The sequence below is a fragment of the Pinus tabuliformis genome, chromosome 6, assembly GCF_031772625.1.
Source record: "Pinus tabuliformis cultivar Carrire ecotype Pingquan chromosome 6, CPIR1, whole genome shotgun sequence".
Lineage (NCBI taxonomy): Eukaryota > Viridiplantae > Streptophyta > Pinopsida > Pinales > Pinaceae > Pinus > Pinus tabuliformis.
Window position 1 is genome coordinate 716,223,199 of NC_142292.1, and position 72,089 is coordinate 716,295,287.

At 39.7% G+C, this 72,089-nt stretch overlaps 2 long non-coding RNA genes across 2 annotated transcripts; both read left to right on the top strand.

The window, feature by feature from the left end:
* The first annotated feature begins 22,691 nt into the window (after positions 1 to 22,691).
* On the top strand, positions 22,692 to 23,092 carry LOC149260679 (uncharacterized). Its single transcript, XR_016248317.1, has 2 exons — positions 22,692 to 22,839; positions 22,933 to 23,092. It is a non-coding gene; the product is annotated as an uncharacterized LOC149260679 (long non-coding RNA).
* A 6,095-nt stretch (positions 23,093 to 29,187) lies between these two features.
* LOC149260680 (uncharacterized) lies at positions 29,188 to 29,532 on the top strand. Its single transcript, XR_016248318.1, has 2 exons — positions 29,188 to 29,279; positions 29,373 to 29,532. It is a non-coding gene; the product is annotated as an uncharacterized LOC149260680 (long non-coding RNA).
* Positions 29,533 to 72,089: the final 42,557 nt, after the last annotated feature.

The following is a 72,089-nucleotide window of genomic DNA, read 5'->3' on the forward strand; positions in this document are numbered from 1 at the left end:
TTCAACTTTTCTAGAATCCATTGAGAAAATGTTATGGTAAGGTCTAGAAATTCTTGAGTTTAATTGTTACATGACTTTCTTGGTCATAACATTTAGATGCACAAGAATCAAGCATGCAATTGTGAAGCAAACGATCATTAATATCTAGAGTTAGGAAGAAGGGTTGATGATCTTCAATTGTCATGTATCAATTTATATCTTTTAACTTGATTTCTTTGTCTTTGGGTTGAGTATCAAGTTTCTCCTATTGAGCAATGCCTAAAGCCTTGAAGAATGAAGCTCTTTGTGATGGGACCTTTAGAAGTTCTAAGACTGGAACTGACATCTTGATGTAATTAATCCACGCTGCCCAATCCACCTTTAATCCATACTCATACCTTTCAGAAGGGACTTGATTATTTTGATTTTGATCTTTACCTTTCCTTTGATAGGTATAACCTTTATTTTTGGCAAGTTCTAGAATTTGCTCCTGTGATGGCTTATCACCATATGCCTGAGTAATGGGGTCTTTCTCTTCATTGAAGGTATTGATTGCGAAGGCTGAAGAAATCATGTGGGCACATCAAATTTCCTTGGAGTTATCCTAACTTGCTTATTTTGATTTTGATATTTACCTTTCCTTTGATAGGTATAACCTTTATTTTTGGCAAGTTCTAGAATTTGCTCCTGTGATGGCTTCTCACCATATGCCTGAGTAATGGGGTCTTTCTCTTCATTGAAGGTATTGATGGCGAAGGTTGAAGAAATCATGTGGGCAAATTGAATTTCCTTGGACTTATCCTAACTTGTATTATTATTCTGTTGATTTCTACACTCCTCCAAGATTCTCTTAGCAAAGGCACATGTACTTTCTTCATGAAAACTTTCGCAAGGTCTGCAGAAAAGAATAGGCTCATCAATCATATTAGCAGACTCAAGTGGTGTAGGAGGCCTTTGATCATTCGGAGGATTTCTTCTTGGCCATGGATTATTGTTGTTACCCCTGTTATTATTATTATTCCTGGGCGACATATTCTGCATTTGGATTCTTTCCATCTGTATTAACTAATTCTGCATCTCGCTTATTTGTCTGGCATGTTCAATCTTCATTTCTCTTACTAATCAGGTCAATTCTTTAACTGATTTTGACTCTTCTTCTTTAACTTCTTTCCCCTTAGACTTGATTTGAACTCTTTCAAACCCTGGGATTTCTGATTTTCCTGAGGCTTTGTTTCCCTTCTTTAATTTTTCAGTTGTGCTTTGGGCAGCAACTAGAGTATTGGGATGAGCGCGTCTTATATCATATTGAGTCTCTACATGGTAAGCCTCAAGATATTGTTCCAAAACTGTCTTGTCAGGAGGCTTGTAGTCTTGAGTCATATCCTTTAGAAGTTTATTGAATCTTTGGTTAAACTCTTCAACTGTTTCATTTTCTCTTTTCTTAATAGTGTTGAATTCTTTAACCAAATATTTTCCTCTCTGAAAGAGTCAAGGAGGGCTCTCAAAGAATCAAAGGCATCATTAGCTTTGTCATGAAACCAATCGAGACCATCGTCTTCTAAGGATGGAACAAACAACTTCATTCTGACATCTTCATGGTTTTAGGCGGTAGTGTGAGCAAATATTTGGATGAAGTTGTTGAATTTCTTTATATGAGCTTCAACATTAATGGCATTATTCCCTTGGAAGATTGGTAGCTTGCTCATGGTAGATTCATTTGGTAGGTCATGCGGATTGTGAAAATTCCTAAACTTGAAATCCCTACTGCAACAAATTGATGTTACTTCCTACTTGTTAATCCATGCAAGTTATTTATCGTGTTCCACTGTAAATATCAAAGTAAATACAACCGCAACCTTCAGTTAATTAAATTATATGCGGAAACAAGAAACTGAGCAAGAAAGAAATACACGACACATCTACAACACATCTACACAGTTATTTTTAGACAAATGTCTAGTGTGGGAAAACCGATGCAGCAATTGAGGGTTTTATTATTAAGCAGGAGTTTTTTCTTAATACAATCTCTGGATGCCTTACTGGCTATCCAGTACAGAGAATATTACTGACAGAGATATGAGTGAGATTACCTCACACTATCACTGGAGATCCTGTCTGATCCAACCCTTGAATGGCTAGCCCTTGGCTACCTCTGTGCAGTCTCTACGCCATCACTATGTAGGCCCTGCGTCATAGCTATTGGGTCTATGTCACTCCTCGTTGATTGATTTGCCTTTGAGACTTCGACTTCTACCCTCCTAGTCTCACACCCTAGCTTCTAGCTCTTGAAATCGATTCTCCAACAAATTTATGGATTCCCATTCAGCTTCTGCACTGCCTTTGCGTGGCCTTGCATCAGCCTCCCTGGCTTTGTGCTGCCTCTACTGGATCTCTCTCTGCCTCCTCTATTGAGTATTCCCGAATCAAGGGAAATCTCCAACCAGAACTATCCTTGCCCCTCGCTGCAAGAAATCACTTCGAATTCCTTCCGGCAACTGCTGTGCTTTAGAAATTCGATCTTCTGCTCTTCACTCGATGTGTTCTCCATGTGCCCATCGATGTCCTTATAATCTTCCAGTTGAGAATCAAAGGCCCAAATTAGATTCTAATCAATGGCTCAAATCATTTGGACTCGATCTCCGTCTTCTTCTAGAAGTTACACCCACAGTTTAGATTAATACCCATTAATTATTTTAATTTCCTGAGTTTAAACTTAGGGACACATTAAAAATAATTAATTATTTTAATAAAACTGTCTCCCGGTGGGATTTCCCAAAACGATTTCTGGGTATTGGATAATGCATACGTCTAAGCCGCCCTGCAAAATTTGAGACTTAGAATCTCTGATGCTACCAGAAATCAACACTCCCTCTTAGCGAGGAATGTGCTCTAGAAATGCAACCTATTGAATCATCGCCCTATTCTATAACATCTCCCTTTGCGCTACTAATGTCTAACATCACTTCCCATCAACTACTACACAAATGTTGCATCTATACTGTTGTTGACCTTGTAACTGTCAACACTGCTTCCGTACTACAACTCCCTCTGGAATTTTGCAGCTGTTCTACTGCTGGCACTGGCACTTGCACTGCAAACTTCCTCTGTACTGCAAACTTCTCCAACTGTTGCTGCTACTAAATTAGAAACAAAAAAGCATAAAAGATTACTGAACAAGTGTTCAGTATGATACATCTTGTTGCTGGAGTTTTGACTTTTGCTAGCCTCTGCGCTGACCCTCGGAAGCCTCTTCACTACTGCTAACCTCTACTCTGTGCCAATTGCACTGCTACCAACTCTGCTCTGCGCTGCTCAGTCTTTGGCGCTCCTAGTGAATGCAACTGTCACTCGGGCACTCCCTGACACTAGTCCATCCTACGACTACTGATCTGGGCTCCCGTAGCAAGGTATTGATCCGAGAGGTGGACTCAAGGATCCTGCCCATCTGCAGTTCTTTCGAACTACAGTTCTATATCTCCCCACCTCCCTCTTGGACGTACCTGGGCTGTCATGGCAAATTGCTCCTCCTCGATGTTTCCGGCTGCAACCTTCGGATCATGCTTATGATCCTTGTCCTTCTTCTTGAGAAGACACTATGTAGCGTAGTGACCAAATTCACCACACCTGAAGCATTTAATCTTCGAGACTTCCTTTTTCCGCCTCTGTTGCTCCTGTTGCCCCTTAAATGCAAGGGTTGCATTCTCATCCTCCTCCTTGGGCTTCGACCAACTAATGTTGCTCTCGTCAAGTTTACACTTGACCAAGTCTCTCCTCAACTATTCCTTTTAAAAGCTACCCACATTCCTTCCCAGTCTAGAAAATTCTCCCTGCCCGGGATGCTCTGGATAAAAACTTGCCACTCCTCTGAAACTAAATTTAGGTCTAGTCTTACCATCTCAGAAGATTGAGGTGTCGACCCCACAACTGCCAACTTGTCTCGGGTCTCCTAAGGCTTAGCAAGGAATGGATCAATGCGTTCCCCCTTCTGCATTTGTGTGGATCTCATTTTCTGCTCCAAGTACATCTTCCGTTGCTCTGAAGATCCCTAATATAGAGTCGACAAGGCATCCCACATCTCCTTGGCATTCCCTCTACCAGCGATGTGATAGACTACATGATCCTTCACTCCGTCGAGGATCATCCGCTTGACCTTCACCATCTCTCCCTTGTACTTTTTGAGCGGATCTGGATCCGCGGGCACAACTACCACGCTATCGATGTAGGTCTTGAGAAAATGTTCATCGAGAAGGCACGACATCCTTGCCTTCCAGATCACATAGTTGGATGCACCATCCAACCAATCCCAATCTCTCAACCCACTAGATGCCATCTCTACCAAGGAACCGTCGAATGACCTCCTCTCTCCTCTACGTAGCACTAGGCTAGTCTACGCACTCCCTGTTGGAGCCAGTAGATCTGTTGCTCCTTGCTATTGCTCAGCAAATGATAATTTGAATTCCCTAGCTAGGAATTCCCTAAGGAAGCAAGTCCCTCAAGTGTCTCTCTTCTTCCTTCTGACATATTTTTGCCCAACAACTACTTGTAGAAATTGCATCTCACTAGAAACTGCTCTGCACTAAAGTTTCTACTACGCTGCTCCATTGGTTGCTGACAAATTTCAATCTCGAAAGACTACCTCTGTGTCGATTCACTCAAAGAGAGATTTTCCACGAAAATCTTGCCCTCCTGGCTTGGATTGTGCAATCCCTCTGTGGATTCAATTTATTGCCTATGCAGCACTTCGACTTCCCTTCTTCCTTTAGCACTAGACTCTTCTAGCTCTTCTCTCTTGTTTCACCTGCAACTCTGATACCATGTGAAAATTCCTAAACCTGGAATCCCTACTACAACAAACTGATGTTACTTCTCCTACTTGTTAATCCATGCAAGTTATTTACTGTTTTATACTGTAAATATCAAAGTAAATACAACTGCAACCTTCACTTAACTAAATTATATGCGGAAACAAGAAACTGAGGAAAAACGAAATACACAACACATCTACACAGTTATTTTTGGAAAAATGTCCCCAAAAAAACCTAGTGTGGGAAAATCGGTGCAGCAGTTGAGGGTTTTATTATTAAGCAGTAGTTTTTTCTGAATACAATCTCTGGATGCCAGGGTGGTTATCTAGTACAAAGAATATCACTGATAGAGAGATGAGTGAGATTACCTCACATTATCACTGGAGATCCTGTCTGATCCAACCACTGAATGACCAACCCCTGGTTGCGCTGCGCAGTCTCTACGCAATCACTGCGTAGGCCCTACGTCACAGCTACTCGGGTTTGCGTCACTCCTCTCGGCTGATCGATTTTCCTCTGAGACTTCGACTTCTGCCATCCCAGGTCTCACACCCCTGTTTTTGGCTCTCGAAATCGGTTCTCTAGCAAATTTACGGATTCCCTTTGGGCTTCTGCGCTGCCTCTGCGTGGCTCTGCATCAGCCTCCCTGGCTCTACGCTGCCTCTGCTAGATCTCTCTCTTCCTCCTCTGTTGAGTGTTCCCATATCAGGAGAAATCTCCAACCGAAACTATCCCTGCCCGTCACTGCAAGAAATCACTTTGAATTCCTTTCTCGACAATCGTTGTGCTTTAGAAATTCGATCTTTTGATCTCCACTCGATGTGTTCTCCAAGTGACCATCAATGTCCTTATAATCCTCTAGTTGAGAACCAACGGCCCAGATGAGATTCCAATAAATGGATCAAATCATTTGGACTCAATCTCTGTCTTCTTCTAGAAGTTACACCCACAATTTAGATTAATACCCATTAATTATTTTAATTTCCTAAGTTTAAACTTAGGGACCCATTAAAAATAATTAATTATTTTAAAAAAATTGTCTCTGGGTGGAATTTCCCAAAACGATTTCTGAGTATTGGAGAACACATGTGTCTAAGCCTCCCTACAAAATTTGAGACTTAGAGCACATCCGATGCTGCCAGAAATCAACACTCCCTCTTAGCAAGGAATGTGCTCTAGCAATGCAACCTGCTGAAAGCATCGCCTTGTTCTGTAACATCTCCCTCTGCGTTGTTGATGCCTGACATCATTGCCCATCAATTACTGCGCAAATGTTGCATCTGTATTGTTGCTGACCTTGGCACTGTCAACACTGCATCCTTACTGCAACTCTCTCTGAAATTCTGCATCTGTGCTACTGCTGGCACTGCCATTGCCAACTGCCTCTGCACTGCAACCTTCTCCAACTGATGCTGCTACTGCATTAACAACAGAAAATCATCCAAAATTATTGAACAAGTGTTCAATATGATACATCTTGTTGTTGGAGTTTTGATTATTGCTAGTCTCTGCGCTATTGTTGACCTCTATTGTGTGCCAACTGCACTGCTGCCAACTTTTCTCTGTGCTGCTCAGTCTTTGGTGCTCCTAGCCACTGCAACTGTCACGCGGGCACTCCCTTGCACCAACTGACACTAATCCATCCTACTACTCTGATTTGGGCTCTCGTATCAAGGTATTGATCTGAGAGGTGGACTCCTCAAGGATCCTGCCCATCTGCATCTCTTTCGAACTAAAGTTCTAGATCTCCCCACCTCCCTCCTGGAGGTACGTACGTTGTCATGGCAAATTCCTCCTCGATCTTTGCGGCTGCAACCTTCGGATCATGCTTCTCATCCTTGTCCTTCTTCCTGAGAGGAAAGTGTGAGAGGAAACTGTGTAGCGTAGTAACCAAATTCTCCACACTTGAAGCATTTAATCTTCGATACGTCCTTCTTCTGCCTCTGTTGCTTCTGCTGCCCCTTAGATGCAAGGGATGCATTCTCATCCTCCTCCTTGGCTTCGACCGACTACTGCTTCTCCCGTCAAGTTTACACTTGATCAAGTCTCTCCTCAACTCTTTTTGCTTAAGAGCTGCCCACATTCCTTCCCAGTCTGACAAATTCTCCCTACCCAAGATGCTCTAGACAAAAAATTGCCACTTCTCTGAAACTGAATTCAGGGCAAGTCTTACCATCTCAGAAGACTGAGGTGTTGACCCCATAGTTGCTAGCTCATCTCGGGTCTCCTAAAGCTTAGCAAGGAACGGATCAATGTGTTCCCCCTTCTGCATCTGTGTGGATCTCATTTTTTGCTCCAAGTACATCTTCTGCTGCTCGGAAGATCCTTGATATAGCATCGACAAGGAATCCCACATCTCCTTGGCAGTTCCTTTGCCAGCGATGTGACAAACTACATGATCCTTCACTCCGTCAAGGATCATCCGCTTGACTTTCGCCATCTCTCCCTTGTACTTTTTGAGTGGATCTAGATCTGCAGGCACAACTACCACGCTATTGACGTAGGTCTTGAGAAAATACTCATCCAAAACGCATGACATCCTTGCCTTCCAGATCACATAATTGGATGCACCATCCAACCGATCCTGATCTCTCAAAACACTGGCTGCCATCTCTGCCAAGGAACGATCGAATGACCTCTCTCCTTTGCGTAGCACTAGGCTAGCCTAGCTGGAGTCAGTAGATCTGTTGCTCCTTGCTGCTTCTCAACAAATGAGAATTCAAATTCCTTGGTTAGGAATTCTCTGAGGAAGAAATTCCCTAAGTGTTTCTCTTCTTCCTTCTGACATCTTTCTGCCCAGCAACTACTTGCAGAAAATGTCTCACCAGAAACTGCTCCGCGCTGAAGCTACTGCTGCGTTGCTCCCTCTGTTGCTGACAAATTTCGATTTGGAAATCCTAGCTCTCTGTCGACTCACTCAGAGAGATATTTTCCATGAAAAACTTTCCCTCCTGGCTTGGACTGTGCAATCCCTTTGCGGATTTGATTTGCTGCCTATGCAGCACTTCAACTTCCCTTATTCCTTCAGCACTGGGCTCTTTCGGTTCTGCTCTCTTGTTTCACCTGCAGCTCTGATACCATGTGAAATTCCTAAACCTGGAATCCTAATGCAGCAAATTGATGTTACTTCTCCTACTTGTCAATCCATGCAAGTTATTTACTATGTTCTACTATAAATATCGAAGTAAATACAACTGTAGCCTTCACTTAACTAAATTATATGCAGAAACAAGAAACTGAGCAAGAAAAAAATAGTGAAATACACAACACATCTACATAGGTATTTTTGGACAAATGTCCCCAAAAAAACCCAGTGTGGGAAAATCGGTGCAGTGGCTAAGGGTTTTATTATTAAGCAGTAGTTTTTTCTGAATACAATCTCTGGATGCCTTGCTAGATATCCAGTAAAAAGAATATCACTGATAGAGAGACGAGTGAGATTACCTCACACTATCACTGGAGATCCTGTCTGATCCAACCATCGAATGGCCAACCCCTCGCTGCCTTTGTGCAGTCTCTACACAATCACTGCGTAGGCCCTATGTCACAGCTACTGGGGTCTGCGTCACTCCCCTTGGTTGATCGATTTGCCTCGGGGACTTCGACTTCTGCCCTCCCGGTCTCATACCCTGGCTTCTAGCTCTGGAAATCAATTCTCCAGCAAATTTACAGATTCCCTTTGGGCTTCTGTGTGGCCCTGCATAAACCTCTTTGGCTCTGTGCTGCCTCTACTGGATCTCTCTCTGCCTCCTCTACTGAGTATTCCTGAATCAGGAGAAATCTCCAACCGGAGCTAGCCCTGCCCCTCACTGCAAGAAATCACTTCGAATTCCTTTCCCGACAACTACTATGCTTCAGAAATTTGATCTTCTGATCTCCACTCTATGTATTCTCAAGTGCCCATCGATGTCCTTATAATCTTCCAGTTGAGAAGCAATGACCCATATTAGATTCGAATCAATGGCTTAGATCATTTGGACTCGATCTCTATTTTCTTTTATAAGTTACACCCACAGTTTAGATTAATACCCATTAATTATTTTAATTTCCTAAGTTTAAACTTAGGGATCCATTAAAAATAGTTAATTATTTTTAATTGGTCCCCGAAAACAGCGCCAAAAAATGTGCTGCTTGACGGGCTGATGAATGGCATTGACGTGACCACGAATGAAAATAAGATAATGTCATTGAGGCACCAAGAATAAGATATCCCCGACAATGCCACCAAAAAATGTTTTCACTTAGATTGTATAGGCACTGTGGCAACTGCTCATGGCAGTGGCTATCACTCTGATCCTTGCCCACTCCGTTCTAGCTTTCTCCCAATAGCAGGCTATGGGGGGTAGTCCCTATGGATCAAATGAAGTGAAGGAAAACAAGTTGGGAACCAACTTGTCCGAGAGACACAATTGAGTGGCCTAGCTACTTGGTAAGATTTAGCAAGATTAATGATTCGATTAGATTTAGAATTGAGACCAGTGGCTTATGGAGTCAAACCTTTTTGCTTGTTACAAATTAGAGCCAAGTAACCAGATGGACAATTGCTGCTTAGATGAGGAACTAACCTATATGAAGTGCAAGTCCTAATATCTAGGTGAAATTTGAGGATCTTGGTTATTTTTAATTTAAATGCCTAGTCTAGGTTGAACCTTCCCCTTAACTATTTTGAGATCAATGTTAGGAGTAGGTTGTGGGATGGAAGCCAATAGGAAGCAAGCATAGGCTTGATTAACGATACCTCCCCCTGTGTTCAAACCACCCAGTGCCTCCGGAGTTGCAGAGACTGTGGATTTGACAATTGCAAGGTCACTGTTTTAACCACTAGAAAGTGTTGAATCCATCAAGCGATAGAAAAAAGAAGGGTTGCCCTCAGAGTCTATCAACCAAGCTTATGCTTGGGGTAAATTGTTAATGCAACTACTCTTAGGATGAAATGCAAGATGGATAAGTGAAACTACTTGAGTTAAGATTGATTAGGTCTTTTAAGTACTCAAATCGTGATTAGCCTTTAATGACAAAAGTACTTGACAATAATTAGAAAACAATTTTAAAGCAAGACAAGTGCTCAAGGATACTGTCAGGCCAGGCAGTAACTCCATTAGGCAGAAAACTGATTCGTTTATTCATTCAATCAGGCAGGTCTGTTATATACATGAAGGGAGAGATTGTTCAGTTCATCTCCCGATGACTGTTCACATTTCTCATTTATTTATTTACATATATTTACCCAATCACAAGGATTAAGTGTCAACATTCCCCCCCTTAATCTGAAGGGATGTTGGTGAGTCCAAGCATTGTTCTGAATCGTTCAAGCTTTTCTCTTCCAAGCGCTTTGGTGAAGATGTCTGCAATTTGCTCATTTGTGGAACAATGACGAAGATGGATTGTTTTCGCCTCAACATGATGTCGAATCAGATGATATTTAGTATTGATGTGCTTTGTTCGATCATGGAACTTTGGGTTCTTGGCCAACTTTATTGCAGAGGTGTTGTCAATCATGAGTGGAGTTGATTGTACTTGTTTTACCTGCAAATCTTCAAGAATTTTCCTGAGCCACATAATTTCTTTTGTTGCTTCAGCTGCTGCCACGTATTCTGCTTCTGTTGTGGAATCTGCTGGAACTGATTGTTTGCGTGATCTCCAGGAGACAGCTCTTGATCCAAGACTCATAGCATATCCTGAAGTAGATACCCTTGTTTCTTTGTCTCCATCAAAGTCTGAATCAGAGTATCCGATCACGCTGAAGTCATCCACCTGTGTGTACTTGATTCCAAAGTCTTGAGTTCCCTTCAAGTACTTTAGAACTCTTTTTGCAGCAGACCAATATCCCTCACAAGACTTTTGCATAAACCTGGAGAGGATTCCAACAACAAATGAAATGTCTGGTCTGGTAGTAGTTAGGTAGTTGAGACTTCATACAAGCTGTCTATACTTTGTTGCATCCTCAAATTCCTTTCCTTCAATAGATGTGAGCTTTAAGTTTTGTTCCATTGGAGTAGTAAGAGGATTGCACTTTGTCATGCCAAACCTGTTCAACAAATCTCCAATGTATTTCTTTTGAGAAAGAAATATGGACTTTGGATGTTGGGTTACTTCAATGCCAAGATAGTAATGAACATAGCCCAAATCAATCATTTCAAAACTTTTCCCCAATTCCTTCTTTATGGATGCAATGTAGCTTTCATTGTTCCCTGTCATTAAAAGATCATCTACATATACCACAAGATATACAACTGTTTTGCCAACTTTCTTGACAAATAAAGTTGCATCATCAAGATCAAAATGATTGAAATTGAGTTTCAGAAGATGCTCAATTAGTTTTTCATACCAGGCTCACGGTGCTAGTTTGAGGCCATACAAGGACTTCACAAGTTTGCATACTTTATGTTCATGTCCTTTCATAGCAAATCCTTCAGGCTGGGACATAAAAACATTCTCTTTTAGATCTCCATTCAAGAAAGTAGTTTTTACATCCATTTGATGGACTTTCCAACAGTTCTGAGCTGGTAGTGCAAAGAGTGTCCGGATGGTAGCCCATTTTGCTGTGGGGGCAAAAGTCTCCTCATTATCGACCCCTTCCTTCTGTGCAAAACCTTTTGCCACAAGCCTAGCTTTGTGCTTGTCAAGTGAGCCATCAGTTTTATACTTGTTCTTATAGACCCACTTGCAGCCAATTGGTTTGGTTCCTAATGGAGGATCAACCAGCTTCCAAGTGTCATTCTTTATGAGCGCATTATACTCCTTTTGCATCGCTTCTTTCCATTCATCATGAGAAGCAGCTTCTTTGAAGGAAGTTGGTTCAAAATCTGTAGACAAGTTCAATTCACAATCATAAGAAACATCCATATCAATAGGTGAATTAGAGTCATCTACATCACCTCCATTTTGCCGGTTTGAATTTTTGGTTCCTGTCTTTCCAACTTCATCAGGATGAACACTTTCAAGTGTCTTTGTCAGCCACTTTGGGGGACCTTTCTGAGATGGTCCAGGCTGCTCTGTTGATTGAGTTGGGACTGAATCAAGATTGAGTCTCCCAATTCTATCAATTACATCACTTAAAGCATCATCCGTTGTTGGAGTTTCATGTGGAGGAGAGTGTTCTTCAGAAGAGGATTCCACATGTTGATCTAGTATAGGAATACCCCCTTCAAGATGTGGAATCTGATTATCAAATTCTTGAAATGATTTTTCTTTTGCGAATCTATCCAAGCAATCAAGTTGCCGCTCAACAACATTGTCAGTTTTGGATGATTCAAGAAAAATTACATCTCTAGATACAACAAACTTTTTATTTACTTCATCATAGAGGCGGTATGCTTTGGAGGTGTTTGAGTACCCCAGGAAGATACACTTACGACTTCTAGCACCAAGTTTGTTTCTATGTACCTTTGGTATCAAAGCATAACAGGTGGAACCAAAGACCCTGAGATGTTTTACCGAAGGAACATGTCCATACCACATTTCATAAGGAGTCTTGTTTCTTATAGCATTAGATGGACATCTATTCTTTATATATGCAGCACATAGAACAGCATCAACCCAAAACATTATCGTTACATTTTTGAAGAAAAGCATGGATCATACCATATTCAAGATTGTTCTATTCATTCTTTTAGCTACACCATTCTGTTGGGGATAAGGCACAGTTGTTTGATGTTTGATCCCATGTTGGCAAAGATAGTTTTCAAATTCATTTGATGTGTATTCTTTTCCATTATCAGTGCGAATAGACCCAATATGAGATTGTGCATCATTTTCAATCCATTTATGAAAATTCTTGAATGTTTGAAAAGCATCAGATTTGTTCTTTAATAAATAAACCCAGCACATTCTGGTGTAGTCATCAATAAACGTCATGATATATTTATTTCCATTTGCAGAAGGAACAGGCATTGGACCACATAAATTCGAATGAATGAGTTCAAGTTTCCTATGTGCTCTTGAATGTGAATCATGAAAAGACTGTTTGCTATGCTTTCCTAGAATGCAAGCATCACATTGCTTAAGTTTTCTAGGAATTGTAGGCAAACCAGCAACACCATTTTTCTTCAATAAGCGGAGACTGTCATAGTTCAAATGTCCAAATCTAGCATGCCATAATAAACTTGATGGAAGTGTACCTTCTTCATGATGAGAATTGTATGAGAAATGTTGTGCATGAGCAGATGTTCCTTGCAGTTTGAGAAGCATTTCTTCTTCTATTCCCCTCATGACAAGTGAGTGGTCAGATGCTCTTCTTACCTCAAGCTTGCCATCAAACATATGAATGGAGTGACCTTGCTGGCGGATGTGGACCAAGGACAACAAGTTTCTCTTGAGCTGTGGGAGATATAGAACATGATCCAGAAGAAAGTCTGGAAGACCAGGCAGTTTAAGCCTGATTGTGCCAAGCCCTGATGGCTTGATTTTTGATTGATCTACAAAGTATATTGCTCCATCAACATTGTCAGTGAAATCTTCAAAAAAATCTTTTCTATGAGTCATGTGGTAGGTTGCTCCTGAATCAAGCAACCAATCATTTTTCCATGAAGCAAGTGAAGCATTAAACAAATCTTCATTTAATCCAATGTTACATTGTGCCTCAACATAGTGAGCGGGTTCATGTGCTTTACCTTTGTCTGTATCATCAGTTTTACCTTTCTGTTGGTTTCTTTTCTGCTCAATTTTGTCCCATGGTAGCTTGCATGTAGAGGCATCATGTGATCCATTTCTTTTGCAACGAATGCAATGCAAATATGCCTTTTCTCCTTGAGAATGTCTGCCCCCCCTGCCTCTGAAATATCTTCCTCTTCCTCTTCGTCCACCTCTTCCTCTTGTAGAATCTTGAGCAGAATGCTTTTCTTTATGAGCAAGGCACATAGTCTCTTCAAAAGATTCAGGGGCTGTCTTCTTTCCAAAAGCTTTCTCTCTTTCAACAAACTTTTTCACAAGAGAGTCAAACGTTATATCTTTGAGATTTCCATTTGCTTGCAATGACTCAAGATAATTGGAGTAAGTAGGATAAAGTGCCTTGAGAAAAGCGATAAGAGGAATATCCAATTCAACCTTAGTAGATTTGATATCATGCATTATAGACTTTACTTCAGATGCAAGAGCAAGAGGATCATTATTTTGCAGTTCAAAAGTGAAGAGTTTAATCATGAGTTGAACAACTTCAAGTGCAGAATGTGAGTCATGGAGGCGGCAGGCGCAAGTCAGGGCATTTCAAAAAACTTTAACGCACAGGACAGTGCTTGTCAGGACAACGCCCTTTTTTTTTTTTTGAAACGTTTGGACAGTCAGACAGGATGGACAGCGCTGGATAGTGGAGGGCAGTATGGACAGTATGGACAGTGGGGCAGCTACCATGTCAGGAGCAGCTAATTTTATGGAGGAGCTGCTCAGCTATATGGAGAGCAGACAGGGAGTTACAAGGGACACAAAAGCTAAAAAAGGGCTGGCTCTGATACCATGTCAGGCCAGGCAGTAACTCCATTAGGCAGAAAACTGATTCGTTTATTCATTCAATCAGGTAGGTCTGTTATATACATGAAGGGAGAGACTGTTCAGTTCATCTCCCGATGACTGTTCACATTTCTCATTTATTTATTTACATATATTTACCCAATCACAAGGATTAGGTGTCAACAGATACAAGTGCTAATGTTTAACACCAATTGATAAAAATTACAAGAATTTAGAGCAAATTATCCCCTTATCAATTAGCCAATTATGCCAATCACAATTATTCAATGCCAATTATCAAAGATGCTCATTTAGATCACTTTATTCAACAATTCTTTTAACCACGATATCAAGTAGATCTTAATGTCCAACCAAAATGACTCAGTTCATCAACAAGATTAGAATATATATGTTTAAGTGTTTTAACTTTTAAGTGCCAAGTTAACAAATTCGAAAATTTAAACACAAGACAACCAATTGTTAGAACTTAACATAAACCACCATGAACTAAGTAAATCATGAAAAAGTCACTTATGATGAAGCTAGAACAACAACAATTCGTTTATGACAATAGTAAGAAAATCAATTTAGATTTAAGAGACAACAAGCATATAGTAACTAGATATGATCACTGAGATGCCCAAGAACTTGCCAAAGTAAAACTATGATTTTTGGTCCACTTAAAATGCAGTATTCAAAAAAATATCAGATCTGATACAACTTGTTACACTAGTAAGTAAAACAGAAAATCAGTGAGTTTTTGATGAAACAATAAGTGCCAAATTAAGCCAAAAACTTGGATGAAAATTGCCAAACTGAAGATTTTGATTTTGAGCCTGTTACCCCTTAAACTAGCAGGGGTCCTAAAAGGGCAACTACTAGGACAAGGGCAACAATGGAGAGTTAACCCATTGTCACCTTAGCTATAGGGCTCCCTACTCTTTATGGATTTTCACCGATGGGAGGAGACCCGGTATGAGGACTCACATACCACTAATATATCAATGCAATGGATAAGAAGTGATTCCAATCACCATTTCCAAGGAGAAACTCAAAATTAGGTCTTGTTTGCTTTGTAAGCCAGGTGTAAAGTTTTTCTAGGAAAGCTTGATGAGGATTTGAGGGTTAAGTTTACGGAGTATGACATGCAATGGAGCTTCCTATTCCTCAAAATACTTATGGAACTTGAATTCATAAGCGAACATTGAAAAGTTAGCTTTGATAGGAAATGGGACCACACGAAACCAAATGGACCCCAGGTTAAGTCAAGGGGGAGGGTTTAGCAACCAATGATGAACTTGACCTAATCAGGGAAGAGAATGGGATCAAAGAATTTTTTTTCAATGAAAGGTGGCACAATAATCCCTACGAGGTAATTAGCTTAAGGAAAACCAAGAGCAAGAATTGATCTTTGAGCTAGGGCTTGCGACATCTCAAGATCCCACTGTCGGAATCTCATGAAAATTGGAGGGATTCTTGTGGACACACCAACGCAGTTGTGGAACGAAAATCAAAGTATTTAGATGGCTATATTGTGAAATATTCGATGCTCTAGGGGACCTATGGGGCTAGACCTAGAAAGAAGAGGAGAAGGTGAAGAAAAATAAGTTTTAGGGTGATCACCTATGGCAGACCCATGCCTAATTTTTTGGGGAGATTGGAGTCAAGAATGATTATGAATTCAGATTTGAATTTCTTGGTCAAGGAGGTCTTATAGGCAACTTCAAAGACTTTGTACTTCGTTTTGCAAAATAGATGGCTTATCAAGATAAATTTCAACCATGAAATATTCTTAGGAACATTCACTCATCATACATGGTCCATACATGAAGCATCACTATCTAGAAACAAAATTTCCACAACTTCGGAATAATAAATGTAGCAAATTAGCCCTAGAATAGTGAAATCCCAACAACAATCTATGTGACAAAAATAGAGCAAAGAATAGCATTAAAATTGCACTTACATGTATTAGAGTATATCCAACCATAAAAAAATTACCGAACAAGAAGCTCCAAGATAAGAGAAAATGATCCAAAGATCAAAATTCATTCCATGATCCAAAATTTCGTCCACCAAGAAGGATAATGAAGTTCTCTAAAGAGATACAAGTCCAACCAAGTGATGATAGTAAAATGAATTCACAACACTTGTATTTATACACTTCTAATGATTTTGATTTAGCTAATTAGGCCTACATTAGCTCTTATAATAAAATAATGTGCAAAATAACTAACTTTTGGTGATCTAGAGAGATACAAGTCCAACCAAGTGATGATGGTAAAATGAATTCACAACACTTGTATTTATACACTTCTAATGATTTTGATTTAGCTAATTAGGCCTACATTAGCTCTTATAATAAAATAATGTGCAAAATAACTAACTTTTGGTGACAAACCCACCAAACTAGCTCATAAACAAAAGAATAAGCCTCTCAAAAGGTCAAATAATGAATAATGCATGTTGTTGGACCTTGGAGGAGGTTTGATGGATTCCATATGAGCCTCAATGTGTAGTTGAACTCCCAAAAGGAGTGGACAAAGAGTTGGTCCCTTGTAATAACACGTGGTGCTCCAAATAATATGGGGGCACACAAGTGTCCTCATAGGTCTCCAAATAAATCAAAGATGCCTGTAGATCGCTTGTAAGGGCTAGGATGATGGTGTAGATGGTTCCACATCATCATGCAAGTCTTGGATCATCTGACAAGTGTATGGTGCTCTAAAGCCAACTAGGCATGATGGATCAGGTGCATATTCCTCATCCAATAAGTGAACCACGAGCAATATCTGAATGGCTGTGGGGATCCATGGAGTGTTGTCTGTTGTTGTGGAGGCCCATGGATCTTTACACACACCCTACATGTGCCAATGTAGCCCTCTAGGGTCAGGGCCTAGTATAGAGAGACCAAGCCCAAATGGAAACCACCTGCAATCCTACATAAGATCCAATGCGTCCCCGTGCCTTCCAACACACCAAATCATTAAAGAAATCAACTAAAAGAGTTTATAAACCATGGATAACAAGTCATCACTTCATAATGGAATACCTTTCCATAATGGGCGTTGGCATGTGCTAATGTCTCCCAGCTCCAAATAGGTTTAACCAGACATCTTATTAGGTGGCTTCTACTTCTAAAGAGGGTGGTATGTTCGTGGTACTTCCTTCAAATGGTGGTGGCATGTGGCATAATTGTTGGGTGTGTGTTATATTCTTTCCACGACTAGTTGCACGTGTGGGGTGGGGTGAAAGCCCCCCCTTTTGTTGCGCCGGGGGATCATAGGGGGAGTGCAATGCCCGGGAAATTTTTTTGGACCCCATATTAGGAGGGAGGACTTACCTATGGTTTTGTGCATGGGTTTTTCACATAGTTTTACGCATGATGGTTTTCTGGCCATGGTATTTTGTAGATCCGGTCAAGGGAACTACGATTATGTTTTAATCTAGGGTTAATGGATTAGGGTTTATGAATGTTTTGGCATGTATATATATGCATTGTAACATTGAAAGGAACATAATGAAAAATCAATTTAGTAGTCCCAATTTTGGGATCCAGGGGAAAATCTTTGTATATTTTTTTTATATTCTCGTCATTGTTTATTTTTTGTTTTTTAGAATTCGTCTGCAAGTAATTTTTGTACAGGATAAAACCACAATAATGATGGAATGGAGTAGGGAATGGAAGGGGGCAACTTGGATCATATGCCATGGTACTTTTGAAAAAAGTAACTAGGTTCGGTCTTCTTAATGACATGTGTAATTATGATTTTATGTATTGATTGAAAGAAGAAAAATAAAATTATTATTGTAATGCTCGTCTCATGGGTTTCATGACCAAGGAATTTTATTTTTAGTTTGACTCCCATTATGAGTCTTTAGGATTGGTCATAAAGTCAAATTGAGTCATTGTTATGTATGAAGGACCCTTCTTGGGCATATTATATTTGTATATGAGTCAATGAATATGTCAAGTAGCCCTCCAAGACCAAGCATAAGAATTAACCTCAAATCGACTTTAAAGTGGAATTAATTGTCTCCTCCAACAGTGACGTCGGCTCACCTACATCTTAGGTCGGCTAAACCTCAAATCGGCGTTAAAGTGGAATTAATTGTCTCCTCCAATAGCTACGTCGACTCACCTATATCTCAGGCCGGCTAATTACCTTGGGCAACAACTATAAATAGGAGTGCTTGACATCATTTAAGAGGCAAATTTTCGGTGATCATAGTCTGAAGTGCGAGGGTCATCAAGGGAGCTGAGTTACCAACGAAGAAGGAAGAAAGTGCAACGAGGTATTTTGTGTTGATTTGGGACTATTCTGTGGGCCATCTTACCTCCACACACGAAATTACAGACCTATATATTGCAACAATGAAGGTCGAGGAAAGGTGAAAGTCTATGGAAGCAGTATAGGCTAAGAAGAGGAGAAGTCTATTATAGTAGTGAAGGCCGAAGTCTGTTGCAGTAGTGGTGTAGTCCTCCTAGGGAGTTGAAGTGGAAGAAGGCTGAAAGTCTAAAGCAAGCCAAGGTTGAAGAAGAAGTTGAGAAGGAGGGACGAGAAGAAGGTGGAATATCATTCACAAAGGAGATTTGTGTTTTGGTCTTGGAGAGGCAAATAGGTTAAGGGTCTTGGTCTTGGTATTCATCAATTGGAATCTCTATAAGAAGAAGAATTTTCTTGGGTTTTCCTCTCAAAGAGTGAGAGGTTTTGGCCCTGGCTGAGAGCTTATACTTTGTGTCTCGTGTCTCTTAATGGTTTATGCATTGGTAGCTGTTAGATGAAGAAAAACACTAATAACCTAAAGAAGATCCTAATCTAAATAAGTAAAAATCACTCACAAGCAGTTACTAATAGAAGAGAAATCACATAATTACTATGCCCTAGATTTCTCACAACAGGTAAAAGGGTTAGCTAATAAAAGGGAAGCCCACACTTGGGTAAATAATGTGTAGGAGGGATCAATCATGGTGCATGAGTTACCCCGACATTGATTTTTCCACCCTTCTTCATATGCCTTTTGCCTTTTTATGACTTTCTTTGATTAACTGCTCGTGGCTTTAGGTAATGAGAGCATGATGTGTAAAGCATAGCAGTGGATACCCCCTTATAAGGTGGGGTAGATCATCACCCACCAGGGGTTGGGAGTCCGGACAATCATGGGTTTCTGAATGATAAAGGAGGCTCATCAAGGGCCATGTAGGAACCAAGGTGATGGCCATGGAATGGGGTAGATCCCATGTCATGGCTTTTGCCCAGGTGCTAAATGCTTTTGACCTAGCCATCTTTTTCCTTTTGTGGTACAATTTCCTGTTGAATGTGGTCAATTATGTTTTTTCTTTTTCTTTTAGTTGCATAAACCTCCGAGCATCATTCCACTCCTGACCCGAGATGTGGAGCAAGGGGAAGGGGTGGCTGACCCTATGTGTACCTAGGTGAGGAATGTGGACCCAAGTGGGAGGAGAGATGATCGGGGGTGTAATGAGCAGAAGGGGAGTAATATATGTGAATCATGGAGCGGGACCGCGCAACCAAAATTAACGTTTCCCATGTAGTATCATATCTAAAACCAATAGGTCAGTAAGAGATCCTACGGGACTAGGGTGCAAGGTTAACATCCCAAAAGAGATCGAGGGGACAAGAGCGCAGCCTAGACCACTCTTTCCGCTGAATCCCCCCATTAATCCATTCCCAAAGTTTCCATGATAAATAAACTAGAATACTCAATTACCAAGTAGCAAGGCATACCTTTATGTTTGGGAGGCCCACCTTCAATCCTACGATCATGACAGATGGGTGAGGGACCACATGGCTGGATCAGGTGGCAGAGAAATGGCACATCGAGTTAGTTGGTGGCTGTGATGGGCTATTGGCTGTCGGTTGAGGATCATCATGGAGAATTTTTTCCCCTAGGGATATCATCCACAAAATGGTGGGTAACATCTGACTCCAACTAGGAAATGATCTCTCGGAAAAGTGGGCAAAGTTACTCGAACGGGAGGTCATGAGAACACCAACAATATCTTGGTTACCGTAGACCTGTTACCTGCACATATCAAAGACTAAACACATGGGGCAGCATGTTTTTATGGTGTCTTATGATCACCCATGCTTAGTGTTAGGCCGTAAAATCAACAGAAAAATAAAAATATGCAAATTTTAATCTAAATGCAGCTAATCTACCATGAGAAATATCATATGTCATTAGTTCTAATGCAAAAATCAGCATGCAATGCATCCTACCCTAACATGCATATGGTACAAAACTAATACTAAGTGTAATCATAAAGCCAGTGCAACCAACATATCATCAAATCAATATAAATATGCCAGCCTATATGATTACTCATATAGAAAACGCCAATGCGAATGTGAACAAAGTCACATGATGATAAGGTTGATGGGAGGTAGAAAAATAGAATGACCACACATGGATGATCACGTGAGAAGAGGAAAGAAAATGATGTAATCTAGTCCATGAGATCCTCTCTTCTAGCCAAAATATAGAGATGTCAATGATTAGGCTCATAAACTTTTGATAGATGGCAACCTCAGACATATTATTTCCATTATGGTCCTTATGATTTATGTCATATTTTATGGCCTCTATAGGATTATGATTAGTAGGCAAGGAAGATTGATGAGATGGAAAAACACAAGTAGGCAAGGGAGACTGCTGAGATGGAAAAACACAAGTAGGTTTCCCATGGTGATCATACCGAAAAGGGGGGATTATAAATTGATCATGATCTTGAGGGTGTGTCATAGGAGATAAAGTATAGTTAATGAGGGGTTCTTCCTTGACACCATACTCAGAAGGGGGAAGGGCTCATGGTCACTCCGGATCATTTGAAAAGGGGCGAGGGAATCACTTGTGGAAGACTTGAAGCGATGAACAAAAGGAGAAGGAAAAGGGGAGGGTGAAGTATTATATTCAATGAGTTTTCCTCCTCAAAATCATCCTTTTCATGTAAGGTGAAATAATGACCCTTCTTCTTAAGGGTATCGATGGATATGTCATCATAAATAATCCCTAAGAGAAAGGGGAGACCCGTCTCAACCTCATCTCCCTTGTTAGTGTCATAAATGGGAGCACAATCAAATTGAGGACCAACAATTTCCCATTTCTCCTTTTCAATGTGGAAGTAATCCTCAATGTCATCTTCCGAGATGCTAATGGGGTCACCTTCTTCAAGGTTCTCAAAAGGAGATTCATCGAGAGTAATATCATTTAGAAAGGTAAGGTTGGTCTCAACTTCACTTTCCATGGACTCATCCTTCCCAATAGATGTTCTCAAAATCATTCTTTTCATCATGTGGACTCAAGGAGGACTCATCTTCCCATTCATAACTTAGATTCTCAAGGTCTTGATGATGCTCGATGAAGCCTTCCTCTTGAATGCTCAATGTGGGGCATACTTGAAAATGCCTAAGAAATCCATCAACGAACAAACTCCTCAATAGATGAGATGCTCCTAGGTTCGTGATTTTGCAACCATGAGTTATGACCATAGAGAGAACTAAAGAATAACAACATAAGGACATCCTGGTGGACCACTTTCTCCTTTGAAGTATGTGCATTAAATCTTTCCACATGGTCAATTGTGGAGCTTGGGTCACCATCAAACACGGGTACCCCACGTACCATCCTTCCTGTGACATGATTGGGGTGCCCAGGGACGCTAGCGATGTTCAAAGCAGGGAAATCATCAAAAAAAAGATACCCTACTTCGGGTATACATGTAAATTTGTAGGATTCGCCAAGGTGATTTTAAAGATGCTTAGAAAAATGCTTGCTTCAACCTACAAGCATCGACCTTAAAGTTCAATGAAGAACTAGGGCTTCATTCTTCCAATGGAGTCACCAATAATGATATTTCAATGTGTTGTATGGGGAACAAAACACACGTTTCGTGTCCTTGGCAACAACACCAAAATGTTACTGCTCAAACTAGCAGGGGTCCTAAAGGGAATCCTAAAGGGGCAACTGCTAGGACAAGGGCAACAATGGAGACTTAGTCCACTGTCACCTCAGCTAAGGCTCCCTACTCTTTATGGACTTTCACCGATGGGAGGAGACCTGGTATGAGAACTCGCGCACAAATAATATAGCAATGCAATGGATAAGTAGTTATTCCAATTGATGGCCTCCCGCCGGTTATAAAATATCCCCTGTTGACAAGACCTGCGGCCTGGATAACTTTATGGTTGACTTAATTATGCTGGTGCGTTCATCGATCTTTGTTTTAGGGTTCCGACTGGTTCCTTCGGTCACCAACCTCCACCCGCCGGTTTCCTCCTATACGACCCCTGGCCTTTTGTCAACCTTGATTCTGTTCATTTTTCAATTTTACCCTTTTCATCATTTCGAGCTGCGCTCTTCTCTGTGGGGGTTTCGTTCCTCCGTGTTTTCCCTGTTCATTTAACTATTTAACTTGCTCATGACAGGTTCTCCTCCAGGCCAGCGTGCTCCGACTCGCCGTCAAGGTAACTACAGGTTCTCTGCTAAACTGTTTGGTCTCTTATCTCTCCGACCCTAACGCACTTTGTCACTGGTCTTCAGGGTTTAGTGGTTGTTCGTCTTCTCAACTCTGCCTTCTCGGCTCCAGGTGAAACTCTACACCTTAACCCTCATCTGTTGTTTGTTTTTAATGGTTGTGTATGCCTGTAACTCGTACTAATCCGTTCCCCTTTGTCTGCAGGTGGTTCGATACAGTCGGTATATGTGGCTCAATGCCTTTCAACTGTCTCGGCAGTCAGTTGCATTCTCCGGTTCTTCCCTACGGGTAGGGTCCTTCCACATTTGTTTGCTGTGTCTTTAGAGGTTCCGTAAAGTTGTTTTCCTTCAGGTCTATCGTCTGAGCAGTGAATTAGTTGGGTTTTCTTCTGATGGTATGACCCTCTTGGGTCCTGTACACTGGTTCTCCGTTTTTGGACTCTTCGTCCTGTAGTATTGCTCTTCAGTTGTGGGAACTCTCGTTTTGTGAGTTGGGTCCCTGTTGGCATCAAACCCTTGTCTTGTATGGCATTATTCTGTTAATTTGCGAAATGGGTATTCGCTGTTTTGAAACCCTCGTCCTGTGCCTTGCTGTGTAATGGATTGGAACGCCTGTTCACACTGTCTCTACTCGGCGCTTCGTTGCTGTGACCATTTCTTTACGCTCTGTCTAGGTGTATCATTTACCTGTGCAAGTTCGACTTCGAGGTTCTGGTATTTAAGTTCTGGTTTTTTTTTAATAGTGTTCTTATTGTGGAATGTACTGGACTGTATATGCTTATTCACGACAGTTTAATGAAATGATACAAGAATATATATATTACTTTCTGGCACTTACTCTGCTCATAAATGGTTGGAGGGTTTTTACGAATTACCTGTGGGTTTTTGTCTGCCTGTACAATCTTCTGTATTCTTTGTCAGGAAATAGTATGACTACGCGTCTGCTCCTTTTGTAAATTCTGTCAGTCTTGTATTTCAAACGTAATTTTTGTTACACAGAAACAATAATATGATGCATGAAATCAATTCGTACAGTGATGATTGAATAGCGAAATTAAAGATAAAATATCTATTTTGAAATGACTGTGTCTCTTGTTTCTTCGCCTGAGGAATCCCCTACAATGTTTATCTTTTCTCTTTTAAACCCCTGAAACACCACAGTTCTGTTCAGGTAGAACTTCCCAACAGAATTGGGTAAATGTCCACCAATTCCTAACTGTTCCTAACTAACACAATTTGTAAAGAGACTAGTTAACTAATAAAAGGAACTAATTAACTGACAACCTATTTTGCTGTTAATAATTTCTATTTGAAAATAAAACAAATAAAATAAGGCAAAATAACTGACAAGTCTAACACCTGTCCAGCTATGTGTGTACGATCATGTGTTCTTGTCTCTCCATGAGACCGTCAACCAACTTCTGTCTCCTCGGAGCTGGATGCTCCTGCATCAGGCTCCCGGGGTGGCAAAAAGTCATGGCTCCGTTCCATGAGGTCGTCGACAGAATAGCCTGCTTTCTGTATCTGTGTCGCGTTAAGCCACGAACTGTCCTCTATTGGACGGTTCTTCCATTTTACCAAGTACCGCAAATATTCTTTCCTGCGTGTGCGCTTAGCTACCTGTGTGTCTAGAATCCCTTCGATCTCAACGGGTGGTGCCATCGGCATCTGTCTCGTCCACAAATCTCCTTCACAATTGGTGTCCCGCGGTGGCTCTGCTGCTGCATTATCTGCTGAACCTGTGACATAAGGAAACAGATCTGCCACGTTAAAAATAGGGGAAATACCAATCCCTGGTGGCAACTGTAATTCATAGGCGTTCGCAGAAAATTTGTGAATGATCTTGCAGGGCCCGATTTTCTTGAATTTTAGCTTGCTGTACTCTCGCTTTGGAAATCGTTCCTTACGTAAGTACGCAAGGACTTCGTCCCCTACATTGAACTGAACTTCCCGACGCTTTGTATCAGCTCGCTGCTTATACCTCTGACTGCTGTCCTGTAATTTCAGTTTAACCTGTTCATGCAAATTGCTCATAGCTTGGGCGAAATCTTCCCCATCAACGCTCCGTTTCTCAAGCTTCCCCAAATCTCGTAACTCATGCACTCCTCTCGGATGCATGCCGTACAGAATCTGGAACGAACTGTATCCTGTGCTGCGGTTAGGGGAATCGTTGTATGCGAATTCCGCCTGCGCAAGTACACGGTCCCATGTCCGGGAATTTTCTCCTGTCAAACTTCGAAGTAAGTTCCCTAGGCTTCTGTTTACTACTTCTGTTTGACCATCAGTCTGCGGATGATAAGCGGAGCTGAACTGCAATTGAGTATTCAACTTTTTCCATAGAGTTCTCCAAAAGTGACCAGTAAACTTTACATCCCGATCAGAGATAATGGATTTCGGGAGTCCATGCAACCGCACAATCTCAGTGAAAAAAAGATGCGCTATGTACGTAGCATCGTTGGTTTTCCTGCATGGTACAAAGTGTGCCATCTTCAAAAATCGGTCTACCACAACCATTACTGAATCAAAGCCTCGTTGTGTCTTCGGCAAACCCAGTACAAAATCCATACTAACTGAATCCCAAGGTCGACTAGGAATGGGTAATGGCATATAAAGTCCAGTGTTCTGACTGTGAACTTTTGCCAATTGACAAATTTTACACTTAGTCACATACCTCTGAACATCCCGCCGCAACTTTGGCCAAAAATAAAAATGTTGTACCTGAGCAATCGTTTTGTCAATTCCAAAATGTCCCGCCAGGCCTCCACTGTGTTTTTCCTGTATAATGTTCTCCCGCATAGAACAGTTGGGGATACACAACTGCCCTCCTTTAAACAGCAATCCTTCCTGTAGATTATAGTCTAGCCACTTGCTGTCATTTCGTAACAACGGGTTTTGGCAAGCCTCATAGGCCTCCATAAACTCAGTGTCGGTCGGATACAGCTCTTTTAGGTGTTCAAATCCCAAAATCTGCATCGTGCTTTTTAGTAGAAGCAACGTTCTCCTACTAAGTGCATCTGCTACCTTATTTGATTGTCCACTAATGTGTTTTAGTACAAATGTGAAACTTTGCAAGTACTCAACCCAAGCTGCATGTTTATGGTTCAATTTATGCTGCTGCATAATGTACTGTAACGCAGAATTGTCAGAGAATAAGACAAACTCGTTACCTAACAGGTAATGTCGCCAATGTTTCAAAGCTTGCACAATGGCGTAAAACTCCTTGTCGTAGGTTGAGTATTTCTGTCTGCTCTCATTTAGCTTTTCACTGAAATAAGCAACCGGTCTGTCCTCCTGGCTAAGGACTGCCCCAATGGCCGTACCACTAGCATCGCAACGAACCTGAAAAAGTTTGTTGAAATCCGGCAGTCTTAACACTGGTCTTTCAGTAATCTTCTTTTTCAAGATCTGAAAACTATGTTCTGCTGCTTCAGTCCAGTGAAATGGCTGATTTATTTTCTTGATCGTATCCAACATTGGTGCGCAAATCTCGCTGAAATTTCTGATAAACTTCCTGTAAAAACTGGCTAGTCCATGGAAACTTCGAACTTCAAATAAACTTTTCGGAGAAGGCAAGCTAACTATAGCTGCCACCTTTTCTGGGTCCATTTTTAATTCATTTTCTGCGATGACAAAGCCCAGATACACTAATTCTCGCTGAAAAAAAGTACACTTCTTCAGATTGATTAACAGCTTGTTCTACTGTAACTTCCTCAACACGCTCTGCAAATGTCTGAAATGTTCCTCCTTAGTCTTACTAAAAATCAGAATATCATCCAAGTAAACTATTACAAACTTACCATTAAATTCCTTCAGCACTTCATTCATCAGGCGCATGAATGTGCTGGGAGCGTTGCTCAAACCAAATGGCATCACCAGCCACTCATATAAGCCTTCGTTTGTCTTGAAAGCGGTCTTCCATTCATCTCCCTCCCGAATCTGGATCTGGTGATATCCACTTTTCAAGTCAATCTTCGAAAAATAAGCTGCCCCACTCAAACAATCCATCATATCGTCCATCCTAGGTAAGGGAAACCTGTACCTCACAGTAATTTTGTTAATAGCCCTGGAATCTGTACACATTCTCCACTCTCCTCCTTTCTTTGGAGCCAAAACAGTTGGTACTGCGCATGGGCTCATGCTCTCTCGAATCAAACCTTTGTCCAACAACTCCTGGACCTGTTTCCTGATTTCTTCATGGTCCTTGGGACTCATGCGGTAAGCTGCTTTATTTGGCAGGCTTGCTCCTGGTATAAAGTCAATACAGTGACTAATACCTCTCCTTGGTGGCAATTCATCTGTAAGATCATCTACCACAATGTCCCCAAATTCTTGCAACAACTTCTGAACTTCTTCAGGCAATTCTGATATCTGCGTATGTAATACCATTGTCTTTGGTCTCCTTATGACAGCAAAATTGATTTCGCTGTCCTCAATCTGTTTCACAAACTCCTTTCCGCCCAACAGCAGCGCCTTCACTCCACTGGCTTCTGCTGTATTTTCCTCCTTGATGGGTACAAGCGTGTGCTTGATCCCATCTTTAACAAACTTATAGCAATTCGTTTTCCCGTCATGAACTGCACTTCTATCAAACTGCCAAGGTCGTCCCAACAGTAGGTGACAGACATCCATTGGCATGACATCACAAAGGATCTTATCCTTGTACTTACCAATCTGAAACTCCACCTCACACTCTTCGTCAACTAACAGTTGATGCCCTTTCTGCAGCCACGACACTTTGTAGGGAGTAGGATGTTTTAACTTCTTTAATCCCAGCTTTTCTACCATCTCCACAGCTACCAAATTGTCAGTACTCCCACTGTCAATGATCAGTTTACAGCACTTACCTCGTGACTTGCAAACAGTGCGAAACAAAGCCTTTCGCTGATCCGGTTCTGCAACTTCTTTTGCTGGTTTTAACAACACTTTATTTAACACCAAAGCTTCGCCTGTCTCTAGTGCATTTTCTGCTTCCTGAGGTGTTGCTTCAGCATCCTCTGGCTGAGCAACATAAGCTCCTCTCCCACCTGCTGGTTCACCTTCAGGACATTCATACGACTTGTGTCCCCATTTGTGACAGCGATAGCACTGGACAGCTCCCCTGCCCCGACCATATCCTCGCTCCCGCTGAGGTGGTCATCCTCCTCTAGTGCTATTGTCTTTTTCTGCTGCTCCAACAGATTTAGAGCTGCTGCTTTCTTCACCTGAACCTGCACCTCGGCCTCTTCCAAACATCTTACCTTTCCCCTGCCAGTTCCACCTCCTCTTCTGGCATTTTGCTTCCGGTTAATTTTTTCTTCTGCCTTCAGCGCAAACTGATAGGCTTCATCCAATGTCCGGGGTGAAAGGATACCAATTTCATCCAATATTTCCCCCCTTAAGCCATTCACAAATCTGGCTGTTTTCTCCGGGGTGTCTTCCACATATCCTGCTCGTAAATTCAACTTATAAAATTCCTCTGTAAATTCTTTAACAGTCATTCCCCTTTGCTTCAAGTTTTGCACCTGTCTATACAACATGATCTGGTAATCTTTTGGCAGGAACTTCTCCTTCAGTTTTGCTTCCATTCTGGCCCACTTCTTTATAGGCTGTTTGTGTAGCCTTTTCCTTTCCGCCTGAACGCTGTCCCACCACAAGGACGCATGTCCCTTTAGTTTGGTGGCGGCGAACTTCACCTGTTTATCCTCACTGGTTTCCTCAAACTCAAAAAATTTATTTACTTCACTCAGCCAATCTAATAACACATCTGTAGACAAACTTCCGTCATAAGTAGGCAACTCATGCCTTGGCTTATGACTGGACAGCAAAACTGACTTCAACAATCTAAGTTCTGGTGTCACTCCTTCAAACTCGTCCTCTGGTTCAACTACTTCTTCATCACTGTCATCTGTTGGGTCTCTCCTTCCCCCAGCCTCCACCACTGCCAATCTTTCACGCAAAACTCGAATCTCCTCTCGAAGCCCCTCATCCACTACTCTACGGACTACTCGTCCTCTTCCTCTTCCTCTTCCTCTTCCTCTTACTCTTCCTTCAGCTTCCACCTGTTCCATTTATTCTAATTCAAGAAACTAGCTCTGATACCACTTATGATGGCCTCCCGCCGGTTATAAAATATCACCTGTTGACAAGACCTGCAGCCTGGATAACTTTATGGTTGACTTAATTATGCTGGTGCGTTCATCGATCTTTGTTTTAGGGTTCCGACTGGTTCCTTCGGTCACCAACCTCCACCCACCGGTTTCCTCCTATACGACCCCTGGCCTTTTGTCAACCTTGATTCTGTTCATTTTTCAATTTTACCCTTTTCATCATTTCGAGCTGCGCTCTGCTCTGTGGGGGTTTCGTTCCTCCGTGTTTTCCCTGTTCATTTAACTATTTAACTTGCTCATGACAGGTTCTCCTCCAGGCCAGCGTGCTCCGACTCGCCGTCAAGGTAACTACAGGTTCTCTGCTAAACTGTTTGGTCTCTTATCTCTCCGACCCTAACGCACTTTGTCACTGGTCTTCAGGGTTTAGTGGTTGTTCGTCTTCTCAACTCTGCCTTCTCGGCTCCAGGTGAAACTCTACACCTTAACCCTCATCTGTTGTTTGTTTTTAATGGTTGTGTATGCCTGTAACTCGTACTAATCCGTTCCCCTTTGTCTGCAGGTGGTTCGATACAGTCGGTATATGTGGCTCAATGCCTTTCAACTGTCTCGGCAGTCAGTTGCATTCTCCGGTTCTTCCCTACGGGTAGGGTCCTTCCACATTTGTTTTCTGTGTCTTTAGAGGTTCCGTAAAGTCGTTTTCCTTCAGGTCTATCGTCTGAGCAGTGAATTAGTTGGGTTTTCTTCTGATGGTATGACCCTCTTGGGTCCTGTACACTGGTTCTCCGTTTTTGGACTCTTCGTCCTGTAGTATTGCTCTTCAGTTGTGGGAACTCCCGTTTTGTGAGTTGGGTCCCTGTTGGCATCAAACCCTTGTCTTGTATGGCATTATTCTGTTAATTTGCGAAATGGGTATTCGCTGTTTTGAAACCCTCGTCCTGTGCCTTGCTGTGTAATGGATTGGAACACCTGTTCACACTGTCTCTACTCGGCGCTTTGTTGCTGTGAACATTTCTTTACGCTCTGTCTAGGTGTATCATTTACCTGTGCAAGTTCGACTTCGAGGTTCTGGTATTTAAGTTCTGGTTTTTTTTAATAGTGTTCTTATTGTGGAATGTACTGGACTGTATATGCTTATTCACGACAGTTTAATGAAATGATACAAGAATATATATATTACTTTCTGGCACTTACTCTGCTCATAAATGGTTGGAGGGTTTTTACGAATTACCTGTGGGTTTTTGTCTGCCTGTACAATCTTCTGTATTCTTTGTCAGGAAATAGTATGACTACGCGTCTGCTCCTTTTGTAAATTCTGTCAGTCTTGTATTTCAAACGTAATTTTTGTTACACAGAAACAATAATATGATGCATGAAATCAATTCGTACAGTGATGATTGAATAGCGAAATTAAAGATAAAATATCTATTTTGAAATGACTGTGTCTCTTGTTTCTTCGCCTGAGGAATCCCCTACAATGTTTATCTTTTCTCTTTTAAACCCCTGAAACACCACAGTTCTGTTCAGGTAGAACTGCCCAACAGAATTAGGTAACTGTCCATCAATTCCTAACTGTTCCTAACTAACACAATTTGTAAAGAGACTAGTTAACTAATAAAAGGAACTAATTAAATGACAACCTATTTTGCTGTTAATAATTTCTATTTGAAAATAAAACAAATAAAATAAGGCAAAATAACTGACAAGTCTAACACCTGTCCAGCTATGTGTGTACGATCATGTGTTCTTGTCTCTCCATGAGACCGTCAACCAACTTCTGTCTCCTCGGAGCTGGATGCTCCTGCATCACCAATCACCATTTCCAAGGAGAAACTCAAAATTAGGGCTTGCTTGCTTTGTAAGCAAGGTGTAGGGTTTTTTTAGGAAAGGTTGATGAGGATTTGAGGGTTAGGTTTAGGGAAACTCAAAATTAGGGCTTGCTTGATTTGTAAGCAAGGTGTAGGGTTTTTCTAGGAAAGGTTGATGAGGATTTGAGGGTTAGGTTTAGGGAGTATGTCATGCAATGGAACTTCCTATTCCTCAAAATCCTTATGGAACTTGGATTCCTAGGTGATCCTTGAAAAGTTAGCTTTGATAGGAAACGAGACCACACGGGACCAAATGGACACCAGGTTAGGTCAGGGGCGGAGGGTTTAGCAACCAATGATAATCTTGACCTAATCAGGGAAGAGAAGGGGATCAAAGAAAAAAATTCAATGACAGGTGGCACAATAATCCCTATAAGGTAACTAGCTTAAGGAAAACCAAGAGCAAGAATTGGTCTTTGAGCTAGGGCTTGTGATATCTCAAGATCCCATCGTCGGAATCTCATGAAATTTGGAGGGCTTCTTGAGGACACACCAACACAGTTGTGGAACGAAAATCGAAGTATTTGGATGGCTAGATTGTGATATATTTGATGCACTGGGTGACCTATGGGTCTAGACCTAGAAAGAAGACGAGAAGGTGAAGAAAAATAAGTTTCAAGGTGATCGCTTATGGCAGACCAGTGCCTAATCCTTTGGAAAGATTGGAGTCAAGAATGGTTATGAATTCATATTTGATTTTCTTGGTCAAGGAGGCCTTAAAGGCAACTTCACTTAACACTAGGGAAAATGAGAGCAACTTCGCTTAGCACTAGGGCCAAGGAGAGAAGCTTCAAAGCATTTGTACTTCATTTTTCAAAATAGATGGCTTATCAAGATAAATTGCAACCATGAAATATCTCTAGGAACATTCACTCATCATACATGACCCATACGTGAAGCATCATTATCTAGGAACAAAATCTCCACAACTTCACAAGAATAGATGCAACAAATTAGCCCTAGAATAGCAAAATCCCAGCAACAATGTATGTGACAAAAATAGAGCAAAGAATAACATTAAAATTGCACTTACATGTATTAGAGTATACCGAACCATAAAAAATTTGCAAAACAAGAAGCTCCAAGACAAGAGAAAATGATCCAAACATCAAAATTCATTCCATGCTCCAAAATTTCGTCCACCAAGAAGGATAGTGAAGTTCTTTAAAGAGATACAAGTCCAACCAAGTGATGATGCTAAAATCGATTCACGTCACTTGTATTTATACACTTCTAATGAGTTTGATTTTGATAATTAGGCCTACATTAGCCCCTATAATAAAATAATGTGCAAAATAACTATCTTTTGGTGACAAGCCCACCAAATTAGCTCATAAACAAAAGAATAAGCCTCTCAAAATGTCAAATAATGAATATTGCATGTCATTGGGCCTTGGAGAAGACTTGATGGATTCCATATGATGAGCCAGAATGTGTAGTTGAACTCCCAAAAGGAGTGGACAAGGGGTTGGCCCCTTGTAATAACCTGTGGTGCTCTAAATGACATGTTGGGGCACACAAGTGTTCTCATTTGTAGATCACCTGTAAGGCTAGGATGATGGCGTAGGTGTTGCCACATCATTGTGCAAGTCTTGGACCATCTGAAAAGTGTATGGTGCAACTCTAGGGCCAACTGGGCAAGATGGATCAGGTGCATCTTTCTAGTCCAATAAGTGAACCACAAGCAATATTTGAATGGTTGTGAGGATCCATAGAGTGTTTTTGGCTGCTATGGAGGCCCATGGCTCTCTACACACACCTTACATGTGCGAATGTATCCCTCTGGGGCCACGACCTTGTATAGGGATACCAAACCCAACTGGAAACCACCTGCAATCCTACATAAGATCCAATGCATCCTCGTGCCTTCCAACACACCGAATCATTAAAGAAATCAATTTAAAGAGTTTATAAACAATGGATAACAAGTGAGCACTTCATAATGACATGCCCTTCCATAGTGGTCTTTGACATGTGCTAATGTCTCCCAGATCTAATTAGGTTTCGTGGTATTTGGCATGTGCTAATGTCTCCCAGCTCCAAATAGGGTTAGCTAGGCATCCTATTAGGTGGCTTCTACATCTAAATGGGGTGGTATGTTCGCAGTACATCCTTCAAATGGTGGTGGCATGTGCCATAATGATGGAACAGAGTAACGAATGAAAGGGGGCAACCTGGATCATATGCCATGGTACAAGGGTAGCTAATAAAAGGGAAGGCCACACTTGGGTAAATAATGTGTAGGGTTAGTGGTAATGTCTCCCCGCTCCAAATAGGGTTAGTGGTATTTGGCATGTGCTAGTGTCTCTCAGCTCCAAATAGGGTTAACCAGACATCCTATTAGGTGGCTTCTACATCTAAATGGGGTGATGTAGTCGCACAGAATGTCTAGGCACCACGACAACGGCTCAGATCGGGCGCTGTTACCCTGATCCCCAATCTCTCTGTTTAAGCTATATCCCTACAACAGGCTAAGGGGGGTAGACCCTATGGAAAAGTGGAATGAAAAAGAACTAGTTGGGAACCAACTAGTTCGGGAGACACAGTGAAGTGATCAAGTACTTGATTAAGATTTAGTAAGACTTATAGGATTTGATTAGATTTTAAACGATTGATACCAGTGCCTTATGGAGTCAAGGATCTTTCTAGGGAAATTAAGACCAAGTAATCGATTAGCACCTGTTGCTTAAATGAATGACTATTTTATATGAAATGCAGATCCTAAAACTAATGTGAGATGCAAGAATCTTGGTTAATTTTAGTTAAATGCCTATTTAAATGTGAACCCTTCAATCCTTTCTGTGTTGAGCCTGATTTCGTGGTAATTAGCAAAGAGAAGATTAGGAGAAGCACACTATGGTGTGATTAACAATACCTCTCCTGAAATTCTAACATACCCGGTGCCTCCGGTGCTGCAGAGAACTATGGCTCTGACGACTGCAAGGTCACCGTTTTAAGTATTATTAAAACAGGGTTCTCAAGAAAAGACGGATGGAGATCTATCTGTCTATCGACCAAGCTTATGCTTGGAAGTAAATTTTATCTATGCAAAGTTAACTTATATGCAAATGCACTGGAAGATGAGATGAAGTTAGACTCGAGAATGGGAAAACACTTATGCCGCAAAAGCCCTCAATTACCCAAATGAAATGCTCGTCTTTTTTTAGATGAAGACTTAAAAAATAAACTCTTAAAGATACTATAGTTAAAACACCAGCTTATTTCAAATCTTGTTGATACAATTTAGCTCAAAGAGAACAAAAACAACTTTGCAATTCGATATCAATGTCAACAGATGCTAAAAAAATACTCAGTGTATGAAACAAAGGATATGCATTTTATCACAATTCCATGACAGAGTGCGTAATTTTCAGAAATTAATTTTTAGGACAGCAATAAGAAAAATTTTGACAGCAGCAATATGACAATGAAAACAGTAAGCTATCAATGATATCTTTATACCAAAAATTTACCGAAATTTTTCCGAACTTGCCCACATGAATTATAAAAAAATTTCAGCTTGTTGTGATGTGATTTCTGGAATTATATCAGATCTGATATACTTATTACAGCTAGCAATTAAAACATGAAATAAACCTAATGATGAATGCCCAACTCAAGAAATTAATTCTTTAATGTATTAGACAACTTAGGAACTAATTTTAGGCTAATCCACATGAAATTTTTCTACTGTTATATTTCAGACTTCAGAAATAGAATTATTCAAAGATAACAGTGACCCAAAATGTATATCTATGCCAAATTTTTGATACACATCAAATATAAATGACTTATTAATGTATTTAGCAATTTTTTAGTTAATTTCAAACCACTTAAATGTGTTTTTCACCACTATTAGAAAGGTATATGACTGTTGTAGCAAACAGTGAGGAAAAAGATAGTTTAGAGATCAAACCCTTAGGCCTTAAGCCTTGAAGATCACTTGCCCAAGTTGCCCAAAATTTTTCAATGTCTGAAACACAAATTTTTACCAAATTTTCTGCAAAATCCCACCAATGACTAGCTTCAGAAAATCAAATATTCAAATCAGAAATGGTGTAAGGGGAATCTAGGCCCAATAGAACTAGCATTGGGCTAGGAGAAGGCAGATTTGGGCCTAGGAGCCCCAAAACTTGAAATCCTTGTTCTGAAAGAAAATATTTTGCTTCAGATCTTCAGATTTTTTGCAAAATCTTTAATGGCTAGCCTTGTAAAAAGATTTGGGATAAGATATTGCTTTCCAAGGCCTAGATCTGTCTCAAAACCCTAGAATTGCTTGAAAAATCCTTGATCTGAAGATTTACTTGGCTGATTTCTCAGATCTATTCCTACAAACAATATTTGAGCCCAGATCTTGCCCTCCAGGGTCTAGATCTAGCTCAGGTCTGAAGATTTACTTGGTTGATTTCTTAGATCTATTCTTGCAAACAATCTTTGAGCCTAGATCTTGCCCTCCAGGGTCTAGATCTAGCTCAGATCTGAAGATTTTCTTGGCTGATTTCTCATATCTATTCCTGCACAAATGAAAAGAGAAAAACCCAATACCCAATATGTACAATAATAAAGAAAATCTAGAAAACCAAGTGTTAAAATTCAAAATTATGTTACAAAAATTTCAGATATACACAAATAAATAACAGATCTATACAAATAATTTACAGATTTATACAAATAAATAACAAATATATCAGATCTGAGGAGTATGAGTCCAAATCCACTCCCAAATATCAGTGTTGATAATATCGGTATCGAGAAAATATCGGCGAGGGTCCGGAAAATATCTTATCGGAAATATCGGCGAAAATATCGGCAAGCATAAAAAATGCATAATATATTCATTTTTTTTCAGATTTCTAAACATATAAAGCAATAACAACATGAACTAAACACATTGGCACATAAATATGAAGAAAACACTGATATATATGATGTCAAATAGAAATGATACATCAAACTTCAAAGGCGATACCAAATCCTGCTGATCCCTGATAGTGATAAATTGATAATTGTCCAATCAAGGACTCAAACAAAACAACATCACATATATAAAACTTTAAAAGTATTTCATCATCATGAGTTATAAACTTATATGTAGCAAAAGTTGCAAAACAAATAAAACTAGCAGCTATCTATCTGAGACCATTGGCCTCTCCCTAGCAGCTTTCTTTCTGTCTTGTTCAGCAATTGCTTCACGAGCTTTTTGTATAACCTCTGCACTAGAAACCATACAAGGCATGACATCTGCATCATATGCAGAGAGTTTAGCCAGATGGTATTTCAATCGTGTAATCCCTCCTGACATCTTGGTCCCACACAAGTTGCATGATATATATGCCTGATTTGCCCCACCAACAGCCTCCCCATACTCCCAAAATGGGTCCAAAGCTTTTGGCATATTTGACATTTGTAGTGAACTAATTCAAACCTAGGGCACAAAAAAAACAAAAAATTGGCATTAAATGAGTATAACTATACAGTTCCCAGCAAACACTCAAGAAACTATTTTAATTTTTAAAGCAACATCTTCATGTTCAGAATTTAAACAACAAAAGCAAGCATAAAAAATGCATACTATATTCATTTTTTTCAGATTTTTAAACATATAAAGCAATAACAACATGAAATAAACACATTGGCACATAAATATGAAGAAAACACTGATATATATGATGTCAAATAGAAATGATATATCAAAGGCGATACCAAATCGTGCTAATCCCTGATAATTGTCCATTCAAGGACTCAAATGTGGAGAACCAATACAAAATAACATCACATATAATAATAAAAGTATCTCATCATCATGAGTTACATGTAGCATAACAAATAAAACTAGCAGCTATCTATCTACTGCCCTCTCCCCCTTTTACGGGAAAACATGATGGGTTGTTTGTCAGGCCTGCCCCTAGTAGTAGAAGGCCCTGACACTGCCTCTGCACCTAATGTCAAATAATGAGTGATAGGCATGGAGCTATGCTCTCCTATATCTATAGCAGATGGTGTTGATGCTGATGCTCCCGCAGTGTCCTCCTCCACCTCCTACTCCTCCTCTAAGTGCTGCTGCTCCTCTGACTCCGAGTCCTCCTCTTGCTGCCCCTGCTCTAATGGATCATCTGCCACTGGCTCCTCCAACCATGAAGGTGACTCCTCCAATATGGGCTCCTGAGACTCCACCCTCCACGGAGACAATACATCAATATTGTCTAAGGAAATGGCATCTGGATCCACTGGTGATTCTATTTGCCTCACTCGAAGTCGGATGTTGTAATGCACATACACCAAATCGTTGAGGCGTGCGAACTCCAACCTGTAAGAGTGTCAAAAAAAGTAATGAGTCTTGACTCTTGACTCTTGACACTTGAAGGTCATAAATTAAAAACTAAAAATTACAATAAGTGTAATTGCTCAACTGAAGGCTTGAGTTCAAAGTTATACCTGTTGCGCTTTTTGGCGTGTATTTTCTTAAATACACTCCAATTGCGGTCACACCCTGAAGAGCTACATGTTTGACTCAAGATTCGTATAGCCAAATTTTGCAAATTTGGTACCCTTGCACCATAGCTTCGCCACCAAAGATCTACAACAAAATAATGAAATAAAAAATTCAAAAACTTAAAAGTTAAAAGTTAAAAGTTAAAACATAATTAAATTCAAATTTCTAATTTCTAATGAGTGATGACTTGTCACTTACGTGGCATGAAGAGGTCCCTTCCCTTAATGGCATCATCAAAGCCAAATAGGCCAACACAATCCTGATAACTATGTATCTCGCGGATGATTTTGCGACGAAGCTCAGAATCAGGTACCATCCTCTCAATACAGGAATGGAGCCCTTCCATCACCTCGCCATCAAAACGAAATTTGCATTTGTATGCAAATGCAGGGTTGAGGAAGAGTGCTGCTGCATGAATGGGTCGATGAAGCATCCCTGTCCACCGACTATCGATCACATCCCATAACATCATCTGCCTATTAAGGCCAGCAGAACCCTTGTCTGCATAATAGGAACGAATGGCCTCCTTGGCCCTATCCATGCCCTCATACAAATAAGGCATTGCAGGCTTCTCTCCATCCACCAATCTAAGAACCTTTACTATAGGTTCGCTAACTGCACATGCTTCTTGTACTCCACGCCAAAATGTCTCAGAGTACACCATTTTTTCAATGGCTCTCCCATCAGGTCTCCTGCTGTATCTACAACCACGCCAATCATCAGACACAAACATTTGCTTCAACTCGAACTGACATCGAAGCAAAGACTGGAGAGTAATAAAGGTTGTGGCAAAACGTGTGATGGCAGGACGCCGCAACTCCTTGTTTTTAGTGTACCTCCTCATAAGGCTAAGAACAAAAGCATGGTTATAAATAAACTTGGGGATGCTCCTAGCCATATCAACTGCCTCCTTGATGAAGGAGAGTTTCCCCATATCCTCAAGCAACAAATCAAGACAATGCGCTGCACATGGAGTCCAGAACAATGTGGGATGCCTCTCCATAAGCATTCTGCCGGCAGACACATAATTAGCTGCATTGTCTGTTACGACTTGCACCACATTCTGCACACCAATCTCCTGAATGAACCCATCTAACAACTCACATATCGTTGCTGCATCTTTGATATGTTCTGATGCATCCAACGATTTAATAAACATGGTACCTTTAGGACAATGTACCAAGAAATTTAGAAGGGTCCTACCCTTCCTATCTGTCCAACCATCAGACATCACTGTGCATCCAGTGACTTCCCATGTCTGTTTCAATTCCGCCAATCTAGAGTTGATGTCCTCTTTTTCTGCTTGAAGAATTGGCCCCCGCAACTCCTCATATGTGGCACTTTTGTACCCTGGGCCCACAACAACAATAGCATCACACATTGGTTGCCAAAATGGATTGGTTTTTGTGATGCTGAGAGGTAAGTCGCTCCAATAAATACACCTCCCCATGACTCTATCTGCTTCTTCCTTCTCCTTTTTTTTATAAAGCGATTTTATGCCAGGTTGTGCTCCAGCTCCTGTTCGTGGAACAAAAAATGATGACCTCGCATTCACACTAGCAGTAGCGCTAGCATGTGATGGTGTGCCAGTTGTGGAGCCCCTCCCACTAGGGCCAGTAGGGCCACTACCCTGAACATCAAAATCAGGAGAAGATATCCCAAAAGATCTACCTGCACGTTCAACTTTGTTTCTTTCCGCCTCTTCCTTCTTTCTGTCCTTTTCTTCAATTGCCTCAAGAGCTTTTCGTATAAGCTCCGGATTAGAAACTTTACAAATGCCAACATCATGTCCAGGGAGTCTAGCAAGATGGTATTTCAGTCGTGTAACCCCACCTGTCATCTTGTCCCCACACAATTTGCATGAAAGATATGCACGATTTGTCCCACCATCAGGGATCCCATACTCCCAAAATGGGTCCAAGTTTTTTGGCATATTTGTATTTTGTAGTGGGCTAACTCAAAAGGAAACCTACAGCACCAAAAAAAATTTGGAATTAGTAACTTAATAACTTAATAAGTAATACGAATTTACGAAATTCCATGGGTGCAGGTCTCAATATCAAATCCTCATTCTTCAAAGACAAATGGACTAAACTTTAACAAAGTTCTACAATCTGCAATCTTCACACAAAGGACCCTAGTCAAGCTATGTAGAAAAGAGTCAAAAGACATTAAAATCATAAAATATAAATGTATTCAATAACAGCGTTAGAGGACTGCGATTTGGCTGCTACAGGCAGTGTATACATTGAGGATAATAAAAGCATTTATATTTATGCTTCTAATGTTGGCTTATATGCTATCTTCTGAGGATAAGCAACTGTTGGGAAAGATTTCAATATGGTAGAGTGGGAGGGCAACTGTTGTGAAAGATTTCAATATGGTAGAGTGGGAAGGCAACTTTCCTAATCTCAGGCCAAAACATGGGATTATGCTCCATCTATTCTTCTAATATTGGTTCACTAACAATCTTTCTGAGGCTAAATGAGTGTTGAGAGGGGATTTTAATAAGGTAGACAAGTAATTGTAGGAGGTGAAATAAGAGTTGATGTAAAATAAAATCAACACATCAAGTTTTTAATGTGAATTGCAGCCATAAACATCATGATATTGGAGGCTGCTTTACATGGTCCAATACAAGAAGGCATCAGGAAAGAGTACTGGCAAAACATGACGTGTTAACTTTTAAGCCCCCAAAAAAGGATTAGTGTTTTCAAGAACTGAGAACAGATTTGTTGATGTTGGGTTGGATGCTACAGGGTTTGACCAAATTCTGTTGGTTACATGCATGTTGAGACTCATGACAGTGTGACAGTAACCTCATAAGGCAGTTACCTTTGACGGTGACTTTGGCGTTGTGTTGGTGACTTGAAGGCATGATTGTGTTCATGGCAAGAGTCCTTGATGAAGGATTATGTCAGTGACCTGTGAACTGGGTAGCAACCTTCTATAACAAGATCTTGATGAAAGTAATTAATGGCAGCATGACAACAGTAATCTTGACATAGTGACCTGATGACTGTAATGAATCTGAATCATGATAGTTGTTGTGACATGACAGTGACCTTGTTATTACCATACAGACAGTGATCTTGCTAACAGTAACCTTGATATGTTTGGAGTCTGGACAGTATAGCAGATATATCTGAATGCAAAGGACCCTTTTACATGTGCAGAGAAACCTTATGGTTGTGTGGTATATAGATAAACCCTATGGCTGTGAGGATTATGGTAGTATAATAGTATTAACTTGAGAGTGGTAGTAGCGTTTTTGCGTATGGTAACAAACAACAAAATGTGACTAAGCAACCCTTTTGTGCAAGCGTTGAACCACATTTAATTTAGTCACCACAAACGATGCCCTCAATTGGAAATCACATAGATCAAAATTCTGTCACAAATGAAGACTGTGACTTCGAACTAACATTTCAATACAATATTACAAAACAATTATATCATCCCATTCGTCAAAACTTTGGTCACTTGGAAGTTTGGAACGAGGTTCGATATGTATGCAATTTGCTACGGAATAGTGCGACTGCCAGAACTACAGATCCACTGCAATTAAACCCTCCGCAGCCAAAGTATTAACGCTGGGGCATACGCATACCTGTAGGCTGTAAAGTTGTAAACCGGAACCCTCCGCAGCCAAAACCCTCCGCAGCGTCTCCAGGCTCCAGCTCTCACGAAACGGCGAAACAGAAATGGCTCATTTAGGGCCTAAACCCATTTTATAAAGGCTGCCGGCGATTTTTATGGTCGTCTCGCGATATTTGTTAAAATATCGCCGAAATTTCGTACATATCGCGATAAATTCGAAATGAGAAAATATCGCGCTATATTCCAGCCGAAATTTCGTTTCCATGAAAATCGCGCGATATTTACGATTTTCGCCGAAATATCGGCGATATTATCAACACTGCCAAATATAATAATATAAGGCTCTTAATAGCCAGATCTATCAAAATTTCCACAAAATATTTAAAAGATTTTGAAATTTTAGAGAGGTACTAGCCCAAAGGCACCCTACAGAAAAAAGATTATTGTTAGATAAATCCGGAGGCTTATATGAAGTAGGCTCTTCAGAAAATATGTGTTGAGAGTTGGCTGGTCCAACCGAGAACTATCCCCAAATTCTCAATGAGAACCTGAGAGATCATCTGCAAACACTAGATCAACCATCAAATCAAGTAGAGAAATAGAACAACAATAAAATTATGAAGAAATAGAGATACCTGCTACTTCAATCAAAATTAAAAATGTTACCCTAGATCCAACAAACTGAATAAGATACTTGTATTCAGATTATTCTAAGAAAGCTATTGATTAATAGTTTTCACATAATATTGACTAGAAATTAAAACAATGTTACCATAAATTCATGAAAAGGAACACTACAGCACGTTGAAACCCCAAAGACTTTTGCAATAATTCAAAAAAATATGCAAGAGAGCTTGAGAGCTTAGTACACGATCCAAAGATCAGATCCTTTGACTGACAAATGACTTCCTATGTAGAGATAAATCCTCCAACGACTAGTTCGAGTGATCCTCGTCAAAGCGATCTCGACCATTGATGAGGATTAAAATTTCTTTTAATCTCATTCGTCGAAATTTTAAATTCTTGAGGAAATTCGAATTTTTCAATTAAATGCATTTTAATTAACTCAAAAATAAAAAATTTGAGTTAATTTTCTCAAAAATTTGACTGACTTAAACCCCATGAACCAAAAGCTTAAAATTTAGAAAAATAATTAATTTACCTCAGTCCTGGGACTTTTTAAAATTTGAATTTTAAGGACCCACGAATTTTGCCTTTGGAAAATTTAAATTTTCCTAGGACTTATAATTAATTAAATTTCTGGCTTAGGATTTTAATTAATTTTGGCCAAAAAATTTAATTAATTAACCTATAAGGGGATAAATTATTTTTCAAACCCTCAACAACTTTATATCATCATTTTCATATCTTTTACATCACAAGGGGAAAACCCATCTCAAATAGACCCTCACAGACTACCCATTTCTGCAACACAAATATAATCCAGCAGACTAAGCAATTTGTAATTAAAAAACCTAACCAAATAATTAAGATTATTCCCAAATCACTTTTACATAGAATCGATCTATAAAAGTAGGACTCGCCTAAGATCCCGATGACAAAATCCACTCCGGCTTTGGGGTAAGGCTGAAGGAAAACTCTGCCGACCATCTGAGAATGGATCGGTGAGACAAAAATCCTCCCGGAATGTAGATCGTCACTAGAAAAGTAGGTTTACCTAGGTGATTACATACACGACACAGATCTGCTGAGATTATTTACATTGTACACATGCAGAATGGGTTTACATTATAACATGATCCTCAGGCTGACAATAATAGCTCGATGGCAAAAACACATCGATCAGGCACTATCCCTTTTGTAAAAAAGGGGATGTACTGCTATGGGTCGTTGACACGTAGTGGTCAACAGGTGGTATGCCTGTGGTTCATCCTTCAAATGGTGGTGGCATGTGGCATAATGATGGAACAGAGTAGGGAGTGAAATGGGGCAACCTGGATCATATGCCATGGTACAATGGTAGCTAATAAAAGGGAAGGCCACACTTGGGTAAATAATGTGTAGGATGGACCAATCGTGGTGCATGAGTTACCCTGGCCTTGATTTTTCCACCCTTCTTCATATTCCTGAATTTTTATGATTTTCTTTGGTTAACTTCTCAGGGTTGTAGATAATGAGCGCATGATGTGTAAAGTATAACAGTGGATACACCCATATAAGGTGGGGCGGTTCATCGCCCACCAGGAGTTGGGACAATCATGGGTTCCTGAATGATAAAGGAGGCTCATCAAGGGCCATGTAGGAACCAGGGTGATGGCCATGGAATGGGGTAGAGCTCATGTCATGGCTTTTGCCCATGTGCTAAATTCTTTTGTCTCAACCATGTTTTGCATTTTGTGGTACAATTTCCTGTTGAATGTGGCCATTTATGCTTTTTCTTTTTCTTTTAGTTGCATCAACCTCCGAGCATCATTCCAAGCCTGACCCAAGATGTGGGGCAAGGGGAGGGGGTGGCTAACCCTATGTGGACCCAAGGGAGGAATGGGGACTCAAGTGGGAAGAGAGATGATCGGGGGTGTAATGAGTGGAAGTGGAGTAATATATGCGAATTGGGTAGTGGGACCACATAACCAAAATTAGGGTTTCCCATGCAGTACCATACCTAAAACCAATAGGTCAGTAAAAGAGATCCCACGGGACTAGGGTGCAAAGTTAACATCCCAAAAGAGACCTAGGGGACAAGAGCATAGACCTAGACCATTCTTTCCGCCGAATCCCCCTATTAATCCATGCCCAAAGTTTCCATGATAAATAAACTAGAATTCTCAATTACCAAATAACAAGGCATACCTTTAGGTTTGGGAGGCACACCTTCAAATATAAAATCGTGACAGATGGGTGAGGGACCATATGGATAGCTCAGGTGGCACAGAAAAGTTGGTAGCTGTGAGGCGCTGATCGCTGCCGGCTGAGGACCATCATGGAGAAATTTTTTCTCATAGGGATATCACCCACAAAATGGTGGGTAACAAAGCCCTTTTAGGTGTGCTATTTAGAAAAATTCAGATTTGATTAAGATATTATGCAGAAAATTAGAAAATTACTAGATCTAGGCTAGATTTTCAATGCCCAAGTGGCCAAAATTATAGGAAATTTTATTTTGCAATTTTAAAGTGTTTTGACCAATTAGATGTATTTTTTAGAGCACATATGTCACTGTTATGAAGATGTTATTACAGTTGTAACAAAACAGAGACACAACTAGGGTTTATAGAGAAAATCCTAAGCCCAAGGCCTTGTAGATAAACTTGCCCAAGTTGCCAAAAATTTCTACAATGATTTTGTACCTGAAAATGCCAATTTTGAGCAACTTTCTGCTGTAAAACCCACCAAGTATTAAGTCCCAAAAAATTTTAGAAAATGGTAGAGAACAAAATAGGGCTAGAAAGAGGGCAAAAGGCAAGGGAAAAGGCTCAAAAGGACAGCAGCTAGGGAAAAGAGGCCACAAGGGTCAATGCAAAGGCTAAAGAGGGGAGAAGGAGGCTCAAAGGGGATGCTGAAAGGCTGAGGAAGGGAGACAAAGCCCTAAAATAGTTGTGGCTAAGCCCCATAGGGCTACTGTCTAGCACTTTAAGGGCATTCTGAGGTCTCCTAGGCTGACGACCAGGGTAGAAAAGGCCCTATACCCTTGACGCTGGGGAGAAAGAGGAGGTCGAGCCCTCTAAGCATTACGACCAGCCCTGAAAAGGGATAAAAGGATGACATAGGGCTAGAGAAGGAGGACGCTGGACTTGGAGGGGATAGATCTATAGGCCCGGGAGGATTGAAACTCGAAAACCTTGCTTCAGAAAAACTAATTTCCTTCAGTTTTGAAATTTTGCCCAATTTCTTCAATCGCTGACCCTACAAAAAATTTTAAAGACTAGATCTTACCCTCAAGAGCTTAGATCTAGGTCTATTCCAAATTTCTTCACTTTATCCGCCTGCACAAATAGATTTACAAATGCCCAAAACCCCAATATATACAAAAATCTTAAAACCCCAAAACCCCAATTAGCAAAAATAATATACAAATTTATTTACAAATATACAATGTTTTTACAAATTTATTTACGAATATACAATACTTGAAATAAATTTTGAGATTTTTTTAATTTATTTACGAATATACAATACTTGAAATAAATTTTGAGATATTTTTTTTTTATGGAGTTCTTCGTTGATAAATGGCTAATAATACTTTGGAAAATTAATGCACACTATAGCCTTAGCAAAGTTAGATCAACCCTATAAATATCTAGAGTCCAAACAAGGTTAGTTCATGACCACAGTTTGTGAACTTGGAGACCAAGGACTGGGGAACCTGCAAACACTATATTTTTCTCACGAAAATTTGTTAGACATATGGTGAATCAAATCATCTAAGATAAACCCAAAATCTATCAATAGAATGATTTTATCCCCGTCTACTGAAAAACAAATTTTAAAATTAATGATGTTGTTAAATTAATGAAAATTAATTTTAAAACATTCCTTGAGCTACTTTCATCAGATGTTTCCCTTTTTTCATTTGGGTGGTAGCTCATCATTGACATAAGAGTTGTCAGTTTCTCAGTCAACTAGAATTGGATATTTCTACAATGATTTAATCTATATTGAAGATTGGAGCCAAGGTGGTTATTGATGCAACTTTTATCTTGTGCAGGGAGGGGGGCTTCTATATGTTGAAGTTTCTAAGTTTACTTAGCTTAGAAACCCTTCATGCACTTTTTTCTGATTTATTCCTACCTACTTGTTATTTTTTTTAACAAGTTATTTACAAAGTAAATACTGAAAATAAACACCAGTGCATGCTCAACATATTATAGATCAGCAACTAAAAGATTCAAGAACAAACACACCACATGACACCATTATTTTTGGACCAATGTCCCTGGAAAAACCCAATGCGGGAAAACCGGTACAGCTATTTGAGGGTTTTCTTATTAAGCAAAATCAGAGTATAATCTAGGTGCCGAAAGTGGCCTACCCAACAGAGAATTTCCTTAGCATCTATACTTCACAGTTTGAGAGAAATCTCCTGGCTGGAACTCGAAAAATACTTCCAGCAGCTCCTAAGCAGAAAACTGCTCCAACCTCAGCGTCTACCCAATTTGGACTGCGTCAGCCCCTCTCTATCTCATGCTGGCCCTACGTTAGCCCCAGGAGGCCCTTGCATCAACTCTAGGAGCCTCTGCGTCAGCTGCGCTGGCCCCTCTGGTGCTCTGCGTAGCACTTGGCTGCCTCTACGTGAGCCCTTACTGGCTCTGCGTCACCCTCCTTGGTTGTTGTGCTACTCTCCTAACTCAATCTCTGCCTTCTCTATTTCTCTGTAATCAATTCCCCTCAGCTGCTCTCCCAATCACTGATTCTATCTCCCTTAGCAAAACCCGCTCTAGAGAATAGAATGACTGATCATCTGGTGTGTTCTCCAAGTGACCCTCAAGCCTCCTCTTATACTTTTCTTGTTGACATCTCAACGACCGAGATTAAGTCCCGAATCAACAGTTGAGATTAGATCTGGCTTGATTCATGTCTTTTGGACCATTCTAACACAGATTCATATTAATACACATTAATATTTTATTTTCCCTAAGTTTAGACTTAGGGACTCCATTAAAAATATTAATTATTTTAATATCTCCTGATCTGTTTAGAATCTACCCAAACCCTTTCTGGGTATTGGAGCTCTCATGTGCCCCAACCTCTCCACCAAATTTCATGGCTAAAGTACATCCGATGCTACCCCAAATCAACACTCCCTCTTAGCGAGGACTGTGCTCTAGCAATACTCCTCAATGAGTATTACTCTGATCATCTAGCATCAGTACCTGTGCTAATTCTAGGCCTTCCTGCCTAACATCCTCTGCATTGCAGCCTCCTGTACTACTGCCCATGGTTCTGCCACTGCCACTGCTGCATCTGTACGACAACTCCCTCTGCATCCATGTTGTTGTTGGTCCTTCTTCCCAACACTGCACCTCCTCTCATCATGTTGCATTGTGTTGCCCACTGTTGTACTGCAAATCAGTTATTGAGAAGTAACTGATCTCCCAACTGACCTCCCTGTTGGGCTAGAAACACCCACTGATGTTGAAGCTCCCTCTACCACTGACAAGTGCTCCTTCTCTCTGACCTCTGCGCTGTTGCAACACCTCCTTACATCTCGCACCGTGGCACACTTCTCTGTGCCTTCGTGCACTGGTGCAACACTCCTGTGCCTCTCACACTGTTGCAGCCTGCTAGCTCTGCGTTGTCTTGGGACTCCTGCACTATAGCTCTTTCTGCCGCCCCATCCGCATCTGTCTCTACCCACCCAGCCAGTCTTGCTACTCCTCGTCAGGGCTTCCGTAGCAAGGTCTAATCCAAGAGGTTGGGTACCTCAAGGATCCTGCCCCTCATCGCCTGTAGTCCTCCTAACTACAACTCGATGTCTCCCCACTTTCGCTCAAGTGATTCATGTGCACTCATGGCACAATCATCGTCTGTCAAAAATTCCTTCCATGCTTGTGCTGGCCCTGCCTTAGTCTTGGAAGACTCTCCCTTACTCTTCTTCTTTGGGCACTAGGTTACATAATGGCCCATCTCCCCACAGTGGAAGCAATTCATCTTGGAGAATTATTTCTTCTTCCGCTTCTCCTGCTTTCCCTCAGATGCTAGGGCCACACCCTCCTCCTCCTGCTGAACTTTGATCCCTTTGCTGCTGCTACCTGTCTTTAACTGTCGTTTGATCTCTTCCTTGCAAAGAGTTTCCCACATCTCGTCCCAAGGTAGGAGAGTCCCTCTGCCCATGATACTCTAGACAAACATTTCCCAATCTTCTGAGACAACATTTAGGGTTGTCCTCACCATAAGATCTTGATCCAGTGTCGCTCCTATAGCAGTCAACTGGTCTCAGATCTCATTCAGTCCTCCGAGGAAGGTGTCAATTGATTGACCCTTCATCTGATGCGACCTCATCTGGTTCTCGAGCGACATTCTTCTCTGCACAGAAGTATGTTGTATAGGTTCTTGAGAGCCTCCCACATCTCGACTGTCGTTTCCTGCTCGGCTATATGTGGTACCACATGATCCTTGACCCCATCAAGGATAATGCACTTGGCTCTCGCCATTGCCCCTTCGTACTTATTGTTATCATTGGGGTCGATTGGGATAGCTATAACCTTCAAGGCGAAGTTCTTGACATGATTCTTGTCAAGCACTGATAAGATTCTAGCCTTCCAGACTGCGAAGTTCGATGCTTCATCCAGTCTATCCTAGTCTCTTACCCCATGTAGTGTCATGACGCTCCTCTACTTCCCTCCTGGAAGTTCTCTGTTCGAATCCTCTGAGTCTCTACTTCCCGTTTGGAAGTTCTCTTCTATACTCCCTCAGAGTCCTAATTTCCCTCCTGGAAATCCTTCTGCCGCTTGTCAAGATGTCCCCTACTCTAATCGTCTTGTGCAACTGCACTATTGATCCAGGTTCCTCGGCTAGAAACCCTCGGTAACAACTCCTCTGGCCCTGCTCTGTTAGGTACTGTTCTGACTACAGTACCTCACTAGCTCCACTCTGCAATATTCCTGCATCCTTCTAGACCCCAGTGACTACCTCTCTGTGAACTGCGTCAACCCCTCTCTGCCTCACGCTGGCTCTGCGTTACCTCAGATGGGTTTGCGTCAGCCCTCTGGCCCTTTGCATCAACAACGCTGGCCTCCCTAAGGCTCTGCGCAGTTCTTGACTTCTTCTGCATGGCTTCGGCTGGCTCTGCGTCACACTTCTTGGCTTCTACGCTGCTAGAAACAACTTTTGTCACCTTGGGACAATTGTTTTCAGTTGTTATTGTTCCGCTCGGCTGATATCTTTTAGTCCTCCTGTGATCTGCAATCACGCTTTGATACCATGTTGAAGTTTCTAAGTTTACTTAGCTTAGAAACCCTTCATGCACTTTTTCTGATTTATTCCTACCTACTTGTTATTTTTCTTTAACAAGTTATTTACAAAGTAAATACTGAAAATAAACACCAGTGCATGCTCAACATATTACAGATCAGCAACTAAAAGAAACAAGAACAAACACACTACATGACACCATTGTTTTTGGACCAATGTCCCTGGAAAAACCCAATGTGGGAAAACCGGTGCAGCTATATGAGGGTTTTCTTATTAAGCAATATCATAGTACAATTTGGGTGCCGACACTGGCCTAGCCAATAGAGAATTTCCTTAGCAGCTATACCTCACAGTTTGAGAGAAATCTCCTGGCTGAAACCTTGAAAAATCCTTCCAACAACTCCTCAGCACAAAACTGCTCCTGCAATCCCTGTGTCTTGCCAATTTGGACTGCATCAGCCCCTCTCTGTCTCATGCTAGCCCTGCGTTAGCTCTGGGAGCCTCTACGTCAGCTGTGCTGGCCCCTCTGGTGCTCTACGCAGCATTTGGCTGCCTCTGCGTGGCCCTACGTGATTCCTTGTTGGCTCCGCGTCACCCTCCTTGGCTATTGTGTTGCTCTCCTGGCTCAATCTCTGCCTTCTCTGTTTCTCTGTACTCAATGCCCCTCAGCTGCTCTCCCAATCACTGATTCTATCTCTCTTAGCAAACCCCGCTCTAGGGAATAGATGACTGATCATCTGGTGTGTTCTCCAAGTGACTCTCAAGCCTCCTCTTATACTTTTCCTTTTGACATCTCAACGGCCGAGATTAAGTCCCTAATCAACAGATAAGATTAGATCTGGCTTGATCCATGTCTTTTGAACCATTCTAACACAGATTCATATTAATACACATTAATATTTTATTTTCTCTAAGTTTAGACTTAGGGACTCCATTAAAAATATTAATTATTTTAATATCTCCTAATCTGTTTAGAATCTGCCCATATCCTTTTGGGTATTGGAGATCTCATGTGCCCCAACCTCTCCACCAAATTTTGTGGCTAGAGCACATCCGATGCTACCCCAAATCAACACTATAACTTTTTTGCTAGGTTGTACACCTTTTTTTATGCATTAATGCAATTCAAGAAGGAAAAATCCACTTTAGCCTATTTTATTTCTTCATTTTCCTAATAGCACCTGTTTTCAAAAAAATAAAACTCTCTTTGTTGGTTGGATTGAGCTTCTTATTACTCATGTTGATCATCTCTTCTTGCTCTCTTTGACCTCTTTATCACTTCCAGAAAGTTAAGATACTAGATACGACCTAACCCCCTCATTTGTTGCATGTTCATCATGTTAGACTGGTGGACATGTTATTCTGAGATGTTAGACATGTCCTCAGCAAGACTTGTGTCTTATGCATGTTTGAACAATGTTGCAAACATTGCGATCGGGATTAAATCGGCAAGGGTCCGAAATCGGAAAAAAAATCGTAAAAATTGGGAAAATATCGGTAAAAATCGTCAAAAAGTCGGCAAATACAAAAATTATTATTATCATTATCCAATTTTAAGGTCACGGCCAAGCCAAACAGCACATTGGTTTATGAGACCCCCTTCTTTGTGGGACAAGGGACACACCTCCGCTCAATGATTTGACTGCTAAGACTATGAAGACATACATACTCTACCCCCTTCTGGTTTTGAACCTATGACCTCTTAGGAGGAAACACATGCTCTTAACCATTAAGAATTGAAAAGTATTCATTATTTTTCAATTTTTTTAATATCTAAAGCATCCACAACATAAAATAAATGAATTGACACATAAATATGAAAAGATAACTAATATATAAGATTTGCAATATCATGTCTAGTGCTACATTACACATAACAGTGAGTGAAACATGTCCTGAATACCAACTCATGAGTCCCAACTCCGCCTCAAAATATCAAAAAAAAAATATAATAATGTATATAATATCGTGATTGATAATGTCATATACAATGAAATGGACCAAATAAATAATACTATTGATTTCCTTTGCCCCTCTTGTGAGAAAATGTAACAACTTTCCCCTAGATGAAGAAGGCAATGGGGCTGGCAATGGACTCTACTGTGCTCTAGACGCTGAAGATCTAGGAGCTATATGAGGTAGACCACGTTCTCTACTGGTGACAAGGGTAGGTGGTGTCACCTCCTCCTCCTCTGCCCCCTCCACTACCTCCTTCTCTAACCAATCAGGGGCAGACTCCATGATAGGCCTCTTGGCCTCGACTCTCCATGCAGCAGTGGTGTCAGTCCCATCCAATTAGATGGCTTGCAATAGTGGTGTCAATCCCATTCAATAAGATGGACTCCACATCAAGTGTCCTATCAAGTTGCCTCACCCACAATTGAAGATTGTAATAGACGTAGACCATATCATTAAGTTGTTGGAACTCCAACCTGTACAAGGGTCATAAATTAATAAATTAATAATTATAAAAAATATTATTTAATGAATTTAAAAAATTAATTGAAAATTTGGAATATTTTAATTTTTAACCTATTGCGCTTCTTGGTGTGTATTTTTTCAAATACACTCCTTTTGCACATCTTGGTGTGTATTTTTCCAAATACACTCTAGTTGCGCTCGCATTCCGAGGAGCTACATGTTTGGCTGAGCACTCGAATGGCAAGCCTTTGGAGATTGGGTACTCTACCACCATAGCTTTGCCACCATGCATCTACAACAAATAAGATAAACATAAGAAAAAATTTGAAAGTTGAAGCAAAGTATGAATAAAAAGAGACAATGAAATTTGAAACAAACTAAATCTTATCTGACATGTTAGTCTTCTTATCCACAACAACCATGTCAAAGCTAAGTGTGCCACCTGCCATCCTGTATATCTCCATTTATTTGCATATTGTTGCACATTTTGCTGGAGATGGCACCATCCTCTGAACACAAGTCAAGAATCCATCCATGACCTCAACATCAAATAAGAAACCACAAGAGTAAGAAAATGCGGGGTTCACGTAAACCCCTGCAACATGAATGGGATGATGGAGTGTCTTGTTCCATCGCTCATCAATCACTTCCCATAGGAGGAGTTGTTTCTCAAACTCCTCACCCCCCTTATCATCATAGTGGCTCTGAATGGATTCTTTGGCTCTATCCATGGCTTCATACAAGTAGCCCATTACGGGCTTGTTTCCATCAAATAATCGTAGAACCTTTACCAAAGGTTCAGTAATGCTACACATCTCCCGCACTCCCGCCCAAAAGATTTCCTGGTATGAAACTAACCTACATAAGGCCTCTCCCTTTGGTTTACATCTATATGCCAAAGCACACCACTCCTCTGAAAGAAACATTATTTTCACATCCCTCATAGAATTCAAGAGGGATTGAAGAGATATAAAAATGGTGGGAACCCGTGTAATGACAAGGCTCACCAAATCCTTGTTGTTGGTGAATGTTCTCATCAAATGAAGCATAGATGAATGATTATATATAAATTTTGTAATTCTTTTTAATGATTTAATAATATCATTGACAAAAGGAAATTTTCCTATGTCCTCCAACATCAAATCAATGCAGTGTGCAACACAAGGTGTCCAAAATAAGTTGTGATGCCTCTCCATAAGCATCTTGCCAGCAACGACATAATTTGCAACATTGTCCGTTATGGACAACATGTTATGGACCCACCTCTTGAATGAACACATCCAAAAAATCATATAATAACCATGCATTTTTTGATATGTCCAGATGCATCAACAAATTTCATAAACATTGTCCTCTTGTGTGTGCCCATGATTCCCTGAACTCCTCCAATCTCTTAGTGAAGTCAACCTTTTCATTTTGAAGAATGCACCCTCTAAAGTCATGATATGTCCAAAATAAGTTGGGATGTCTCTCCATAAGCATCTTTCCAGCAACGACATAATTTGCAACATTATCCATTATGGCTTGGACAACATGTTGTGGACCCACCTCTTGAATGAACACATCCAACAAATCACATAATAACCCTGCATTTTTTGATATATGTAGATGCATCAAAATATTTCATAAACATTGTCCTCCTATGTGTGTCCATGATTCCCTGAACTCCTCCAACTTAGTGCAATCAACCTTTTCATTTTGAAGAATGCACCCTCTAAAGTCATGATATGAAGCGACTTTGTACCCTGGGCCAACAATAGCAATAACATCAACCGTGGGCTAGAAAATGGATTGTTCTTGGAAACACTAAAAGGAATATCATTCCAAAGAATAAACTTGCCCAAGAACTTGTCAGCGTCTTCCTTCTCCCATTTTATTTATTAACTGACGAGATATATAGATGTGCACCAGGTGTGGTTCTAGGAACAAAAAATGATGAGGTAGCTACACGGGTGGGTGTAGATGTTGATGGTGAAGTAGAACCAGTACCACTATCCTCACACTTTACTCCTTGCTATTTGACTCTTCAAAGCTGCCTTGAACAATTTGGTTGTCTCTATTTCTTCCAATGATTTGAGGGCTCTTTGGATGATTTCTGGATTTGTGTTTGAGCAAGGCCCTACCTTGTGTCTAGGAACTTGTGCAAGGTGATACTTCAGTCTATATATCCCCCTTGTCATATGATGCCCACATAACTTGCAAGTCAAATTTGATCTGTCAAATCCTTCATCATGGTCACCAAATTCCCACAAAGGGTCCAATTTCCTTGGCATGTTTGTAACTTTGTTGAATTTTGAGTTTTAATGTAAGATTGTAGTTTGAATTTTGAACCTAGGGCATAAGAATAATTGCAAGTTAAACAAATGAAATTAACATTTACATACAAAATTTTGAATTTTTGACCCAAAAAAACCCTCAACTCAATGCAACAATAATGACAAAAAATACACATTCAAATCCAAGAAAAGGTGATGGAAAAAAACTAGGGCACAATGGCAAAAAATACACATTCAACCCAAGCAAAATTGATGGAAAAAAACTAGGGCACAAGAAGAAATTAAACAAATAAAATTAACGATGAAGATTTTGCATTTTTAACCAAGAAAACGCTCGCAACAAAAATGACAAAAAAAACTCACCCAAATCCAAACACTCTCCTTCTCCTTCCAAAACTGATGTAATGATGGCAAGCCGCCTATCGGACTCGGATAGGATTGTGCCTATCGTCAGTAGCGAGTGTCCGTATGGGTGTCTTAGTTCCCCGTAGGCAGCGAATCTGCAAAAAGATTGCGTTGGAGTTATTTAACGAGCCTTGGATTAGAAACTGACAGACAAAAATCATGGAAAAAATGCAACAAAAATGACAAAAAAAAACACACTCAAATCCAAACAAAAATCATGGAAAATAAATGGGTGATAGAAACCCAAGGAAAAAAAGCAAAAAAAATGGCCAAATTTGATACCCATACCTAAAAACCACGCACGCTCTGAAGAAACTTGTCCAACCTTGAATTTTTTTGCTTGGGATGCTAAATTCCTTCACTTTTCTCTTCTCTTGCCCTTCTAGACGAGTCTCCTCCTCCTCAACTCTCACTCTTGCCCTCTGTCTGCAAAATGAGCCAAAAAAAATCTGAATTTGGCTTTAAAACTTCGTTGTTTTCCGCCTACGATTTTTAAAGACCAGATTGCTATTTTTGTGATTTTTACTAAGAAATCACAAATTTTTCACGATCTTTTGAAGTTGAAAAAACTGCTGCTAAAATCGGCCAATAAAATCAATGGCATGAAAAAATCGCGATAAAATTGTGATGTTTGCAACACTGTGTCTAACTCATAGGGATAGTGTATCCTGATTCCTGACATATCAGACTTGTTTCGCAACATTGTGTCTGACTCACAGGATACATAGGAATAAAATAGTGTATCTTGACATATCAAACATATTTAGCATGAAAAAATCACGATAAAATCACGATGTTCGCAACATTGTGTCTGACTCTCAGGGATAGGATACATAGGGATAGTGTATCCTGACATATCAAACATGTTTAGCATGAAAAAATCGTGATTTTTTCAAAACATCGCGATAAAATCGTGATGTTCACAACATTGTGTCTGACTCATAGGGATAGTGTATCCTGACAGATCAGACATGTTTAGCATGAAAAAGTGACCCCAGGCCTAAAAATATTAATTAATGAGGGATCCTACTTTAAATTCACCCAATTTTTGTTTAGAAAAAGATTGGCAGAGTGTGCTTCTTGGATTAAGTTTGTTTGTATCTATATGAAGTCCTTATGAAAAGCATAAGAAGATGGCTCTTGAAGACCTTGATACTTTGTTGGTATGCTCTTGGGGAGTCAAGAGAATCAAGATTCTTTTGACCTTTAGATTATGGTTGAAACATTGAAAATTCACAAAAGGGAGTTTTAGAAGATGTTAGTTCAAGTTTTTTCCAAGAAAGTTTATTATAATAGATTCTTTTGACCTTTAGATTACGGTTGAAACATTGAAAATTCACAAAAGGGAGTTTTAGAAGATGTTAGTTCAAGTTTTTTCCAAGAAAGTTTATTATAATTGGTCATAGAGAAAACTTTGTGTTTAACACACTTTGCTAAAGGTCTTGGACAATAGCCAAGCAAAATAATCTTGTAAGTGTTGACTTGATTACCGATTTCTTCACTTACTAGATTCAATTTCAGTTGGATAGGCTTGATGAGAATCAAATTCCTTGTAGAAATTGGTCTTTAGCCATGCCTACAAATTGGGAATTTCCTTGGAAAATAGATGTTGCTTTCTTCTATATTCCTTGGAGATTCTACTATGAAGTCATAATTTATTGGTATTTCTATTCCCCCCTTTCTTAAACCATGTAAAATCACAAAGCTTCTAAAGTCTCGATGAGAATAAAACATCACAAAGCTTCTAAAGTCTTTGATGAAAATCAAATTCTTGTAGAAATCATTCTTTAGCCTTTTCTAGAAAATTGGGCATTTCCTTGGAAAGTTTTCTTCTATATTCCTTGGAGATTTTACTATGAAGTCATAATTTATTGGTATTCCTATGCCCCACCTTCTTAAACCATGTAAAATCACAAAGCTTCTAAAGGCACCATGTCTAGAAAATTGGGCATTTCCTTGGAAAATAGATGTTGTTTTCTTCTAATATTCCTTGGAGATTCTACTATGAAGTCATAATTTATTGGTGTTCCTATACCCCACTTTCTTAAACCATGTAAAATTACAAAGCTTCTAAAGGCCATGGGAGAGTGTTTGTTGCTAGCCTTTATTTCTGAAACAGAAGAATTTTCATTAACATTTGCTTCATATCATATTCTTACTCAAAATGCCCTGTCCATTTTTTCTATATTGCTTTTTCCTTAAAGCTGGATACATTTTTCTTTTTTAGGTGGTCTATGCCATTCAATGTTTTTCTTACATTTTTCATTGAAGCTATCCTCGGATGAATTATTATTAAAATAACCAAGTCTGTAGAATATTTAAATGGCATAGTTGTTGCAAACTGTTGTGGACGTACATGTACTTATACATGTTGCATTGTACAGTTTCGAACATTTATAGTATAATTTGTGTAGTTTGGAGGTATGTGTACTTAATACATGTTCTGTTGTGTAGTTTCGAACATTTATAGTATAACTTGTGCAATTTGGAGGTATGTGTACTTATACATGTTCCGTTGTGCAGTTTCGAACATTTATAGTATAACTTGTGCAGTTTGTGTTAGAAAAATTTTATGAGGGCAAAGGAACTCAGAAATCGGTTGCGGCAAAGTAGGCAAGGTCAACTTCAGTTGCGGAAAGGTAAATCTTAGGTTGCAGCGAGGATATCGCAACCACACAGGGACTTAATTAAAACACAGAGTTCACTCACGACAAAACAGAGTAAAATAAAAGAGGTTGCATAAATTTACTTGTGTAAGATTAAAACCATAACGCAACTGACCACACTTTATATTATATGTCAAAACATAAAGAAATTACATTCACGTGATAAATGGAGGCTGTAGCTCCAAGTGAAAAACACAACAAACTTACTGCGATTTACGCATTACTGGGTTGCGAAGTAAACTTCTGTAAAATTGGTTTTCACGCGCCCACCAAAATTTCCTCCACGATTTTCTCCTCACTACCTCACACTCTCGCTCCCTAACTTGCCCAACATTACAAATGACTTTTACTTGCATATTTATCCTAACATACGAATTTGACATTAATTACATGACAAAGAAAATATTTAATACACAACATGGGCAATTTTACATAGTAAATGATTTTCTGAACTTGTAGGTGTTGTGGAGTGTGGGAAACAGTTGCGGAATGAATGTTTGCCCATATCTATTTAATAAACTTCATTAAATGCCTTAACTTCTATGATGTGTTGCAGAATGGTTCGCTCTAAACCTCTGTTCTAACTTCTGTCCTTCTGCCTGCAAACAAAATCGCAACCGTGCAGTGGTTCACTGGGCAAGCATGGTGTTTGTCAGTGTGTTAAGGCGGTGGTTGGGATTATTATTTCCAACACTCCCCCTTAATCACAACTATCGCCATTGACAATTCCCAAACTGTCTCTGAGATAAACAAAATTTTCACGTGCCAATGGCTTTGTGAAAATATCAACAAACTGTTCCTGTGACCTGCAGTGCTGCAACACAATTTCATCATTGTTAATCAACTCTAATAAAATGATATTTAGCATCAATATGCTTGGTCCTCTTATGAAAAACTGAATTCTTTGACAATGCAATTGTAGATGTGTTGTCACAGAAAATAGTTGTCGCTCCCTCTTGGTCGTGGCGAAGATCCCTCAACATTGTTCTCATCCAAACTGCCTGACACGTTGTTGCTGTTGCAGCGACATATCCAGCTTCTTTTGTTGACAATGACACTATTGGCTGCTTCTTGGAGGCCCATGAAATGGATCCAGAACCCAAATGCAAAACATATCCTGACATGCTCTTTCTCTCATCGACCATCCCTACCCAATCACTGTCAATGCAACCAACCAACCTGAAATCATCTGTTGCGGTGTACAAAACGCCATTTTTTTTTCCCATTGACATACCTTAGAATTCATTTCGTTGCTGGTCAATGTGTCTCCTTGGGTGTCTTAATGAACCTTGACACCAAACTCACTGCATACATTATATCTGGCTTAGTGGTGGTCAAATACATCAAGCTACCTATCATGTTTTTGTATAATGTTGGATTAACATTGTTGCTGCAATCTTCTTTGCTCAACTTCAACCCCATGACAGTTGGAGTTGGTGCGGGCTTGTTGTTCTGCATTTTAAACCTCTCCAAAATGTCTGCTACATACTTTGCTTGAGAAATAAAAATGCTATTTTCTGTTTGCTTCACTTTTATGCCCAAAAAATATCTTAACAACCCCAAGTCAGTCATTTCAAATTCATTCTTCATGACTTGTTTGAAATCAGCAATGAGAAAATCATCACCGCCTGTAAAAATTAAATCATCTACATATAAGACAACAATGAGAATCTTACCATCATTTTTCTGATCACTACCTGTAAAAATTAAATCATCTACATATAAGACAACAATGAGAATCTTACCATCATTCTCTTTGATGTAGAGAGTAGGTTCACCGTCACATTTGTCGAAACCATTGTCCAACAAGTAAGCATCTATCTTGTTGTACCATGCATGCGGTGCTTGCTTCAGCCCATAAAGAGCTTTCCTCAACCAATACATTTTGTCTTCTTGGCCTTCTACCTCATAACCAAGGTGTTGCGCAACATACACTTCCTCTTTCAGCGCTCCATTCAAGAACGCTGACTTTACATCCATTTGATACACTTTCCATTTATGTTGTGCGGTAATCGCCACAACTATACGCACCGTCTCCATCCTCGCGACTAGTGCAAATGTTTCCTCATAATCTCTTCCATGCTGCTGCATGTATCTTCTGACAACTAGCCTTGCTTTGTGCCTTTCAATCTTACCATCGACATTGCTCTTGGACTTCACTCCAATGACTTGTTTTCCTTGCAGCAAATCCACTTAACTCCCATGTGTCGTTCCTTTCTATTGCTTCTATTTCTTCCTCCATTGCTGCAACCCATTTTTCATCTTTGACTGCATCTTGAAAATGGATTGGGTCATCTACATGACAAAACAAAGCAAATAATGAATTTAGACAAGCGCTGCTATCAACTTCATCTTGCTCATAAATTTCATTTAAATTTCTGAATTTTGGTCTTCTTATGCTTGCTGAAGATGGATTTGACATGTCACTTGGTGTTGTGCTTTGTGGCATGCTTGGAGAAGCACTTGCTTGATTGCGCGACGTTGTCCTATTATTTGTTGATGGTGTTGTTTGCTACATGTTTTGTTGAGCTTGAATAGGAGTAGAGGGAGTCACTGTTGAGGAATTTCTTGTTGTTGTAAATTCCTCTTTGTCCTTATGTGGTATATATGCTTTCACATTGACTATCTTCTCTAAACTTCCATCCCATGCTTCCTTTTTTATGAATTGCACATCTCTACTGATTATGACCTTCTTGGTTGATGGATTGTAGAGCTTGTATGCCTTGGATTCATCACTACATCCAACAAATATACATTTCTCCCCCTTGTTGTCCAACTTCTTCCTCAACTCATCTGGGACATGTGCATAAGCCACACATCCAAAAACTCTCATGTGAGTGACGCTATGCTTTCTTCCACTCCATGCCTCTTCAGGAACTATGTTCTGGACGCTTTTGGATGGACATCTATTCAAGATATATGCTGCACAAGCAACAACTTCAGCGCAATAATCATTTGTCAAATGCTTTGCTTCAACATACTCCTTGCCATCTCCATAATGGTCCTATTCTTCCTTTCTGCTACACCATTTTGCTGAGGTGTATATCTTGTTGTAAATTGCTTGTGAATTTCATGCTTCTTGCAAAATCGAAGGAAATCATTTGAGATATATTCGCCATCTTTGTCAATTCTAAGGACTTTGATGTAGTGTCCACTTTGCTTCTCAACAAGAGCCTTGTATTAGCAAAAACACTCAAACACTTCACTTTTCTGTTTTAAGAGATAGACCGATGTCTTCCTTGTGTATCATCTATGAATGTCAATACATAGTTGCTGCCACCAAATGATGGTGTTTGCATTGGTCCACGTAAATCTGAGTGGACAATCTCCAAAGGTGCCTTTTCCCTTACTAACTTTCCTGCTGGAAATGTCTCCCTATGTTGCTTGCCCAAGATGCATCCTTCACATAGGCTGTCCGGTTTTTCTATGAGTGGTAATCCCTTCACCATGCCTTTCTTATGCAGCAAATTCAAACCTCCAAAGTTGAGATGAACAAATCTCAAATGCCACAACCAATTTTCATCTTTTACTTCTGCTTGATAATTCACTTGTGTGACAACTACTTTTCTTCCATCTTCTTATGAGTTCATTGATAGTTGTGCTTGTGCACCTTCTTCCTTCAAGTCTGATCTTATCTTTAAGGGAAACATTTTACTGTTTTTCATCTGAACCTTTGCAATCAGCTGTCTGCTTGGAGGCCTATCCAAAATTGTGCACTCATCATTTTTTAAGAAGACATTGTAGCCCTTTTGCATGAGCTGTCCAATGCTTATGAGGTTATGCTTCAGACCAGGGACGAAGAAAACATCTGAGATGTACTTCTTTTCTCCCTTCTTTGTTAATATATTAACCCTTCCTTTTCCCATGACAGAGACTTTGCTATCAGTGCCTAATGTCACTTCAGATTTCACACTTTCATCTAGATTGGAAAACATTTCTATGTTCCCTGACATCTGGTTGCTACACCCTGAATCTAGATACCATATATCACTTTGTTTTTCTTGTGCTACATTACAAGCTAAAAACATGTTATCATGGTTCTGATTTTCTTTTGTGAAATTTACACTTAGCTTGTTACTAATGTCATATTGCTTTTTTTTACATTCATTTGCATAATGACCATACTTCTTACAGTAATGACATTGAACTTGAGATTTATCATACCTCTGACCTTGTGCTTGATTCTGGCTTGGGCCTTGACCCGGATTTTGATTGTTGCCGCTTCCACTTGAGCTTGAAGGGCTGCTTCTTCCACCTCTGTGTGGGCTTCTTCTTCTTCCTATAACATATGATCTTCCTCTACCTCTACCTTGACCAAAGGAAACTTGTCTCTTGAAGGCATGCTCCAATGAGGAGCTTGTTGCTCTATTCAGTCTATGTTCATTAGAAATCAGTGATGCATGAAGCTCATCCACTGAGAACTGTGAGAGATCATTTGTCTTTTCTATGGCCACAAAAATGGCATCAAACCTTGTTGGCAAACTTCCCTAAACTTTCTCAACTATTCTCCTCTCTTCAAGCGTCTCACCATGAGACCTGATTTGAGTAACCAACCCAATTACATGTGTAAAAAACGAGTCTACATTCTCAGACTCTTTCATACAAAGTGTTTCAAAATCTCTTCTCAACATTTGCAGCTTTGCTGTCTTGACTTTTGCCATGCCTTGGTAGGCTGTCTGGAGGGTGTCCCATGCTTGCTTGGACTTCGTTGTTGCTGCAACCCTTGGAAAAATACTTTCATGAATTGCTTGGAAAATATAGAACAAGGCTTTTGAATCCTTCTTCCTGTTGTCCCTTAAAAAATCTCTTTCTGCTTGAGACAAGGCATTGTATGCTGCTGCATTTGCTGGTTCTTGAAAACCATTCTCCACCAAATCCCAAATGTCTTGAGATGAAAACAGGGCCTTCATTGTAATAGCTCAATAATCATAATTTTTGCCATTAAATTGAGGTATTTGAGGATTAGTCAAGCTTGTGCTTGATGTTGCCATTTTTGAGTGTTAAAAATAACTTTCTACCTGTTGGTAAATTCGCTCCAAAGGAGAAAACAATCTGCCCTCAAAACAATTTTCAATTGCTAGTAAAAACACTTGTTTTTACACTAACAATATTTAACCTGCTCTAATACCATGTTAGAAAAATTTTACGAGGGCAAAGGAACTCAAAAATGGGTTGCGGCAAAGTAGGCGAGGTCAACTTCAGTTGCGGAAAGGTAAATATTAGGTTGCGGTGAGGATATCGCAACCACACAGGGACTTAATTAAAACACAAAGTTCACTCACGGCAAAACAGAGTAAAATAAAAGAGGTTGCGTAAATTTACTTGTGTAAGATTAAAACCATAACACAATTGACCACACTTTATATTATATGTCAAAACATAAAGGAATTACATTCACGTGATAAATGGAGGCTGCAGCTCCAAGTGAAAAACACAACAAACTTATTGTGATTTACACATTACTGGGTTGCAGAGTAAACTTTTGTAAAACTCCGTAAAACTGGTTTTCATGCACCCACCAAAATTTCCTCCACGATTTTCTTCTCACTACCTCACAGACTCTCGCTTTTTAACTTGCCCAACATGCCCAACATTACAAATGACTTTTACTTGCATATTTATCCTATGAATTTGACATTATTTACACGACAGAGAAAATATTTAATATCAACATGCGCAATTTTACATAGTAAATGATTTTCTGAACTTGCAGGGGTTGTGGAGTGTGGGCAACAGTAGCGGAATGAATGTTTGCCCATATTTATTTAATAAACTTCATTAAATGCCTTAACTTCTGTGATGTGTTGCGGAATGGTCCACTCTGAACTTTTGTTTTGACTTTTGTCCTTCTGCCTACGAACAAAATCGCAACCGTGCAGTGGTTGATTGGGCAAGCATGGTGTTCGTCAGTTTGTTAAGGCGAGCAAGCATGGTGTTTGTCAGTGTGTTAAGGCGGTGGTTGGGATTATTATTTCCAACAGTTTGGAGGTATGTGTACTTATACTTGTTCCGTTGTGCAGTTTTGAACATTTTTAGTATAGCTTGTGCATTTTTGAATATTTAGAGTATAGCTGATTTTAGAGGTAACATAAGGAAAGACAATGGAGCAATTAAATGCATGACCTGCTGGTACGAAAAGTAGGTTAAAAACCAGGATGATCTTTGGTCTATTGATGCAATGTTCTTTTTATTTCAAAAATATCTTCTTGTGTTATATTCATTCATCTCTGAAAGAATAGACAGCGTGATTCTTAACCCACATTAAGTTGTCTCTGTTAATTAGTTTTCAGAGATAGTTTAGTTGAAGGAGAAACATATTACATTTTTAAATTGACAATGCTAAATTTTGAAACAGACGAAACTGCATCCTAAATAACATCGTCGAATAATTCTAACTATATACATGAAACATGGGAAATCTTCTTATCATCATTGTTCCTGCATTATGTCCGAATTTTGAAATAACATTGACAAATCATTCTAATTGTATATAGGAAACATGGGAAATCTTCTTATCATCATTGTTCCTGCATTATGTCAAGAACGGGCAAGTCTTTTTAGAGAGCCTAGCGTTTGCAAACTAAATGGGACAGCATATGCTTCGCTTTCTATGGCGGTATGATTCTAACTAATTTTTTGGACTTTAAATATAGCATTGGCAATGCTTCTTTATGATTAGCAACCCAAATATTCTCATTTCCACACTTCAGAAGTCTACTTCCTTCGAATTATGTTCATATTTTGTAGATGATAAATCCAAGCAGGGTGTATCCCTTTGTTACTTTGTTATTTTCTGATTGTTTCAAATTGGCTTGCCAGATTGGCCGTGTTTTCACATGGACTTATACCTACAATCTTATACGATCAGCAAGCCTAATTAATGAAATAAATGAATTAGAGAATGGGCTTCACAAGAATATCCCAAATATTGCTTATTTAAATGCTGGAGAAATATTTAAACTTCTGCAGAGAATAGAAATTATTCCAGCAGTGTCAAGTTCTTGGGATTCACAAGAATATCCCAAATATTGTGTATTTAAATGCTGGAGAAATATTTAAACTTTTGCAGAGAATAGAAATTATTCCAGCAGTGCCAAGTTCTTGGGATTCACAAGAATATCCCAAATATTGCGTATTTAAATGCTGGAGAAATATTTAAACTTTTGCAGAGAATAGAAATTATTCCAGCAGTGCCAAGTTCTGGAGGAGATTATCCTTCTGATAAGCCAAAGGCAAATTGCATGGTGAGGATTTCATTGTCATTCAAGAATATCAATCAAGAGGTTGGAATATGCAATCTAAACGTTTGATTTGGAATTATTCTAGAATTTGTTGAAGTCATCTTGATGCCTTTTTTACAATGAAGGTGGGTTGTGTATCCATTGCAATCTCACCATATCTTCTTATTTAGAAACTCTTGATCACCTTCACATTGAACGTGTGCCATGGTTTAAAATATTTGAATTTGAAAGTGCTTGTGTCCCTGAACAAAATTTACTTGAGTGAGAATTTTTTTATTAGAGTTGAAACTTTCCTTCAATGTGGGAATAGTCCCATCACAACACTTGGAAGTTCTGCTCAGGCATACAATTTTTTTTTAGTAAGAATTTGTTGCACTAAGAATGCAGATATGATATTCGAGGAGGATTATCTTCTTATATGTCCTTCCCAAGGGAGGAAAGAAAGATGTTAACAATGGTTGGTCAGATTTTGCTCTTGATAGGAAAAGATACAATCCAATAGGCAGAATATATAATCATCTCTGTGATTTTGCTCTTGATAGGAAAAGATACAATCCAATAGGCAGAAGATATAATCATCTCTGTAGTTTTGACATTATGTTATGAAGCATCTTTGATTAAGTATGGATTTTTTCGAGATCATAGTGACTCAAATATATTATGCTTTGCTTGTAGCTGGTATTTTAATCCTTTAGTGAAAATCCAAGCTGTTTTCAAGTCTTTTTGGGAAAAGGTAAACACTACATGAATGAAACTGCAAATCTAATTCTTGAGGAGTTAAAAGCACCTCCTACCATTGATGTGGCAAGTCGTTCAATTATCAACGTGGATGGTTTTTTTCTTTCTATATTTGTTGTTTTGTACTGTTAGAATTGCACAGAAACATGTAAATGTAAAAGAGTTGCTTGAAAATTGGCCATGTTTATCCTAAGTTGTCAATTATAGTAACTGTGAAAAATTATGCTGTAGCGATTGATTTATTTCTCCTACTTATTTACAACAATAAGTTATTCACCAATGCTTCAGTAAATATCAAAATAAATTCAGCTGCAGACTTCACAAATTATGAACTGAGAAAAGAAAGAGAAACACCAACACATGAACAATCACATTGACACACTTGTTTTTGGACAATAGTCCCCGGAAAACCCAATGCGGGAAAACTGGTGTAGTAGATCTGAGGGTTTCTATTATTGGCAATAAATTTTTGAATACAATATGGATGCCCTAGAGAAATGGCAATCCACTCAGAGAAGATAACTGATAGAAAAATAGTGAGAATTCTCTCACACTGAATATGGAGATTTTGCACTAGCCCCATCTCTTGGATGACCCATTGCGCAGTCTCTGCATGAGCCTATGCAGTCACAGTGTGGCTTCTGCGTGGAGACTCCCTCTGACTATGTCACCCTTGCTGCTACTGTGTCTATTGCTGAGAATTCAAGATTTCATCTATCAATCATCCACAGTGATTCCTAACACTGATCTTTACTATCCCCCAACAGTTCTACGTCAACCTCCTCCAGTTGTTGCATTGTCCCTCATTGGCACTGCGTTGCCTCTTTGATCCTTCACTATCTTCTCTGAAATATATTCACTGGAGATGGAAATCACTCCCTTTCAGTACTGCCTCTGATCCTCACTGTTTGATCACTTGTTTGAATTCCTTAGCCAAACTTGCCCTAGGAATATCGAACTGACTGATCAACTCTTTGTGTGTTTTCAAATGAACCCCAAGCCTCCTTCTTATACTTTTCTCATTTAGAGTTCAAAAACCGAGATTAAGTCTCTAATCAACGACTAAGATTAAAAACTTGACTTGATCCGCTTTCTAGAACATTCTCACCCATATTTTGATTAATACCCATTAATACTGTAATTTTCCTAAGTTTAGACTTAGGAACCCCATTAAAAATATTAATTATTTTAATAAAATACAATCCGAGGAATATCGAACTGATTGATCAACTCTTTGTGTGTTTTCAAATGAACGCCAAGCCTCCTTATACTTTTCTCGTTGAGAGTTCAACGACCGAGATTAAGTCTCTAATCAATGACTAAGATTAAAAACTTGACTTGATCTGCTTTCTAGAACATTCTCACCCATATTTTGATTAATACCCATTAATACTGTAATTTTCCTAAGTTTAGACTTAGGAACCCCATTAAAAATATTAATTATTTTAATAAAGTACAATCTGGGTGTAATTTCACCAAACGATTTATGGGTTCTTTGCAACTGATGTGCCTTAGCCTCTCCACCAATTTTCATGGCTAGAGCACATTCAATGCTACCAAAAAATAACACTCCCTATGTCTCTAAAGTATCTCTTTTCTGCACTATTTCTGCCACTAATACGGTGTTGCTGCTGCTACTGTACTGCTGCCCATGACACTGCCACTGTTGCATCTGTACTACAGCTCCCTCTCAAATGCTACATCATGCTATTGAAAGGGATTTTCCAACATACCCATCCATTCTTGGAATTGAACAAACTTTGTTCTTCCTAGAGCCTTGGTGATTACATTTGCTACCTGATTTCCTATGGGATTATACTCCAACTATACCGCCCCACGTTGAACACAGTCCCTGATAAAGTGACACCAAATATCAATGTGTTTGGAGTGATCATGAAACACTGGATTTTCAGAGAGTTTGATACAACTTTGATTATCACATAAGAGTTTTTTCGCTTCCATCCTCTTCCTGAATAGATTTACAAGCAGTTTCGTGAGCCATATAGTTGCACATGTTGTTGTGCTAGCTTCCATATACTTAGCTTCAGTTGAGCTCAGTGCTATAGACTTTTGCTTTGTACTGCACCAGGACGTCATCCCAGATCCAATACTGAAGAAATACCTAGTGGTACTTAACCTGTCTACTGAACGTCCTACCCAATATGCATCAATGAATTCACTCAATTTGATATCATCTCCCTTGGTGTATCTTAATCCAAAATTGATTATTCCCCGCACATACCTGAGAATGTTCTTTGTTGCTGCCTAGTGCACCCTTTTTAGTTCCACCATGAATTGATTAAGGGTGTTGACAGAATAACATATGTCTAGCCTGGTGTTGACCAAATGCATAAGCGACCCAATGAGCTATCTGTATAAGGTGGGGTCCACTTCCTTATCTCCAGATGCATCTATTTTCTTCCAATTGGTAATCATAGGCGTAGCCATAGGTTGACAATCCTGCATTTTGAATCTTTTTAGAATTTCTAATGCATATCTACCTTGACCAAGGAAGATCTCACCATCCTACTACCAAACTTCCAATCCCAGAAAGTAGTGCATTAGCCCCAAATCCTTCATGTCAAATTCTGTTTCTAGGTTCTTCTTGCAATCCTCTATGAGTCTGGATGATCCCGTAAAAAATAGATCATCCACATATAATACTAGAATTAACAGCTCATCTTCTACTAACAGATAATAAAGATTGGGATCGACATCACTCTTGATGAATCCCAACTACTGAAAGTAGCTGTCAATTCGACCATACCAAGCTTTGGTTGTTTGTTTCAACCATACAAGGCTTTCTTCAATCTACACACGTGAGTTCTATTTTCATATGTTTCAAAACCTTCTGGCTGTTAGATATATACCCCTTCTTCTATCACCCCATTCAAGAACATTGTCTTGGCATCCATTTGGTGAATCTCCCATCCCATTTGTGCTACAAGGGATATAATGGATATGATAGAGGTATACCGAGCTACTGGGGCAAAGGTCTCTTCATAGTCTATTCCTTCCTTTTGAGCATAACTTTTCGTGATGAACCTAGCCTTATACTTGTCTACACTGCCATCTGCAACATACTTGATCTTGTAGATCTATCTCAAACCCACAATTGTTTCTTTCTTTGGTCTTGGTACAATTTCCCAGATATCATTTGTTATAATGGAACTATACTCTTCTACCATGGAATCCACCCACACCTGGTGTTATATGACTTCACGAAAACTAGAGGGTTCTCTGACCGGAGCTACCAATGCTTGGTACCTATCAGGTTGTCTACGCTGTCTTTTCCCAGCTCTAGGAGCTCCAACAAATTCCTCTGCATCCCTCAGAGTCTGTCGTACCTCTTGCCTAGTTCTTCCACTAGTGGTGGGAGGTTCCATCTGTTCTTCTTCCTATTATTGTCCCTGATGTGATACTCTTAGATCCTCTTCTTTTGAGGAGATGCTAGTATTGGTTACAATGCTCCAACTAGATACCTGTCTTCCTGCTAGATCTACTCCTTGTTGTTGGACCAAAGGAACATCCTCGGCGTTTTCTTCAAAAGGCATCTCTCGAGATTTCTCAAAAGCTCTATCTTCCATGAAATTTACATCCCGCCTTACTACAATCTTCCTACTGCTTGGAATGTAGGTTTGGTATGCCTTTGAAGTCTCGTTGTAACCCACGAGATATCCAAATTCGGCAGTCTGCTTTAACTTGCTCCACTTCTCATCTGGAATATGACAATAAGCCACACTTCCAAATATCCTGAGATGACTCACTTCTAGCTTCTTTTCCGTGAAAACACCCTTTGACGTCTTCTTTCCTAAAGCCCTATGAGGGGTCCTATTCTAAATGTATACAGTCGTGCTGCACACTTCTGCCCATAAAAAATTGGGTAGATTCTGATCATATAACATCGCCTTTGCCGCTCCAACAATACTTATGTTCTTCCTTTTGTGACTCCATTCTATTATGGATTATAAGGTGTTATCCATTCTCTTCTGATCCCTTCTCTTGCACATAAATCTGTGAATTTTTTATCTGTGTCTTCTCCACCATTATCTGAGCGTAATATTTTGATCTTCCTTCCTGTCAAGTTTTCCACTAGAGCCTTAAACTTCTTAAACCGATCAAAAACCTCATCCTTGGTTTTTAAGAAATAAATCCAAGTTTTCCTAGAATGGTCATCTATGAAGGTGACAAAATACTCAACATCACTGATAGCTCTTGTAGGCATTGGAACACAGATGTTTGAGTGTATTAAACCCAATACACTCTAAGCTCTATTGTTGCTTCTGGAATAAGCCACTTTGACGTACTTGCCTAGTACGCAACCTCTGCATGTATCATCATGCTTGGTAGTAAGCACTGGAACCCCCGTAGTAGTTTCCTTGAGAATCCTTAATGCCCCATGATGTAAGTGTCCCATCCTTGTATGCCACAATTCATTCAAGTCTTTCTCTCCACTGACATTATTGCTTATCAGTGCCATAGGTAGGAGACTCGAGCTGCAACTTATATAACCTGTTGCTTCGAGTTCCAATCTGAGTCCTCTTTTTCCACTTAGGATGCTTGGCATATGCTTTGTTACCAATGAAGTATACATCATATCTTTTATCTTGTAATTGAGATATTCAAATCAAATTCATTCTCATACCTAGCACATGCAGTACGTTAGTGGCTCGAAGACCATCCCCTGCTACTGTCTAGAATGTAATGATTTCCTTTCCTACTGGGCTGCATTTCATCCTGTTACCCTTTGTAATTTGGAAGTTCATATGTTCCTCTTGATAGCTCAAGAAATATTCTCATTCTCCAGTCATATGAGTTGAAGCTCCGCTATTAATGTACCAATCCTCGGCTGATGGAGAACTCGATAAGCAAGCAAATTCCTCTTCCAACCTGGAAACTAATTTGGAAATATTATGATCCCTACTGATCTCCATGTTATTTTTCTTTGCTAGTAATTTTTGCAAAGGACTGCGTGAATCTTTGGGAGATTGATTTGCTGCCAATGTGGCAGTGGGCACCACCACCCTATATTGCAGAAATTACTTCCATCTTGCCTGATCTTTGCTCCAATACCATATGAAAAATTATGATACAGTGATTGATTTATTTCTCCTACTTATTTACAATAGATAGTTATTCACCAATGCTTCGGTAAATATCAAAATAAATTCAGCTGTAGACTTCACAAATTATGAACTGAGAAAAGCAAGAGAAACACCAGCACATGAATAATCACATTGACACACTTGTTTTTGGACAATAGTCCCTGGAAAAACCAAATGCGGTAAAACCAGTGCAACAGATTAGAGGGTTTCTATTATTGATACTAAATTTCTGAATATAATATGGATGCCCCATACAAATGGCAATCTACACAGGGGATAACTTATAGAAAAATAGTGAGATTTTTCTCGCACTAAGTTTGGAGATTTTGCATTGGCCCCAGATCCTAGATGACCCACTGCGCAGTCTCTGCGTGAGCCTATGCAGTCACTGCGTGGCTTCTATGTGGAGACTCCCTCTAACTGCATCACCCTTGTCACTGCTGCATTTGTTGCTGAGAATTCGAGATTTCATCTGTCAATTACCCACAGTTATTTTTGACACTAATCTCAGTTATCCCCTAGCAGTTCTACGTCAACCTTCTCTAATTGCTTGCGTTGCCCCTCCTTGGCATTGCACTGCCTATCTAATCCTTCATTGTCTTCTCTGAAGTATATTCACTGGAACTGGGAATCACTTCCTTCCATTACTGCCTCTGATACTCATTGTTTGATCACTTTTTTGAATTCCTTAGCCAACCCTGCCCTAGGAATATCGAACTGACTAATCAACTCTGTGTGTGTTTTCAAATGAACCCCAAGCCGCCTCCTTATTCTTTTCTCGTGGAGACTTCAACAATCGAGATTAAATCTCTCATCAATGGCTAAGATTAAAAACTTGACTTGATCTACTTCCTAGAACATTCTCATGCATATTTTGATTAATACCAATTAATACTTTAATTTTCCTAAGTTTAGACCTAGGAACCCCATTTTAAATATTAATTATTTTAATAAAATACAATCTGGTTGGAATTTCACCAAATGATTTCTGGGTTCTTTGGAACTCATGTGCCTTAGCTTGTCCACCAATTTTCATGGCTAGAGCACATTTGATGCTACCAAAAACTAACAATAACATCTAAAAGAAAAACAAGTAGATTCAAAATATGAAATGGGCATGTTGAAACCAAGTTTTTGAAAATAAAAGCAAGTAGGGTCACAATATGAAATGGGCATGTTGAAATCAATGTTCCACCAATTTTTTGAGATGGTTTTTGAAAATAAAAGCAAGTAGGGTCACAATATGAAATGGGCATGTTGAAATCAATGTTCCACCAATTTTTTGAGTTATGAGGCTGTAGGAGTGGGAAAACGCATCCTCATGGAAATACCAAGTAACATCATAGGGGATGATAGGTCCCTAACATAACGTACCTCACTTAAAATATTAAAAAAATAATATTTAAATATATGAAAATTTAAGCAAAAATAATATTAAAGTATATGAAAATTTGAGCATAAATCATTGAAATCCATCTCATACACCTGTAATAACCATCTTAAGCCTAGATGTAATAAGCACCAAAGAGGATCAACATAATAAGAAACATAATTCCCTTCTTGATTAAAGGACACATCCTCGTGGAAACACCTGAGAACATCATAGGGGATGTTAGGTCCCTAACATAGGGTACCTCACTTTAAATATTAAAAAATTTAATATTTAAATATACGAAAATTTAAGCAAAAATAATATTAAGTATATGAAAACTTAAGCATGAATCATTGAAATCTTATCTCATACACTTGTATATAACTATCTTAACCCTAGATGTAATAAGCACCAAAAATCTTAACCCTAGATGTAATAAGAACCAAAAAGGATCAACATAAATAGAAACATAATTCCCTTCTTGATTAAAGGATTAGGGGCCAAGCTAGAAGTATGTTAGATCTATCTATTTTTTATGGATTTAAATGTTTTTTTAATTTAATTTATTAAAATTACAGATGTGTCACTTTCTCTTTCTCTTGGGCTATAGACGATGTTGATGATGTTAAATCTCTTTATGAGTCTTTGTGTGAACTCTATTTATGATATGATGTGTGCATGACCTAAAGTGATCAACCCTCGGTACCACCACGACATAGCCTATCCATCAAAATGCAAAGTGACATGTCTAATGACATACGCCTCTCTCATGGGGTTTAGTTGGAAGTATGTATCCAATTCTTGCACCCACCCAAAGTGACATGTTTAATGACATACACCTCTCTCATGGGGTTTAGCTGGAAGTATGTATCCAATTCTTGCACCCACCCATTCACTGACTGAACTCTTAGCTGATCCATCAAAGTGGGTGAGGGCTAATTTTCCCACCGACTCTAGTAGGTCTTGTTTGGGTTGATCTCCCCTATGTGATGTGAATGGCTTCACCCTCGTGGCATGCTTTTCTCTAAGATCTGTGTTATGAAAAATGACCTGGTTTATCCCCTTAATGCTACACCATTGGGCCCACATTTTTTTTAATTCTTTTAGTTTCTCATTGTTTTTGTGTACTCCATCGTTCTTTAGTCATTGAAATGTCCATTCTTTCACTCATCACTATGCATTCATACCTACACCTCCATGATCTTGCTAGCTTCCCCACAAT